General features: G+C 37.5%; 2 protein-coding genes across 3 annotated transcripts; both read left to right on the top strand.

Moving 5' to 3' along the window:
• Positions 1–25,896: 25,896 nt before the first annotated feature.
• LOC149817580 (zinc finger protein ZAT4-like) lies at positions 25,897–27,783 on the top strand. 2 transcript variants are annotated; one of them, XM_089984970.1, is made up of 2 exons: positions 25,897–27,233; positions 27,691–27,783. In XM_089984970.1, exon 1 carries the CDS (start codon positions 25,931–25,933, stop codon positions 26,936–26,938), a length of 1,008 nt encoding a protein of 335 aa, XP_089841096.1. In that variant the 5' UTR covers positions 25,897–25,930; the 3' UTR covers positions 26,939–27,233; positions 27,691–27,783. The 2 variants fall into 2 exon arrangements, with proteins under 2 accessions (XP_089841096.1, XP_089841097.1); XM_089984971.1 differs by lacking the exon at positions 27,691–27,783 and adding an exon at positions 27,489–27,603.
• Positions 27,784–63,585: 35,802 nt separating this feature from the next.
• On the top strand, positions 63,586–70,938 carry LOC149817579 (WAT1-related protein At5g47470-like). Its single transcript, XM_089984867.1, has 7 exons — positions 63,586–63,905; positions 64,671–64,736; positions 64,877–64,993; positions 65,229–65,463; positions 66,877–67,038; positions 68,237–68,388; positions 70,551–70,938. Exons 1-7 carry the CDS (start codon positions 63,703–63,705, stop codon positions 70,684–70,686), a joined length of 1,071 nt encoding a protein of 356 aa, XP_089840993.1. The 5' UTR covers positions 63,586–63,702; the 3' UTR covers positions 70,687–70,938.
• The last annotated feature ends 1,151 nt before the right edge of the window (positions 70,939–72,089 follow it).

Below are 72,089 nucleotides of genomic sequence, written 5' to 3'. Positions count from 1 at the left end.
ATCTTCGGGGCACTTAAGTCTTTACAACCGCTCCTTTTCAAGAATCGTCATTTTTTTTGGCACCAATGGAAGAGAGGGTACTTAAGTCTTTGCAATTGCATCAAACTCCAACGCTAATTAATGCTGACAAACATGGGGATACGAGACACACATGCTTACATACGTGGTGCTCTTTGGGACCCCCGAACATGAGATGTAGCTAACTGCCCTGTTCGGGGGGGGGGAACATATAACCTGCTTTGACCTAACACAGTCATTGTTCACGTTTCCTGTCATGTGCCAAACTAGCAACATCTCGACTAAAATCGCAAAATATATTGCACAAAAAACTAAAAATGATCATAAATACATGAAAAGTAATGGAAGCGACCCTGTCCTCTCCATTATTCAAGTTTAGGTGTCCACTTTTCTTCTACAATCTCTCTCTCTCTCTCTCCTTGGTATCACCATGTGGGTAGTGGGAATACACTTGTGTGGTCTGAATTTCTCTCTGCCTCAGCCTATATGCTGCATATATATGCAACCAACCTTAGCTAAAGTTGTTAAAAAGCATCAAACATGCCAACCCACTATGCCTCTTTGATGGCAAAAGCAAACCATGGAATGAGAATATCAAATCATTTGGTCCCAATATGCATTATAGTAACATAAGCATCCATGTCCATGAGCAAATGGAACACAATGGTCAAATTGATCACTTGAAAAGATTGACTAAGAAGGTAAAAGAATGCACACACATATCATCATCATGTTTTATCCCATTTACATATACAGTGTTTGGATTTGCTGGTTTTGTAATTCTCACATCCCACCTTTTAGCTAATATTTGTCACTCAAATGGGCTTGCTAGTTGCATCCTTTGCTGCAAGCCTAAAGTTTGGTACACTCCCCCCCCAGCAGTAAAAGGGACATGGGTCTTATGACAATAAACTCAGTCAAACAAGGCCAATTTTCTCCTGCTCTGATTGTTTGGTAGGAGCTGTTAGTGCACGTCATCTTGTGTTGGGATGTTGCAAGTTCAAATCCCAATGGTACGTTGTATAACTGGTGGGGGTCTGCCTAGCCTCAGCAAAAAAAAGAATCAAAATTATCCAAAAGTTCCTATTTTAGACTACAAGTTTCAAACCAATCTACATTGTTTGGTTATTTAGTAACCGGGACCTGTATCCAAATTTGCTAAGCAATATTGCCCACGGTTCCTACACACGGGGGATGTCAGTGATACATGTTTGGATCGAATAACTGCTACCAACCCAGATCCATTTAATCATGTCTGTTAATAGTGCCAGATCATTAGATCATTCTTTTACTGCATACACAAATCTGGTTCCAGGAAAATCTTGGGGAAATCTCAGAAAATCGTGGCATATAAAGATATGTATAAAAACTATAGTAAACATACGGACTATAAAAATATTTCAAAAACTGGTACTGATATAATTAGTAATGTATATTAAATCACGTCAAAAACATGATGTTTTCAATATAAATGTTTCAAAATATCTATCTTATTTTCAATAAAATATCGACCATTGAAAATATCTGGTAAAATCGTGATATTTGTGATATGGGTTTACACAAATCGCTGGATCTGGTGAGTGGTTTTCAAATCCAAATCAAATAAGAACCCAACAAAATTTGTGATAAGTAACCGAATCCAGTTAGGATATCCTATATGTGAGAATTCAGAGCTGGTACCAGTCCAAAGCTACATGGGTTCAGATCCGGTAGCTTTAAAGGACTTTCTGACTGCATGCCTGGATCCGGCCTTGAATATGGTAAATAATTTGGTAATACTGTTATGCATCTCAGCACTGCAATTCTGCAAATACTTGAATTCCATGGCAAGAGATATCTCACTCAACCACAGAGGTTGGATTGTCATAGAATAGTTGTAGGGAATGAGAGGGGGGAAATAATTGAGAAAAGCAAAGGAACATATGCTTTTCTGGACCCCTCAACAAAAAGTACACTCATTGGATCAAGCTTGGTCCTAATTGTGGTCAAGCTTTTGACCATTGTGGTCAAATGGCTAGCCTGCACCTATGCTCACTCCTGTTGGTCATATGACACTCCTGCTTGACTAGCCTTTAAAGGTGCTTTGAATTCCTCAGATCTCAAATGCAAGGAATCTGATTTGAGAATTGAGGATTAAGGATCCACATACTCTAGCTCAACCACCTTGCTCCACTTAGTCAGCCCAAAAACCTGAAATTTTTCACTAAAATGAATATTAGAGTTAGGATTAAATTTTTACTAAAAGTTGATAGGATGTCACGAGTTCCAAACCCACAGGAGGCATCCCTTGCCGCAAGGTCTAAGTTGGATTCACTTTCCACAAGATCGCGAGTAATTAACCGGAGGCCGGCCAATGTGTAGTTGGTGATGGGGGGTTTTCTATTGGCCTATAAAAAAAAAGTTTACCTTTCAAAAAAAAGTGTAGGAAATAAATAGCCTATTCGTTGCATTGTAAAATTTGTTTGTGCCAAAGGTTAGCTAACATGTACTTGAAAAAAAAAAAACAAAAAGTTAGCTAATACGAAATGCGTGCCATAAAATTCGCATTAATTGGTTGGTGGAATGATGTTCATGGAAAAGTCATAAAATTGTCCAAAACACAAGTTGGGAATGAACAATTAAAAGGAGGATGCCTATGTGTCGCCCCCATCATTTTCACTAGCACCTAGCAAGAGGTTGGTCCCGTGGATCTAGAGATCTGATCCAAGATATAATTACAGCATTTCTTCGGACGCGTTTGGATATTGTAATTCGCTAGGCAATGTGGGGACAGTTTTTCTCACCTTCATTTGTTCAAATCCTGGGCAGGCTTAATATTTTTGTCTTGGTTGATCTCGTGCTGTCTATGACTATACGCATTTGTTTATGAGTCACGGGGGCAGTGCTTGCCCTAGTGCTCACATCTCCCCTACACACACACACACACACATATATATATATATATATATATATATATATATATATATATATATATATATATATATATATATATATAGAGAGAGAGAGAGAGAGAGAGAAATTCAACATTACCACCACTCATGAAGATCAACAAAATGTTGAACCCATGAACTGAACAAGAGCAAAAGCCAAAACAAATAAAGAAAGCAGAAGAGAAAAAAAACAACAGACAAAACGGGCTAACACAGGAGCCGCTGGCCTAGAGGGCGGCAAAAGAGAGGGAGCGTTAGCAGGAGGGAGCGGAAGATCACTAAGATCGCATAAACATCTACCAAGATTTTATGCACCAGGTTATGAATGTTAACCAAAATTTGACGAAAATGAGCATCGTTTCGTGCCATCCAGACAAACCACCAACAGGTAAGCAACCACGTCCGCCAGATCAACCTCCACCTCGTACTACGCCTAATACAAACTAGGCCCAAGATCAGATCTAGCGCAAAGGACTCCTCCTTAACAAGCACTTTCGGATGCCTCCAGGTCCTGCTGAAGAGTTTCACAAATATTGGGCAAGATCAGAACAAGTGAAACGTAGATTCTTTTGCAGCTTGACAAAGCACGCACCAACTCGGGAGCTGAATGCCCCACTTCTTTAAATTACTGTGGGTCTGGATCCTATCGTGCAAAATTAACCAAGCCAGGACACGAAAACAGAGAGAAGATCTCTTCGCTCAAAGCACATTCTTGGACAACCAATCAGCCCCCGGGGGGAACAACGATCTATAGACTTTTGAGGTGAGAAACTCTTCGCTTGGCGCCCGCGCCCACTGCAACCACTGACCAAAATTTTCGGAGTCCACAAAATGGTCTCTAAAGAAGGCTAAAGCCCTCAACCACGATTTACGCAAGTGCAAGAATGCCAAACCCCGGGTTCCCAAATGAACCAGGATAAGAGCATGAGCCCCATATTTAGCAAGAAGCAAACAAGCACAAGGGTTATCAGGTTGGTGGGTCAACCAACATTACTTGGCGACAAGAATAATGCTCCGCAGTTTGGACGCAGGAATGCCTAAACCAGCCATACGTCGAGGTAAGACCACCGAACGCCAACTATTCAAGTGACACTTACCCTTAAATTGACACCCAGACCAAAGAAAACTTGCCAACAAGCGCGCCAACTGCTTCTCTACTCCAACAGGCATGACAAACATAGACATGAAAAATTCTGGAACAGTAGAGAAAACATGTCTGACTAAAGTCAGACAGCCAGCGATAGAGAAATAAGATGACTGCCATGAAAGTAATTTGAGCTTCACTTTTTGAAGCGTTTGAGCCCATGCAGCAGAAGAGAGTTGCTTCACTTGTAATGGCAACCCCAGATACATTATAGGCATGTCAGAAATAGTGCAATTAAAAATCTTCCTCCCAGATGCAAGCATATTGGACTGAACATTGAACATGGTAAGCGAGCATTTGGTCTCATTTAGAGAAAGTCTAGATAGAGAGAGGAAGAACTGAAGGATAAGCTTAAATCTAAGCATCTGCTGAACATTTGTACAACAAAAAATGATCATATCATCAACATAAGTAAGAATATGACCAGAAAAGTTCAGAACCTGCAAAAGATCAATGAAACGCGATACCGCAATTTGCTTAAGCAAGACCACAAGACCCTCAACAACCGCATTAAACAACAAAGGCGAGAGGGGGCACCCTTGCCGCAGACCCTGCCCCAGCTTGAAGCGGTCTCCTCTAACACCATTGATATTTAACATGGTCTGGGCATTTGAGACCAGCTCCCTCACACAACCAGAAAAACGATGACCAATACTGAAATTCGCTAACATTTGAAATAAGAAGGGCCAATGCACGGAATCAAAAACTTTATGAAAGTCTAATTTAAGAACAAAATAAGGCTGACCGCTATGCTGCAAGGAATGAATAACCTTAGACGCCATGATGAATGAGTGTTGGACCCTCTTATTATGGATGAAGGCGAACTGAGAGTCTAAAAACATCTGGTGAGCTACCAATTTCAGCCTATTCGCCAAAACCTTGGCAAACATTCGATAGAGAGCACTCATAACTGAGATTGGGCGAAACCGAAAAATATCAGTGGCCTCATTATCTTTCAGAATGAGCAAAATAATAGCTACATGAAAATGATAAGGCATTCTTGAGTTACGATAAAACTCATCAAATATGCTCACCACGTTCGATTTAACACAGTCCCAAAAGATTCTAAAAAAGTCGACATAAAACCCGTCAATGTCGGGCACTTTTCAACCCGACAGATCCTTAATGGCCCTGAAAATCTCATCTTCAGAGAACCTCCTTTGCATAGATCTAGCTTGCTCATGCTGAATTGACCTAACTATGACATTACCAAAGACACCATCTGCAGTTAACGAAGCAGGATATAAAGTCTTAAAATATAGCAAGACTGCCGAATTAACGTACTGATCGAGATATGAAACACCCTCAATGGAGATAGAAGGAACGACCTTCCTCCTATGACGATGAGAAGCATATGAGTGAAAAAATTTAGTGTTGTCATCACTAGCCGCAAGTTATTTCACCCTAGACCTCTGCTTCCAACAAATTTCCTCTTTGACCCTCCAGCTTTTCAAGAACATAGTTAAATATAAGGACTTAGCCTGAAGACTGAGAAGTTGTAAATCAGAAAGAGAGCCAGGAGAAGACATAGATTGATATAACACAGAAATCTCATGATCCCATGTAACCATTTGTTGAAATTTCTTCACATTACGACTATGAAGCCAAGCTTTGATATTTTTAGCTAGACGAGAAAGCTTCTTTTGAACCCGGAGCGCTGCCCAATGCTCATCAGAAGCCTTGTTCTAAGAATTAACAATAACCAAGAGAAAATCTAGCTCTTGAAGCTATCATTCTTCAAACGCAAAGCTCCTGGTGGGATGAAAGTCATCCCCCCAATGAGTGATGATTTGAGATTGAGGGAGCAAGCAACACACACTTAACGTCGAGAATGAGGTCCAATAAATTAAGGGTGACAAAGACCCTGTCAAGGACCCTATAGCACGGGCAAGACCGCTTATTCAACCAAGAAAAGTCTGCCCCGGTTAAAGGAATAGGGTAGAGGAGATGCCAATGAACAAAGTCTTGAAAACCTCGCATAGAGGGATTAGGACTGACGAGGTTATTAGAGTCATGAATCGATAGCAAACAATTGAAATCCTCCATAAGAAGGTGATACTAGAGAGAGAGAGAGAGAGAGAGAGAGAGAGAGAGAGAGAGAGAGAGAGAGAGAGAGATGGTACTTGCTAAATAAAATGGGATAATTGGATTTTTCTTCTTTTTCAGTATTTTTTTTGTAGTTCTGACCCCATAAATGTGTTGGGCATGGTCGATTTATAAGGAATTCACACCTGGATTAGGTGTTTTCAATGAAAAAAATGATATTTGGAGACTGGAAAATTTACAAAGAATTTGGATTGTTGATAGTTGATTTTTTGAACGTTATAAAAATCCACCCGTGTTTGAATCGAACTTCAAAGAGTCGATCCTTGTAAAATCAAGATAAAATGAAAAAAACATGACTAGCATGCACCCATATATATATATATATATATATATATATATAAGTCACTAGAATATGCTAACTGAAATATGAGAACTACAAATATGAGCTTTTCCAATACTTTTTTTTTTGCAAATCCAACCATATGGATGTGATTGGCATGGTGAATTTGTGAGGAATCAATCATTGGATTATGTCTTTTTGATGAAAAAATGTGATTTTTGAATGTTTGAATATTTATGAAGATTATGAGCCATTGATGTTAAATCTTTAAAAAAATCTCATTTATGCATCAAAATCAGATGATTCAAGAGCAGGTGCTTATAAAATCATGCATGTGGATCACATCTATATGGTTAGATTCAAGAGAAAAGAACAAAAAATTCATTAAAATTATGGTTCACATTAGTTTTCATATTTTCAATATTCTCTCTCTCTCTCTCACTATATATATATATATATATATATATATATATATATATATATATATATATATATATATATATATATATATATATATATATATATATATAATGACGAGGAACATACACCGAGAACTAGGTCACTTAATGAGCCCACTCCTTGCAAGATAAGCCTCAGGTGGGGTCATTGACACCCAAGCCCTTATGGAGCTCATCAATAAAAGCTACCCACACACCCGATGATAGTTGAACCTGAGATGAAGGGATCAGCATCTTTTCTCCAGGCTCACTGCCACTCGGGGCAGATGTGGGCCACCTCTTGTCAAATGCCAAACCTTGAATGGTTGGCTTGTAAAGTGTCCCACGTTGTTGATCTTGGTCATGCTTGTTTTCATTGGAAGAGAATTATAAAGAATCCCTTTTCTTACAATCCAAAGGAAATTTGAATTTGAAGACTTGGTTTAGTTCGAGTTGGCTGTATTTTCAAGTTGATTTACACCATTCTGATCCAAAATTCACGGTGGTTCAATGACTTTCCAAGCTGTGCTGTGATTGGACCATTGAAGTTCTTAGACATTTCATCAAAACTCCGATCCCAGTTAGTAAAATAATTAAAATACCTTTTGACGGTTCGACTTCCTTCTTTAAAGATGGCAGTGGACTGGGGAGAAATGGGGCCGCCCCGCCTTGCCTCGCTCCATTTGGACCGAGGATAGAGAACACGAAACTAAAATGGAGGCAAGGATGAGGGCAAAATTTTGAGACGGGGAGGGAGTGCTTGTCTCCCGCATTCGCCCCAGTCCACTGCTATCCCTAAGCTTGGATAAAGGTTTTCAGGTTGTTTTTAAAAAATCTGACTCTACAGATGTGTTCTGCACTTATCATGTTTTTTGAGAAAAAAATGAATTTTTAATGAAACTTATAAAAACCTAACTTGGTGTTGGAATCAGACAATCCAAAAGTTGATTCCCACAAAATCAAGCATGTAGATCAAATCTGTGTATGGTCAGATATTAAAAAAAATTGAAACAATCTTTCCAAAGCTCGGTAGGCAGGCACCCGTATCATTGGGTTTTAAACAACCGTATCATTGGGTTTTAAACCTTCAACGTCCCAACACAAGGTGACGTGCACTAGCTGCTCCTACAAGACAAGCGGAGCCCTTGTTGGTAATACAGTTTCCTATTATACAACCGTATCATTGGGTTTTAAACCTGCAACGTCCCAACACAAGGTGATGTGCACTAGCTGCTCCTACAAGACAAGTGGAGCCCTTGTTGGTAATAAAGTTACCTTTTTCATCGTAATTTTATTGGTAACAGTTCAGTTTACGATGAAATGCAAGATATCTAAAGGGTGTTGGATTTAATAATTCATCAAAACCAAAAAGAGGATCAAATACATGTTCTCGTTAAGCCATTGAAATCGAATCTGAAATAAAACTTAATGCAGAAGTGTTACCTGAATCCATAACACTCTGACTGATCGTTGACGGGTATTATCTTTCAGAATCTGTATATCTTACATTTTTTTTCTTTCTTTAGACTTAATGAAAAAGAGACTGAATTCTCTTTCTGACTTGTAAGAAATATGAAAATAGGGCTTTTATATAAGGTTTGGAAACCACAACCTAATGTGTTTAGGAGTATATTTCTAATTCAGTCCATTACAGAATTGTAGACATGGCAGGTCTCTCCACATAGTGTACCATATCATATGAGACATCACAGGGCCCAACCGGATTAGATCACATGAACTAGGCCTGAACCTAATACAACCTTACAATGTGTAGTTCGACGTATATAGGCCCACATGATTTTCTAACAATCTCTCACTTGGGCCACATACGTAACCATATAATCACACATTGTAACCTTATGAGCTTAAAAATATTGTCTTATCAATTGATATCTCTACCAATCCGGTCCATTAATCATGTCAACATAGAACCAAAACGGTCTTCATTACAAATAACATAATTGGACCCATCAATGATCACATAACCAAATGACATGGATCAAGTATGGATATGAAGCATGAAAATTACATGCAATGTGATCAAACATACCTATTTCCAACTGGTCCTTCTTGAAAACTTTAGTGAGATCATAACATAATGAGTACAGAATGAAACTGAAACTTTAATTTTATACTAAAGTGGAAAAATAAACTTTATTATATCATAGAACATCCAAATACAAACTCCCACTAAACCATCATATCATAAAATGATAAAACACCCATGTGAGCAGTATACTCGTGAAAGACCTTGGGTGACAAACCTTTAGTAAGCGGATCCGTAATCATGGAGTTTATGCCAATATATTTTATCGATATTTAACCATTCTACACTCTTTTTTTAACAACAAGGAACTTAATGTCATTATGCTTTGACTTCAATGAGATCTTGTTGTTATTGGAATATAACACTGCTGAATTATTGTCATAAAATAACTTTAGCGGTCTCTCAGTATTATCCAAAATCTATAACTTTATGACAAATTACGTAGTCATATTCCATGGTTGGATGTCTCATAACATGCTATAAATTCTGCTATCATCATGGAGAAAGCAATGAGTGTCTGCTTGACACTCTTCCAGAAAATAGCTCCTTCGGCCAACAAAAAAATATAGCGTAACGTGGATCTGCGATTGTCTTGGCATCCCGAAAAATCAAAATCAGAATACCCAATGATCTCCAACTGATTTGACTTCCTGTATGTGAGTATATAACCTTTTGTTCTCTACAAATACTGTATAACCCGTTTGGCTGATTTCCAATGGTTTATACTTGGGTTACTAAGATATCTGCCTAACATCCCAACAATGTATGCTAAATTCGGATGCGTACATACTTGATCATACATAAGACTCCCCATAATAGATGCATAGGAAATTTGTTTCATAGCCTCAATTTCAGACTGGTGTTTGGGGCACTCAGCGAGACTAAATTTGTCTCCTTTAGCAACAAGAGTATATCCTGGTTTGCAATCCTTCATGTCATACCTTTAAAGAATCCTTTCGATATATCTCTTTTATGATAATCCAAGAATACTCCAAGAACGGTCTCGATGTATCTGAATCCCTAATACAAAAAAGGCATCCCCAAGATCTTTCATTTCAAATTTCTTTGTCAGAAATCTCTTAGTTTCATACAATATGCCTATATCATTACTGGCAAGCACTATGTCATCTACATACAAAACCAGAAAGATAAATTTACTCCTACTGAACTTATGGTATATGCATTCATCAACCATATTCATCTTAAAACCAAATGAGAGGATAACTTGATAAAATTTATGATACCATTGATGGGAAGCTTGCTTAAGTCTATAAATGGATTTCTTTAGTTTGCAAACCTTTTTCTTGGCATCACCTGAGGCAAAATATTCTGGTTATACCATGTATATTGTCTCGTTGATGTTCTTATTAAGAAATGCAGTCTTAACATCTATCTGATGCATCTCTAAGTCATAATGAGCTACAAGTGTCATCATAATCTTAAAAGAGTCTTTCATAGAAACTGGAGAGAAAGTCATTGTTTAGTCAATGCCTTCCCTTTAAGTAAACCCTTTTGCAACAAGACGAGCCTTATATCTTTCCACATTACCCTTTGAATTCTTTTTTATTTTAAATATCCATTTGCAACCAATGAGTTTCATACCTTCAAGTAATGGGACAAGATCCTACATGTCATTGTCACTCATAGATTTAATCTTCTCATGCATTGCTTCAATCCACTTTTGAGAGTTAGAACTTTGTGTGGCTTGATGGAAGTTGATTGAATCATCTTCCATTAGGCTAGTATCACCTTCATGTTCTTTTAGAAAGACAATATAATCATTTGAAATTGTCCTTCTTCTCTCTCTAGTAGATTTTCTTAATGACATTGGTTTTGGAAGTGTTTCTTGAGATTGTTGAGTTTAAACTCTAGGAGTAAAAGCTTAATTTTGGATAAAGAGATCTAAAGCATTACCTTAATCTAAATTTGTAAAAATAATGTCAAAAATAAAAATCTGATCATTATGATCTACAACTGTAGGAAGAGAATGAGACTCTTCTTCAAAAGCAATGTCTTTTACTTTATCACTCACCCGAAATTCAGCACCCTCAAAGAAACAAGTGTTTTTCATTTTGAAAAATAACTTATTCGTAGGGTCATAAAACTTATAGCCCCTGGACCTTGCAGAATACCCAACAAAAATGGCAACTAACCGTTCTGGAATCCAGTTTATTTTCATATGCCTTGTAGAGCCTAGCCTCAGGTGGACATCTCCAAATACGAAAATATTTCATATTAAGCTTTTGGTCTGTCCACAATTAATATGGAGTCTTGTTTACTGCTTTAGAGGGTACCCTGTTCAAAACATAAGTTGCAGTCTTTAATGCTTCTCATCAGAGGGACTCTAATAAGGTAGAATGGGAAATCATACTCCTTACCATATCCTTAAGAGTCTTGTTTCATTTTTTAGCAATATCATCCATGCTATGGGTGCCTGACATGGTATACTTAGGGACGATCCCACATTACTCTAGGAATTTAGCAAAAGGTCTTGGACGTTGTTCACCTGATCCATCATATCTGCCATAGTACTCACCACCATGGTCAGATTTGACGACCTTAATTCTTTTGTCAAGTTGGTTTTCAACTTCGGTCTTAAACGATTTGAACACATCCAAGGACTTAGACTTTTCATGAATTAAATACAGGTACCCATAAAAAGAATAGTCGTCTATGAACGTAATAAAATATTGTTGACCATTCTAATAAGCCGTAGGAAAGGGTCGACAAATATTTGTATGGATAAGTTCTAATATGTCTATTCTCTTTTCGGCACCTAATTTTCTTATGTTTATTCAATTTTCTTTTATACACTTAACACAAACTTGAAAGTCAGTGAAATCAAGAGAATAAAAAATCCTACTTGACACAAGCCTTTGTTTAGAAATATGACCTAAGCGCTTATGCCATAACAAAACAAAATTCTCATTTGTCATTTTTTGTTTTGTAACATGAGAACTTAATTGCAAGGTTTTATTAAATGAGACAATAGTATCAAGCAAATAAAGGTTATCAACCGTAAATAAAGAACCGGTCTCAATAAGATTTGAATCAAGAAATAATTTAAATTCATTATTTTTAAATAAACAAGAATAACCGTATTTATCCAAAATGAAAATAGAAATCAAATTTTGCCTAAAAGATAGCACAATAAATGTTTCATTCAAATCCAAATAATTTCTAGTCTTTAATAATAACCTAAATGTCCCAATTGCCTCGACTTCAACTATTTTGTCATCGCCCATATAGATGAATTTTTCAGCAACAATTGGCGGCCGACAACTTAGGCAATCCTGCATAGACACACTTATGTAATTAGTAGCACCAGAATCCATCGACCAAGTGTGTTCGGGCACATAAGTCAAATTAAATTTAGAACAAACTAAAGTAAAGAGCACACCTTTTTTCTCACGCCAGGCATGATACTTGATACAGTCCTTCTTCATGTGACCCTCCTCTTTGCAAAATAAACAAATAGACTTTGGGTTCTGATGTCTTTTCTAATTTTTTTGCGATTGAGGGTCAACTACAACTTCCTTAGTCATTTTCTTTTTCTTAAACATGTTCTAAGAGGTTACTGCCAAATGAGCACTCTCAGTCTTATCTTACTTCATTCTATCATCTTCTTGCACACAGTATGAAATGAGCTCATTAAGAGTCAATTTCTCCTTTCGACAATTGTAATTGACCTTAAACTGACTGTATTGTGTAGAAAGGGATATCAAAACCAAGTGCACGAGTAAGTCCTCAGACAACTCTAACCTTAGTACCTTAAGTTTTGAAGTAAGATGAGACATCTCCATGATGTATTCCTGAATGTTTTCTTTGCTCTTATATCTCATTAAGACACAAAAGAAGAGTACTTGTCTCAACCTTTTCATTTTTCACAAAATATTTTTCAACCTCTTCAAGGAAATGTTTGACATTTGCCTCTTCGAACATGGTGCCCCTGAAGGATTCAGAAATTGCACGTTTCATGATCATGAAACTCAAGCGATTAGATCGATCCCACCGCTCAGAGCTCTTTTTATCTTCAGTAGAACTTTTATCCGTAAGAGAAGGTGGTTGATCTTTTCATAGTGCATTATCTATATCCATACATCTAAGCACAATCACAATATTTTCTTTTCAGATCTTGAAATTGGAACTGCTCAAAACATGAATGAAATTAATGTTTATAGATATCATAAAAGCAGATGTATTAATTGAATAAAGAACAAACAAACTCACGATTAATATACAATTCTCACATGCAATAACATAAAATAACATATTTAAATAGTGGTGAACTCCATGATAAGATACCCTGCAAAATATTGATACTTAGCCTTTAGACAGAAGTGTCAACTTGTAAGTGGTATTCTCAACACAATAATCAAAACATGGACAATCAGTCCTGTCAAACGAGTTTTTATTTAGATTGACTCATTATTCACATAAAAATCTAAATAATTGTCACATATTTATTACTAAAAGTATACATTTAGGCTCAGCCAAATAGTAATCTTCCTTTGGGTCGATCACTATTTGCATGAACCGAAAAAATATAAACATCATAATATTTCAAAATGAACTAACCTATAGAACAGAGGTTACTTTGACCATATATTGATTCAATTAATTCAATTTGAAATATTGGACCCCGAATCAGACATAATATCAATGTTCAAATATATCAATAGATGCACATGAACAATAAGGCAAGCATAATAACATACATGGACCGAAAAGTAACTGAATATTGACCCACCAAAGTGACCCATAATACACGCCAGATAGCCCTATAAAATCCTCATTTTTTTTATAAGGCATAGTGCACGGGTCTGGCCAGGTCGAACCCACCAACGAGTCCCGAAGTTGATTTGACCCAGATCGGGTAAGATCTAACCCATTGTATTCGGGTGAAATCCACAAGGTCGGGTCCGAATAGGCATGGCCCGTATATGACTCAGTTCAGTCCTCGCGCCCAAATAGGGATCGAACCAGGTCAGCTTTGCCCCGATCCAAACTAGCCCTGAACCGGTCGGCTAAAAGCCGAACCAACTCTGAGCTGGTCGGCTGAAGACCAAACCGGCCAATCCGAGATAAAAGTGAACCGCCCTCTATGAAGGTAACTTAACCGGCTGAGGCACTGCCAAACAATCTCATGTCAAATATCCAATCTGGGATAAAAGTGAACCACCCTCTGTGCAGGTAACTTAACCAGCTAAGGCACTGCCAAACAGTCTCATGTCAAATACCCAAACTGGTTTGCACGATCGATCTGTTTGATAGTGTGTTGAACCGGCCTACACAGTGAGATTACACTGTACCACCCGGGTTGTCGATTCAGCTGAAAGCCAAACCAGTCCCAAGTTATCCTGTAACACTTGAGGGTTGAACGCATCTGAATGACTCACCTAAAGGTGAGTACACCACCGACAAAGAGAGGAACCAGATGTCGACCTCCGTTGGCCTTCATAAGACACTGACAATTTTGAACCACTCGACGATAGTGGTTGGGGCAAACCGAATGCCTCACCACCGTCGTCGAAAGTAGCCGGCCTTATACACCGGACGATGCCTGGGGTGAACATAATGCCCCGTTTGCCAACCTCCTTTATCTGGTCACCCATCGGTGGCTGGGGAAAAACCAAACTCAGCCACTGTCGCAGGCGCCATCCGACGTCTGGTGTGGATGATCAATCGGGGGCCTACCGACAATCCCACTCCGGTCGCTTGATAAAATGGAAGGGATGATCGGCCCTTCTTGTAACCATAATCAAAATCAGAGGTTTGGCTGGGTGATCAGAATGCCTGGACCACCACCACCGGGCACCGATCGACGTTCGACGAGGGTGATCAAGCGGTAGCCCAGTTGGCACCCGCCACAGTCTGAAAAAACATGGAAGGGTTGAGCATCCCTTCCCCTGACCAAAACCGAAATGGGAAGGGGCCGATCGTTCTCTCCTCCACTCAAAACTAGGGTGGGAGGGTTGAATCGACCCTCCCTCTCTCTGAGCACCACCGAACGGTGAGAGAAGGACTGATCGGTCCTCCTCCGCTAGCGTCCAAATAGAAAACTAAGGAACCAAAGGGGGTAGGGCCTCATGGAACCGACAAAATGGATGAGAGGATCGATCAGTCATTACAGAGACCGGGCATGACCGACCGTCTCTCAACATTGCCCTAATGCTGATCAAAAGATTGATGTTGAAAAAAAAAATAAAACATATAAAAAAATATATGTTCTAACGATTCAACGGAAACATACACTCTGATACCAATTGTTGGATTTAATAATCTACCAAAACCGAAAAGAAGATCAAATACATGTTCTCGTTAAGCCATCGAAATCAAATCTAAAATAAAACTTAATGTGGAATCGTTACCTGAATCCATAGCGCTCTTGTTGATCATTGACGGGTATGATCTTGCAGAACCTGTATATATGATCATTTTTCTTTCTCAAAACCTAATGAGAGAGAGACTGAATTTTCTTTCTGACTTATAGAAAATCTGAATAGAGAGATTTTATATAAGGTTTGAGGACCATAACCTAATGTGTTTAAGTGTTTGTCTCCAATTTAGCCCATTACAGAATTGTAGAAAGGCATGTCTCTTCACATAATATACCATACCATATGAGACATCACTGGGCCCAACCGGATTAGATTACATGAATCAGGCATGAACCTAAGACAAGTTTACAATGTGTTGTTCAACGTATGTAAGCTTACACATTTTTCTACTAAAGGAAGGATCAAGTTTTGTCTCAACCATATTTTATGCTCTGTCTCGATGTATTCAAAGCTGTTGATTCAGTTTCTTGGGACTTCCTCATGCAATCTCTAAACTGCATGGGTTTTGGTTTTGGTTTTCGTTGGTGCTCTTGGATTAGTGCCCTCGTGCGATGTGCTTTGGCTTACATATGCTTTACCGATGATAAGGGATACACTTTTGATTTGCATGGTGGCTTGCGGGAGGGGTGTCTATTTGTTTGATGTAGTTTTCGAGGGGCAGCTAGTCTTGCTCAAGCGAGTCGTCTCTTTGGGTTTCTTAAATCCCGTATCTTTCTACGACTTCTTGCTCTTTGGCGAGGCATTCTTGGAGCAAAGGACAAGGATTTTTGCGATTCTCATAGCCTTTGCTCGAATGCCAGGTCTTAGTGTAAATGAAGAGAAGAGTGAACTTTTCCTCTTTAATGCAGGTGTGCACGCCTCAGCTATGGCCTCACATCTATTTGTTTGTCGACTCTCTCAGCTTTCTACATTCTATCTTAGGCTTTCGTTGCATTGCTGTATGGTCTTGGCGCACCTTTGAGAACCCATCATTGATCGGGTCAAATCCCAACTCTCTGCATTGGGTTTCAATGAGTTTCGATGGGTCAAATCTCTTTGATAACTTGTATCGCTCCACCCGGTAATGATGAGTTTCGATGCTCCTGGCTTCATTCATCATCAACTGAGTTGTCCATCTTCACTTACTGTCTCGTGTTTGGCTGCATTGGGGCTGACCCATTTTCGAAGGGGTTGCTTTGGTCGGCTGGTGTGTCTCTCCGAGCAAAGTGTTTCGCTTGGCTAGTGGCTTCAGATGGTGTTCTCATGTCGGACAATCTTGCATGCGAGGGCTTCGCTTTAGCGGGCTTTGCTGTCTTTGCAAGACTGCCTGAGACCGACTGCCACCTGTTTTGGGCTTGCACTATTTTCAGCACATCATCTTTAGAGCTTCATGACTGCAAATGACAATATGTATCAGTGAGGAATCAAGACCTACTTTTGAACCAGTCATTAGTTTCAAAGGGGTCTGGCTGGCTGTTCTTTTGGCGTGCTGCTTGTAGCTTGCTGCTCTTTAATCCTTGGCCGGTTATATTGGTCGACAGTTCTTCGACCCAATCTCCTGTTCTGTAACTTGAGGACTTTGTCATTCATGTCTCTGATTAATAAAATGTTTTTATTTTTCTTCTTAAAAAAAAAAAGTAAAAGAAGGATCAGGTGCAACCTCCTTCATCTCTGGTATTCAGCCTATCAACTGCAATGCTAGTGTCATATAAAACCAACGTTATCAAACACACACACTCTCTCTCTCTCTCGTACATCCACCTACACCAACAACCATGTGGAGTCATCACAGTCCTTATGGGCGTGTTTGAATGGATAGGATCTGGATGTTCGTGGTTCCAATTTAGCCTGAGCCCACACCAACTCTCATGGTCATGCCAACTGACAATCTCATATAAGGATGTAAACGTTTCGGACTCAGGTCCGATGTAGTCAATACCAAATCTGACTAATAGGATATTGGCTAATTGAACTCAGATGGGAAAAAGCTAATATCAAATCCAAAGAATACATGTAACCGGATTCGAATATCCATCAGATCTGGTCATGAAATCCTAAAGCAAATCCGAATCCAATAATTAATAGGATTCAGTATTAGTAACAAGATCCAACTAATCGGATTCAGAATCATGTCAGATGAACGTATCTGATCCCTTAACATCCCTAATCTAATATCAAAGACTCAAAATATGTGTACCTTTGTGATAAATGTTACACTAAAATTTTATATATTATAATTTTATGAGCTTACACAAGTCGAACAGAGTCGAACACCTTTTGTTTGTGCTCGACTCATTTTTGGATAATGAGCTGCTCGTGGCTCGGCTCATCAGGGTGGTTGTGTCCCCACCTATAGAGAGAGAGAGAGGCCCAAAACATTACAAATTGGGTATTCAAGTCAAAACCAGCCATTGTTGATCCAACTCTGACTAATTTTTGTTGACTTAGTCGGTTGGATATTCAAAATAAAATATCAAATATGTAGGGCCTTTGATCTGGATGCAATTATGGGTGTCAACGGGTTGGGTTTATCCGGACCTGACCTGAACCAACTCTATACGGTCCGGGTATATGGTGATAAATAATAAAACCTGATTAAGACCTAAGTTCGGACTTAAGGTCCGATTAATACATGGACTTGGGTATAGTTTATGAAATTTTATACCAGACCCGGACCTGACCCGAGTTCCGATTAAGTCCAGCAAATTTTCAATGTAAAAATGACAAAAAAATATGGTTTTACCAGGTATGGTCCGAGTCTGGTCATGTAGTTTTTTATCGGGTCTGGGTATGATTTTTCTTATAGTGGGCTTGATTAGACCCAGTTTCAGACCTGATACCATACCTGAAAACCGAGTCCAAGTCTGGTTCCACCTGGGTCCAAACCAAACCCGATCCCTTGACAACCCTGGATGCAATTTCATCTGAAAGGTAAAAGTTCAAGGTTCAAAACTAATCTCTATTTATGTTTGAAATTTGAACATAAACATTCTTTGGTAGGCAAATTCAACACAAATTTTCAGCTGTGAGGGCTCGACTCATCTTGTAGGGGTGTCGGGTGAACATCACTAAGTTAACAGGACGTTACGAGTCCATCTTGGCCCTGTATCTGACTCATTGGCAGCAGACATGCTAACTTACGACTAGGGGTGTCAACGGGCCTGGTTTACCCCGGACCTTGCCTGAAAACAAACCCTATAGGGTCCGGGTATGGTGATAAATAAAAATACCCAATTAATACCCGAATCAGGACACAAAGATCCGATTAATACATGAACCTGAGTATAGTTTGTGAAATTTTAAACCAGACCTGCACCCAACCCGAGTTCCGAGTAAGGCCCATAATTTTTCAATGTAAAAATCATAAAAAGTATGGTTTTACTGGGTATAGTCCGGGTTTGGTTCATGTAGTTCTTATCATGTCCGAGTATGAATTTTCTTATAGTGGACCTGATTAAACCCGGGTTTGGACCCGATACTATACCCAAAAATTTGATCCAAGTCTGGTTCCACCTGAGTCTGAACCAAACCCGACCGGTTGACATTACTACTTACAACCATGTGGGTGGGAACGAGAAAAAAGGAAAAGCAAAAAATACAAAATAAATTCAGAAATTTCCAGAAAAGATTGTAACAGCTTGCATCCACGTGCTTCTTTCTTCCTGCCCCACTCGTTACAACTAACTAACCCATAGACTCCCCAAATATTGATTTATTTAAAAAATAAAATTCAAAAGAAATTAGATAATTCATGTTTTGTAAAGATAAAATATTTCCAAACAATTGCCCATAGTTTTAGATATTCTCAGGAAAACCCAGAGTCAGGACTTGCTGCAATGACATTATGCTAGAGACCAGACCATTTTTGCATGTTTTTGACTTGGCTCAATTGGGTCAAGGATTTTGATCCTGTTCAGTGTCAAGGCTAGTGCTCATTGACCAACTTTAGTTGTATATTTATGCAAGATTATATTTGATATACATTTGACTCTAATCACTCTCCAATAGAAAGTCATGGTTGAAAGTTTTATCTAATCAAACCTCCAGTGGCGGAGCCAAAAGATTTTTGTTGGGTGGGCAGACTTCGGGTCTCGGGGACAATGCTATGGTCTTGAAGGCGGAGCCAAAATTTTTTCGCTAGAGGAACAGTCGTTCGTGGAGAGATAAAACTTAAATAAACATTTGAATTAAAATAACAATTGTTACAAACACAAACAACTGAATTTTTGAACATAATAAAATAAAACCTTAAATTGTACTTTTAAACTAAAATAAAGATTGTTCACTTAAGAAATACAAACAACTAAATTCATGAAAATTTTACAATTGACATCTTCTATTTTAAAAACAATTCATAGTTGCATCATCACTGATGGTATCAAATGTCTCCTTCTCTATGTAAGTAACCAAAACATCATTGATCCATTCATCTCCCATTCTATTACGTAGATGACTTTTGATATTGTTCATAGCTGAAAATGCTCTTTCAACACTTGTTGTTGCAACTGGCAAAGTTAATACCAACTTAATCAATAGATACACACGAGAAAATACAATGTGCGTTTGAGTTGTTACCATCATCTCTGCTAGCTCTGCTAAAGATTTTAAACTTGAAAACTGATCACTGTTTCACATGTCTGCAATATATATATATATATATCCAATTGATTTTCAAGTTTAATTATGTTTACTTTAGAAAAGTGCTTAAGATAAAGCTCAGCATGATGAATCAACTTATCTTTATCAAAAGTAGAAAAAGAATTCTTTGGACTCAAGCATGCCATTGAAAGGAGGAGCTCTGTATTTTCTTCAGTGAAACGATCATTCAACTCTTGAAGTTGCAAATCAATAATCGCATAAAACACATCAATACGATAATGATGCAATGTGGTGATCTTTTCAACCTTACATCTTGGTCGTCCTTGAGGTGTATATGAGTCCCCTAGATAAGGAATTAGAATATCAAAACTCTTACCAAATATAAACACTTTGTTTATGAGAGAGTACCATCCATTGTCTCTCAGACCTTGAAGGCACTGTTTTGATATAGTGACTAAACTCATAACATTCGCAATGTCTTGATCTTTTCGCTGAAGTGCTTGTGAAAGATCATCAGTTATTCCCAAAACTTTACATATCAAATATAAGCAAAAAACAAATTCAAAATCTTGCAACAGATGATATAAAATAATTGCATCTAAACTTTTTCCTGAATATGTATCTTCTGTAATGAAATCTAACACTTGAATAACAGAAGAATACATACTGAGTAAATTAACCAAAGCATCGTAATGAGAACTCCATCGAGTATCACCAGGTCATTTGAAACTTATTTCTTGATTTAATCCTCGCCCTGTTTCAAGTTCACCCAATGCAAGTGCTTCAACAATTCACATAAATTCTGCTTCTTGAATAAGCTCAGATCTTTTGCATGAAATGGAGAAAAAAGTTGACAACTTGCCTAATATATTAAAAACACATCAAGCAATGATTTTTTTTTTAGCAACACCAACTAATGCCAATTGAAGTTGATATGCAAAATAATGAATATAATATGCAGATGCATTTTCATGTAATATAAGACTTTTCAATCCATTAAACTCCCCTCTCATATTACTTGCTCCATCATAACCCTGTCCACGCAAACTTGATATGCTTAATTTATTCTTACAAAATGTTTCTTCAACTGCTTGTTTAAGTGACATAGAACTTGTTTCAAGAACATGCACAAGAGTAAGAAATCGCTCAACCACTCGATCTTTTTCATTAACAAACCATAAAACAATAGTAATTTGTTATTTAGTTGATACATCACGAGAATCATCAAGTAAAACAGAAAAAAAAGTATCTCCAAGTTCCATGATAATAGCATTTGTGGTTTGTATAGAAGCAACCTTGACAATATTCTTTTGTATATCAGGAGATATCAAATTGTTATTTTCTAGAGCACTTTTCAATACAACTTTATTTATATCATCATTGATCTTTGCAAATATCTTCAACAACTCAATAAAATTTCCTCTATTAAGAGATTCTTCAGCTTCATCATGCCCTCGAAATGCCAATCCTTGACTTAACAAGTATCTGATTGCATTAATAGTTTCCCAAAGGCGAAGTCTATATTCATCTTTCTGTCGAACACTTTGTTGATAAAGTATAGCATCAATATGTTGTTTTGCTGCATCAAATTTTGACACTTCATTCGTGCTGAATTATGAAAACTGCCAGAGCTTCCAACATGTTTATCAAACATCTTCTTGTCTTTTCAGTTATAAAATGCTTCAGATACGAATGCCTCTACACCAATCTTCTCTGTGCTTTTTGGCCTGAAAAGATAACACTACAAACAATATGCTTTATGCTTACTTATACTATACTCCAACCAATCCTTATACTCATCATACCAAGCTAGAATAAACCTTCGTTTTTGGTGGTTTAGTTGAAACGTACAATCTCGAGGTTGGCAAAGACCTCATATCATATATGCTCTACGGACATTATCTTGGATATTAGGATGATAACTAGAAATAGAAGGACGAAGTACAGGGTCTGCAGGTAACTCTGATTCATCAATTTTTGTTTTGATTATTTTCTGACTTGGTTCTCCTTCTCGAGTTAGAGAAGATTTATCAAAGATTTTCATTATAAACTTATCTATTCCTATGCAACGAAAAAAATATGACAATGTTATATGAGCCAGATCTCATTGCAAAAAAAGATCGAGCAAAATGAAATGACAACAAGAACAATAACAAGGCAGGGGGCGAAGCCCCCCGTTGGCAAATAGAGGAGGCAGTGGAAGCAAAGCCCCTGCTAGAGAGGGGGCAAAGCCCCCTGTCGGGAATGACTCGCATAGGCAAGAGGGGTGAAGCCCCTTCCCAGAAACACCAACAAAGGCAGGGGGCGCCCCTCTACCGGGGAAAAAGAGGCAAGGGACAGAACTCCCTGCCGGCAAACAACCACGAGGCAGGAGTAGGGGGCTTCGGCCTCTGCCAAATTATCGGGGTGGGGGGGTGGGGGGGGGGGGGGGGGGCTCGCCCTCGGCAAGAAAACACAAAAAGGCAGAGGACGCCTCCTGTCGAAAAAACATCAAGGAGGCAGGGGGCAGAGCCCCCTACCGAAAAACATAAGAGGGAAGGGGTCAGGAAACAAGGGGTCAGAGGGCAAAGCCTCCGTCGAGAAACAACACAGGCAGGGGGGAGCAAAGCCCCCTACCAAACAACATCAAGATTCAAGAGCGATGGGGTAGGGAGGTTACCTGCGACAGTGCGACGGCCGGCGGCTAGCGATGGTCGCCAGCGAAAGGAATACGGAGAAGGAGGAGGAAGGTACGATTGCAACGCTAGTAGCTCACATCGTCGAAGCTTGTAGTAGAGAGGGAGAAGCTCGAAGGGGGGCACCGACACCGCGGGTTCACCGAAGGGAGGCCGACCGCATAGTCGTCAGTGGCTGCAAAGCACAGGGGAGGAGAGACGGCGAATGGGGTTGCCGGTGACAGATGGGGAACGTCGGAACGAAGGAGCAGAGCATAGAGGAGAGAGAAAAAGTGAGGAGGGTTTTACCCCTCGTCCCTTTCGGCCTGTGTCTTTAAGACACATGCTCTAGACTCATCAAGAGCCTGGGTCCTGAGTCGACTCGGTTTCTCGAGTTCCGAGTCGACTCGGTTTCAAATTCTAGGGTGGGCGACCATCCACCCATGCCCACCTTTGGCTCTGCCACTGCAAACCTCATAACCTCATAGATGTGTTAAACATGGTTTATTTATTAAGAATTGCATATTTGATCCAGTGGTTACCATCATATTAGATAGAGTGGTTTTGATGTAGAAATATAAATTTTCAGTTTTTAAATTTTTTTTAGCGAGGGCCATTATTTTTAAAGCTTCTAAAAAACTCGCTTAGACAGTACAATTGAGCAACTCAAATATGCTTTTTACTAAGTAAACCAACCACCATGGGAGTCACCCGCATGGCCAGCGAGGTGGTTGAGGGTATTGAGATGAAGGCACCAGATCAAACCTCACATGCGCACGGGTGTGTCCGTAACTTTTATAGGTGACCCATGTAAGGCAGGATAGTTGTGGCCCCAACTCGGGATTTTCCTCGCTTTGGCAGGGATTTTCCTCGCTTTGGCAAGGATTCTCTGTCGTAAAAAAAAAAAAAACTAAGTAAACCATGTAGATCATATCCCCAAAGCTTGATCTATAAAAAAGTAAAAAAAAAATGTTAAATTGGGTAGTTTATGCTGGAGAGAGTACTATTAATGAGAGTAGTTTTTATTTTTCCTATTAAGCCTGTACACAAACCTAGTTCATTTGAAACCTGATCCATACTTGGCCAAGCCAAGCTGTGTTTGAGACAGTACTGTTCAACCTACACCTTGATGACTTCATTGAGCTGCACTAGACTAGGCTAGAAGAGCTTTGACTCAACCAAACTCCCTTGGATCCTGATAGGATCAAACTAGTGTGAAAAGCTCACCAACTCAACATTCAATATGACCAAGTTGTTAGGTGAACTTGGTTAAAACCATGACCTTCAATATTGAAGAATTTCGGTTTTATCTATATAAACAAAACTTTGTGGTCTTTTTGGAAATTTGGATATGTTAGGTGCATTCTTCAATTGTCTAAGAACGATAAGTTCTTATGGAAAAGTTTTCCAACAAGCCCAACAAGCTTTTAAAGATTTACTCATGAATAAGTTCTTATGGAAATTTAGATAAGTTCTTATGGAAAATTTTTCCTATATGAATAAAAAATATCTCATGAATAGTTTAGACATTAAATTTATAGTAAAATATCAACTTAACTTTTAAAGATTTACTTCTAAAAATTTATGAGTCACTTTTGCTCTCTTCTCTTTCAAACTTAGAACTCTCTTTTTTATAAGTTAGATTAAGTTTGCTGTGGCACGGAGACATGATGATCTAAATATCAATACATTTTAAGAATAAATTATCAAAATCAGTAAAGTAAAAAAGTGAGAGGAATATCTAACTCTTAATCCAAGTTGGCATATAAGAGCAAGAATATACTTTTACTGTTGGAGGATAAAGTAGTAAAATTCTTTGTAGTAACTAGCAACTCAAGATGGGCTACTAGAATGCAGTTAATATTGAGGAATTTTGGTTTTATCTACATAAACAAAACTTTGGGGTCTTTTTGGAAATTTGGATATGTTAGGTGCATTCTTCAATTGTCTAAGAACCATAAGTTCTTATGGAAAAGTTTTCCAACAAGCCCAAACGGAATCATTAAAAAGAAAAATGGAGAAAGGAAAAGAAAACAATCTTGTGGTGATTTTTTTCACTTTAAAGCTTCCCACTTTTTTAGTTTTTCATCCTTTTGCAAGCAATCAAGGCATCTTTCGGTGCGCCAACAGATTTCCCCAGCTGAAAAAAAAATTAATGATTATTGAAAAATAAAAGAAAAAGGCAAAAGCATCCCTACTCTTTAAGATATTGACTCAAGAAGCCCCACTCCCACAAAAAAATGTACCATATATTGCCCTAGTCAAAACCTAAGCAACAACTCACATGCAGCAGCCCAACAAGCCAATTAACTATTTCCCAAATAAACAGAACTGCCCCCTCAACTTAATTGGGGAAGAAAAGCTACCTTAACCATTGTATTTGTTCATAATTTGAGCACTTGGCCGGACTCGGAATTTGCAGAAGACTCAACAAGGCTGGGTTGTTGGCTAAGCTTTCAAGACGTTTGACTTGATCAAGAAGTTGGTGGTGGCCCAGTGAGCTCAGTTCACGGCCGGGTTCATCCTGAGCTCCAAAGCTTAAGAGAAGTTTGCCCAAATTCAATCAAGAAGAAGACTCTTTGTCATTGTTTGGGAATTGCATGAACCAAGTGACCAAGTTCTTGTGCCTACATGTTTATAGAAATGGAAGCATTGGAGTTCATGTAATCAGTCATATCTCACCCATTTTAGGAGAGAGATTGAGTCACTTGAGGTGAAGAGGCTCATTTGATGGTGCTTCTTTTGGGTGAACCAAGTGGGTTTTGACCAAAGCCATGGTAGAAGTGTATAGAAGGAATCCGGGTTGAAAAAAAACGAATCAATCTCTTCCGAGTAGATTATACAATTCCTTTTTGTTTGTTGCACCAGGCTGGTTTAGTAATGAGCAATAATCTGGTTGATGCATTTACTTGTTTTGTAGATAAGTCTTGACAGGAATTTGCGGACAAGTTCTCAATGAAAAAAATGGAAGGTTTTTCTACTTCTCCTGCACTCCTCTTTTGGGATATCTAAAGCAGTGTCACTTTGAACCATGAGTCAGAATATCATTGCTTTAATTTTTTGCAGAAAAGAGAGAAACTCGGAACCGTCATATTAGTTGATTTCCTATTCTTATAAGCTCCTGTAAATATGAGAGAGAAGAAACAAAATGCACCGAGGCGATCCGATTCACATAATTCTGAATCAAACAATTTCCGAGTCTCATGATCCAAGCTAGAGACTTTTTCAGTAATTTCACCAACCCACGAGAGAGAGAGAGAGAGAGAGAGAGAGAGAGAGAGAGTACCCAACTCGCTTCTCTTGCTCTCTTTCTACCGTTTCTTCTCCGCCTCCCCACCATTTTCACCTCTCTCTCTCTCTCTCTCTCTCTGCAAACTATACACCTACTTGGGGCTATGGAAGAGAGAGACGAAGCACACGTCTGCAAAATCTGCGACCGGGCGTTCAAATGCGGTCGAGCACTCGGCGGCCACATGAGGTCGCACATGACCACCCTCAAGCTCCCCATCGACCCCCCCAACAACCACCACCACAACCAACGGAAGGAGAAACACCACCATCATCATCACCATGAAGAAGAAGAAGAATTTGAAGGAGGAGGAAAGCAGGAGGAGGAGGAGGAGGAAGAAGAAACAAACAGAGAAGAGATCGAGGAGAACTTCATCTACTCGCTCCGAGAGAATCCCCGCAAGAGTTTCCGCTTCTCCGATCCCGAGTTCTCCTTCACCATCGACGCCTCTTCCTCCGCCGCCCAGCCACACGTCGTGCCTGCCGGCACCACCAGCGTCCATGATAGCCAGAGCGAGACGGAAGAGCTCTCGGCAACCCGGCGCAGGCCGAGCAGGAAGAGAACTGCTCGCTTCCACTTCCACCTCGCCCTCGGCGGCGAAGCTTCTCCGGAGGAGCCCGCGAGCTCTATCTCCGACACCTCGCCAGAGGAGGACGTCGCCATCTCCCTCATGCTCCTCTCCCGCGACCTCCGCCCCCAGCCGGAGTACTCCATCGTCGCCTCCTCTTCCTCTCCCGGAGGAATCCGCTCCAGGCGTCACCGGAAGTTCCAGTGCGGCACCTGCCGGAGGGTCTTCCCCTCCTACCAGGCCCTCGGCGGCCACCGTGCCGGCCACAAGAAGACCAAAGGGAGCTGCGCTCACGTCGGACTCGACGGCCTCCCGGAGCTCTCTGGCGACCGAAAAATCCATGAATGCCCTGTTTGTTTCAGGATCTTCGGGTCCGGCCAGGCCCTCGGGGGTCATAAGAGGACCCACGTTTCCGGCGCCGGAGTGGGAATTCCGATGCCGGAGACAGACGACAGCATGCTCGATCTGAACCTTCCGGCAACTGTCGATGACTCGACCTCGGCTCTCTCCGATGCCGAGTTCATCGATCCGGACAACCCCAATTGAGCTTTCAAAATGGGATTTTCCGATCGTTTCTTGGTTGTTCACCTGGAAATTTCCGTCAAAAAATCGGATGTTTCGGTTCGCTCTGTAACACCTGTGATCTCGATCAATTCATTTGGTTGAAAATCAATGAGGAGCGATCAACCGTGCCTGTGATTTTGACGCGATACCCAATTGAGTTCGGATCCAGTTTTCCGGAAAATCCGGTGGCAGCTAGTCGGTAGGTGGTGTTGCCGGCGAGTGCATGAAGATTCCGATGATACCCAAGAGAGTTCCGATGGCCGTTCTATGATCTGAGGTAACAAATTGGTCTGATATTCATTGTATATTTTTGTTTATTTTTTTTAGAATTTCTGTTTTATATTTTGGGGGGTTCTGCACTGAATCATCTCTCTTCTTCTCTGTTTTTTTTTTCATTTTTAGAAATTTATATGTTTTTGCTGGGACTTTTCAAGTGTTTAAATTCTCACCGATTCAATCTGCTGCTGGTTTTCATCGTTCTGTAGTATAAAACAGTATGCTTGAACACCATCCAATTTTGTGTTATTTCCAGCTGGTTCTTCTTTGTTCTGTTTCTTCTTGTTTCTACTTATGCTTTTCACCATCTCTTACTAGCTATTTTGGCACCCAATGGCACCGCCCCCTCCAGTTGTTGAGAAGCTAACTAGCAAAGTCCTGTTTGTCACCTACATCCTGGTTCACATGATTTTTCAGCTATACAAGTTTAATTAATTGAGTAGTTTATTTGCTTGTAGGTGGTGATAAAAGTTGTAACCAATCATTCATTTCTGGCCACTTTGATGGTATGAAGTGCAATGCATCTTCCTTTCCTATAATTTCTTCAATGTCAAGAATGCCACTTGAGATCTGTCTTAGTGCCTTAGGACGTTTGACTTTCTTGGGTAATTATCATTTTCCCTCTTTTTTTTTTTTTTTGAGAGAGAGAGAGCTGCCAGACGCCCAGACACTGCCTTCTGTGTTCTGTAGGGAGTAAAGAATTGGGTCATCTGTACCTGCAATGGGAGCATCTATTGGTATCTATGTTAAAGAAGATTAGGTTCTTCTCTGTATGTTTCTGCTAGAAGTTTTCCTAACTTTTTAGAGAGAGATGTTATCTTTCTTTCCTATGTGTTCTTCCAATGTGGGGTCAGTTTTTCCGCAGTACACAACATTCCTGTCTATCTATCTCATCTCGAGATGCATGGTACATGATGGTATGACCACACTTGTCGTACCCAAAACCGTCTCGAGGTAAATATTTCACGAGATTGCTTCAAAAACAGAAATTTTTCCTTGGTTCTTATTGTATATCTTAGTGGTATACATTGCAGAGCACATTTTTTTCTGCTTTCTTGGTGTAAGCTACTACCTACTATTTCTTTTCTACTTTAGAGTTTAGACAACTGAGTGCAGTCATTTTTCAAGCTGCACCTACTGTCCAATCCATCTTGTAATGTACGTTCTCTGTGTACAACGGTACATATAAAGAATAGAACCTTTCTTCATTCTTTTTTTTCAAAGATCATGTGGGTGTGTAGCAGTGTAGGGTTAGGGTTATCTACATGCTTATATGAGGCGATGCCTACTTGCCTAAGCTTGATTATGACATGAAATTGCTATGAAGTCACACTAACAACAGAGAGCCCACGTGTCTCATGCATGTGCCTGTGCTTCTTCTTATTATGCACATGCATGTGGAGGCATGCATTTGCTAGGGTGGTGGTGGTGGTGGTGGTGAGGATGTGGATGTGGATGTGGATGTGCTGATGCTTACCTGTCTGCTACTCAAAGAGTTGGGATTCCGAGGGGACCGTATGGCATGGCCTCAACCTCATGGTGTTGGTTTTCTGGGGCTTAATTGCGGAGGATGCTGCTGCACGTACTTGGCATGACAATGAGGCAAAACTTGAATAAACAAAGGCAAATGAAGGGACGTAACTTTGGCAAATTGACAACTTGCTTTTGTCCAACGGTTCCTCTAATATGTCATGTAGTTTGTTCTGAGTTGACCTAATAATGCCTTATATAAATATATATAGCTCAAATATATATATATATATATATTAAATTTCACCATATGGATATGATCTATATGCATGGTTTTATAGGGACTGGCTTTTTTATTATAATATTTTAAGGTTCGAAAATCAATGGCTTAGATTTTTTATAAATATTTCATTATCTAAAAATCATACTTTTTGGTTGAAAAAATAAGATATAACAGTTGATTTCTAGCAAATGGACTATGCCTAACACATCTATGGGACCAGATTTACGAACAAGTGTCAGAAATGCATAGTTCACACTCTGGTTCACATATTTATGGTTTATATATAGTCACTAGAATATGAGAACTGAAATATGGGCATTTCCAACAATTTTTTTGCAAACACAACCATGTAGATGTGCTTGACATGGTGAATTTGTTAGGAATCAACCATTGGATAGTGTATTTTTGATGAAAAACTATAAATTTTGAATGCTTGAATATTTATGAAGATTATGAGCTATTGATTTTAAAACCTTAAAAATTCCTATTTATGCATCAAAATCAGATGATTAAGAGCCAGTTCTTATAAAACCAACCAAGCATGTAGATAACATCCGGATAGTTAGGTTCAAGAGAAAGGTCGACAAAAAGTCCATGAAAATTGTGGTTCGCACATTAGTTCTCATCTTTTATTGAATATATATATATATATATATATATATATATATATATATATATATATATATATATATATATATATATATATATAGAGAGAGAGAGAGAGAGAGAGAGAGAGAACTTGGACGTTTATATATATATATATATATATCGTTATTATCGAAGCTTTGTCACCAGTTTTACTGTTTACATTAACCCCTTGGACTCAAATCTTGAGATTTCAAATCTTTAGGTCCATAAGAATTGGTTCACACCTGTTACCGGTGACCTAATATTGACCCACTGTATTAATTATTAGGAAATGCTTCATTGGTTTAACTTTGTAACCGTTGACTTGTTAAAAAGTTTTGGACACTATTTGAAAATTGTTGGGGAAAATAAATAGTGAACTTGGATGCTTCCACTTACCACCAGAAATATTGGAGTAAACAAATTTGAAAAGGACATGTCTTCCATCCTTAAGTTGGAGGGATCCCTTTAAGAAAGAAAGAAAAAAAGAAAAAGAAAATTGAACTAAAAATAAAAAAAAGGTTAACGGAAAAAACAAAAGATTTTGGAGGGATCTCAAGGATCATGTGTGAGTCACTTGGCATATTTGGATACGGTAACCTCATTCTCATGTTTGCAGAAATGGAAGACGGTAAGTCCTTTTCTAATAGAAAGACTTATATGGTCCTTGATAATCTCAATAACTACCTAAATGTATGGGAATTCTGATTCCCCCAAACCAAAGGTTGGGTTCACAAGGGTTTGCATAACTTGATTTCTAGCTTTCTATGGGAAAGACATTTCTTGTAATATGAATCATATTATTAGCTCAAATTTGTCCATTTATCATTTTATGTCTAGGTTAACCAATGATTTCTAGTTCAATAGTTATGTACCTTCATTGGTGCCCAGTCTAATCCCTGAAGTAAAACTATATCAACTCAGTCTGACCACACATATACATTTGGCATGCTTTGTTCCCTAAGATTCAAGCCTTGGATCATGCTTTTCAATGTAAGAATATGATATTTTGAGTGATGAAATTTTAATATATTGTCAACCCTCGATTTTTAAAGCTCTTGAAAAACCCGCATACAGGTCACAATCACATTAGTCAAAACATATTTTCTACTAAACAAACCTTGTAAATCACATATATAGTGTTGGATTTAAATAAAAGAGAACAATAAAATATAAAAAAAGTTATTTCTACTCAATAGTTTTGTACCTTCATTAGTACCAAATATTTACCTTTCAGCTCCTATTAACTAAAGATTGGTAACGGAGTCTAGGGTATATATCCTATTTGTCTTGTTTTTTTTGGATTTATAAACCGAAAAACCTTGGATCATGCTTTTCAATGTAAGTACATGATTTTTTGAGTGATGAAATTTTAGTACATTGTGAACGTTGATTTTTTAAAGCTCTTGAAAAACCCACTTTCAGGTCACAATTACATGAGTCAAAATCCATTTTCTACTAAACAAACCTTGTAAATCACATTTATAGTGTTGAATTTTAAATAAAAAATAAAAATAAAATATGAAAAAGCTATTTCTACTCAATAGTTTTGTACCTTCATTAGTACCAAATATTTACCATTCAGTTCCTATTAATCTTTTATTAACTAAAGATTGGTAACGGAATCTAGGATATATATATTGTCTTCTTTTTTTTGGGTTTATAACCCAAAAAAACTACACTGGAAGACCTGGTCGCATTGGTTCTACCTACATTCATCAAGCCGGCAGCATAAAACCTGACGTTAGGACCCCTCCCTGCTCCTGGGGCCTATGCTACGCGTTGGCTTGCACAGAGGGACGACGTCCATGAAAATCAAACCTTAACTGCCCTTCTAGCAGCCAAGGCCCTACCCCACTAGGCCAACCCCCCTTGGGCCCCTGTTTTGTCTTGTTACTATACCTTTTCTCTGGTTATTTCTTGAGAGAAATTTCATTAATTCCCTTGCTTTCATTCTAGTCAAGGACAAAAGGACCTCAACGTGTAGAACTTAAAAAAAGGTAGGAAAAGAAAACAACTGAGAGGTTGGCATTTGAATTTCACACGAAAGAAAAAGTAATTGGCTAGTTGGTGGAAACCTACCAGATCAATGGTGGTCCTTTATTTAACCCACCATGGCATTGGTGGTTGATGGTCAAGATAGTCGGTGGATACCTTATAAAGTGGACCTCATTTTGATGATAATGATGATGATGATGGTTGGCATGAACATGTAGCAGTGGGTTAGTATGTAGCCCTATTCAATGGTCTTTACCATTTTGTTTTTTCACAGTGGCAGGTGGGCACATCTGAACCGTTCAATTTGGAAATCAATGGAAGGTGCTGAGTGAGTGCTTTCCACAATGTTGGTTTCCTAACCTCTCCCCCCCCCCTCTCTCTCTCTCTCATACTATTTTGACCATTTTTATATTTGGTACAAACAATAATAAAGATCATAGTGACAAAAGATTAAAACGACAAAATAGCAGCTGTCAAATTAGCGTGAGAAAAATTGGAAACTATCATATTTCTTGTGTTTTTATAGGCAAAATATCAGCAAAAATATATCAATAAAAAAAAGAAAATACATTCACAAGAACAAATATAAATAAAAATTAATATATAGAAACAAAAGCACCCATTTTATCACAAAAATAGTTAATAAATTCGTAATATCAAGATGAAATCGTGTTTTAGTGAAAAATATTGTGACTGAAAATTGACAACTTTTCGTTTAAAGGGTAACCTAAAATATTATATTTTTTAACGATATTTTCAAGAAATGCCAGACATACGAAAAGCACCGTGTGCAGACCAGCAGCATTTCTTTGGCTGGGTTGAATGCATATCTGGAACTCAGTACTGCGCCATCTTAACTGAGGGGTCGCGGTTCAAATCCCACTAGAGACTATCATCCCAATCTCTCTCTCTTTTATATATATATGAGAACTAAATATATTAGGCCCTCTTGTTTCATACTGTCATGTTAGGCCTCATAGTTTGAAGTGTTTTATGATAGATCTGAATGGTTAGATGTGTTCATAGTGACAAATATTGCGAGATTTATAAAAAATCTCATGATAATATCGCAAAATTTCTTGCAAGATTTTCAAAATATCGTGAGATTTAAATGCGATATTTACGTTTTAAAAGGCTATTTATCATGAAAAAACCATGTATTTTTATTTTTAAATAATTTTTATTAATATTTTCTGATAAAAAATTATTTTTATATTTTTTAATTTATTTTTTATTGCCGAGATTTTGCCTAAAAAAACTCAAGTTTTTGAAAAAAAGAGATTTTTGCCTAAAAAAACGTTTGTCACTATGGATGTGTCCTACTAATGAGGTAGGGGAAATGACATGGGTGGGGCTGTTTTGGTTTTTTGAGAAGTATGGTGATAAGGGGACAAAGAAACCAGAATCAGATACTAAAGAACGCTATTGAATGGACTTATAACATTTTTTACTTCAATCTTAACAAGCAGCAACCTTCATGGAAGTTGTGAATTCCTTTCACGTCCAAACAGACCATAGCTAGGCCTATCAATTTTTGAATGCCTCTCTCTCTCTCATGCAGTATATGCATGCCATAGTAGTGATGAATCGATGTGGTCAGTTTTTAACACCATCTCATGCAGTATAAGCATGCCATGGTATTCATGAATCGATGTGGGCAGTTTTCAACACCAGTAGCATTGAGCTCTGTGCTTGTAAACCATTGGAATGAGAACCAAGGCCAGTTTCTTTAGACACACTACTCTACACAAGTGGGGGCACTTTTCATGTTTCTTACTCGAAACAAAACACAAGACTTTGGAATTCTCAAGAGACTTTTCATGACACTTACAAAAGCAACCTTGCTATTGCTTTGAGGTGCTGGTTTTTGGTAGTAACTTGTGAAAACTGTCTCTGCTTTGTCTGGATCATCTTGCAGTTGGAAAAAAATGCCCATGAAAAGACTCTCATCTCTCAATTAATGGGGTTTGTGCTTATCCATTCTCTTTCCCGTGCACCCTTTCAGACCCACCAATGTACACCTTTTTTTGTCGTGTGGGTCATCTTATTCATTTCTTGCTCCTTGCTTTTCCCCAAGCATGATGGCACCAAAGCAGATAGCGCGCGCGCGCACACACACACACACACACACACACACACACAAGAATAGTGAACCAAATGTAACATGGTTCACCACTCACAAGCCTACTTTGACGATAGAAAGTTTTTTCTCCCCTCTCTATGTTTCTTCTATAAGAGGTTTCCTTAATATAAGAGGATGTTAGATTGCGGAACAGGGTGAACTCGAATGGAAGGGCAAAAATGTTTACACAATAAATCGTCAAGAGCATTGACTTTGAATCACATCTTATCCACATCTTTCTTACTGATTTTCTGTATTCGTTTGTATATAAAAACCGGCCTCTAGAGCTATATTTGTATCTATCAAAGGGTGTTGGATGGGGTGTGTTCAAAGAAGAAATGCCTTTTCAACTCAAAAGTTATATCCTTTGGATTTATAGTTATTTTTTAAGAAACATGTAACCATTGGAGGTGACCATTCTCAATTGTTACCTTATGGTCATATGTATGTTAGTCGTACATTTTATGAAAATTTTCATACATGCCTCGTAAGGCCTTTATTACTCGTATGCTATTTACATATTCTGCGATTTTTTATACGTTCCTCATAAAAGTTTTAAATATTTGAGTCTTCTCCGACTCACCTGCCTTAAAGGTCATCTTCTTTCATTCTTACTTGATCAACTTTCATATCACATGGAGATAAGTAATTCATTGCTATCATTTTTTATTTTCATATCATGCACAAAACAAATGGTTAATTATCTATTTATGAGCCATAATTCCTATGACATTAAATTATCTATGATATTAGTTATTACACTAATCATCATCAATGTATCTTCTCATGGACATATTGAATTTTATACTCGTTCCAAACTTGTCATAATATGCATAAAATAACTTTTTCATAATATTTTGAGAATAACTATCTTCAAGATATATGAGTTTTCATATTAACTTGCATATTAAAGATTGAGACTTATTCACAATTTTTTCATGACATCATAAGGTCTTTTTGCTAACCTTTCACTATCATGATCTAAGTCATATTTATCTTACATAGATATATGTAATTTTTAATCAACTTTTTATCATAACCCTTTTAATAAATAATGTATGAATCTTATGCATATTAATATAACAAATAAACATATACTCTTAACTAGAGTACCACCATGTTTTTGCTCATACATCACGTATAAAAAACATTGTCTTATCTTATATAATCAAATTTTCATGAAGCTCATATATAAATTGGTCAACTAAGGCCTTTTATGACTCTCCCATGACCATAAGACATCTTGTGCCAACATTATACATAGTCTATACTAAGTCATATTCTGACTTACAGGTAGCAGTTACATGCAGATTAGTGAGAAACATTCATTGCTTGCATGGATCTGTGACAAATATACATACCATTTCACTGGTAAACCATACTCCAACCATCTATGTGCATTATTCAAAACAATATAAAAAATCAATATTGTGTGCATTTCAAAACATGTACTTTTATTTATCACATATTTACAAAATATGTTCTAATTAGACTTAGCATTTTCTGATTACTTTGGATCAATAAAAATTTAGACTCAAATCATCATGAATTGGACTATCCAATCCATGTTTTTCACCATGCATTAGTCTTATAATATTCAATTAGCTTTTCGTAAACCATTTAAAGAGCTTAATTCATGACAATTATTTATCATTATTATTCAAATGAAAAAGCAAAACTAAATTGTGGTTTCACTAAAAAACATCTCATGTCAAACACATGTATTATTTCTTAGAATAAAACACAAGTCCTCTAAACAAAATCAATTTGATATGAATTAGATCCAAACTCAATGATGTTTTTTTTCTATCCCATCACAATGATTATATCAAAGGCTATACACTTATTTTTAATACTCTTGACATATTAAATGAACACATGAACTTTTAGATTCATCTAAGATTAAGTTCATTGGATTCAATTCATATCCAAATCTAACTTGAGATATTCTCATCAAGACAAATAAGATAGGCATCAAGTTTATTTCAAAACAACCATATATCATACTGAATTTGACTATCATTTAAATTCATATAATTATCATCTAAGTCGAATGAATATATTACCATATCCAAATGCAGAACATATCTACTTGGTTATGCATTCAATTATGGGTAATGCAAGATTTGACTATACTATAAATCCATATTATTAGCATACTCATTCCAATGGATTCATATGGGTCATAAAAATTCGCTTAATATATTATTATCAAGTTAAAATTTGATCTTCATAAAAGGTTAGATAGCTCAAGTAAAGCCATGGGTTATATAGGATTTGACTATTTTCTAAATCCATTATATACATTGATAAAAAATATCTAACACCCAATTATTCAGACCCATTACATAATTTTGCAACAAATCATAGATTATTTACAAACCATTCTACTATTATAGATTTTATATATCCACATCAACTTAAGATATTATCATCAAGACATTCAAAATACATAGATAAATATTTATATGGATTTGAATTGAATATAAATAACGTTCATTCATATATTTAATTATGAGTCATTATGATACGACTGTAGTCCAAATCATAATTTATACATACTTAGGCTCAAAACTTATCCAATTTTACCTTATTCAGATCCACCATAAAAATCTGGAGTAAACTGAATTCATGTATCAGTAAGATATAAGCATGGAATACCAATAAAGCATATCTAACAAAACATGCAATGCCAAAAAAATATAAAGCAATCCTGGATCTTATATTGTCAATATAAATCCATATCCAATATGACACTCTTCTGATTCAATATAAAGTTTGGACCAAGGCTATCCAACACATAAAAAAGTAAAACATTCTATTATTCTATCACGCTTATTCAGACCCATCTCCACCTAGATCCTAAAATATAATGCATGAGTTTGAGCCAAATTTTTTGTTTTCAATTCACAGACAAACATATGAGATTTAACCCATTCAGTCAATATTAATTATCATTAACTTGAGCCAACTAGAATAATCAAGATTAATTATCATTGATTTGAACCGACCAATATGATGGTTAAGAGGGATTGACATGTACTTTGGTCCATCTAGTTTAAGCCAAGAAGATCTAATATTTAAATACTAGATTCTATCTGGTCCAACTTGACCAAACTTTTTCAATTGAATCAAACTACCTCGATTGGGTCTATTCAAATCAAAATTGATTTAACTGAAACTGATCAAGTTCATACAACCATGAGCAATTGATTAAGGTCCATCCAGATTGAATCATCAGAATGGGTCTACGTAAACTTGCCTTGATTTTGATTTAATCACAATAAGCATGACTGAGCCTCATTCGAACAGATTTTATAATCCACGAGGTTTGAACAAAAATGCTAAATCCAAATTGATTCAGTATGAGTTGCATAACTTAAATAAGTTCGATCAGATCTTCTAAGTTTAAACATATCTCATAGATCCAAACAAGGTTCATAAGATCAGATATAATCTAAATTTAGACTAAAACAACCAAAATAAATCTGTCATGTTCAAAACAGAGTCATCAATTTTCCTAGTTTCACATAACATGATTTAAATAGATCTAATACAATTCATCATAATTAACTTTATTCAGTTATTAATACAATCCAATTGATCTGATTATGCCGAATTTTGAATCAATATATACAAACCAATCCACAACGCATGACTTGATCCAAAATGACTCAATCAATCAAATTCCAATAAGGCGATACAATTTTAATGGATAATTGCCTAAGTTGTTCATAAAACCAACTCAATTTAACATCTACTATATCCACATTTCATCTCATCAATCTGTTTATCTCGTTTTGGGTTATGATACTTAAGCATATAAAAGTTTTATTTTTAGTGCCATTGCAAATCTTATATCTTACGACTTATTCTCACCATAATATTTCTAAAATAACATTATATGAATCAAGTCATGATCAATTTCATCTTCATAACATGATATAAAAAAAAACTTTCTACACATAATAATGTATAAGCACCCATTTAAAACACCGAAATGACCCATGTTGCATTATATACAGCATAATATGAATTTGATTGTAATGGATCTCAGTAACTATTTCAGGTTTGATAACAAAATAAATGAACTCAATTTTGACTAGATTCATACCTACAACCAATTATATTCCAGTTCGACATTGATTGCCTTAGTAAAACCATGCTTATTTTATTTGCCACTTGCCTAAATATAGAGAAATACTAAGATTAATAAAGTGCTTTGTCAACTAATAATTTGCATAAATATTTTCCATAAAATATTCAATTTATGTGTTTTTTGTTTCTATTCTAATTCAGACATGCACCAAGAATCTTTAAATGTGAAAAAATACACATAAAAATATCAAATTTTATGCAATTTCAATAAAATAAGGCTTTAAGAGGTTTTTAGTAAAAGATAACCTCTTTTCTATAATTTCAAACAAGTTAGATACCTTGTTTTGTAATAAACAACAAACCATAACATTGTATGTTGGGGTGTCAATGGGCCTAGTTTACCCAAACCCCCAGCCGAACCAAACCCTATAGGGTTCGGGTATGGTGATAAATAAGAAGACTCAAGTCTAGACCCGAATGTTCGATTAATACATGAACTCAAGTATAGTTTGTGAAATTCTATACAAGAACCGAACCCAACCCGAGTTTCGATTAAGACACATAATCTTTTAATGTAAAAATGATAAAAAATATGGTTTTATCGGGTATGGTCTGCGTTTGGTTCATGTAGTTCTTATCAAGTTCGAGTATGGTTTTTCTTATAGTGGACCTGATTAGACTCAGGTCCGAACCCGATTAGACTCGTGTCCAGACCCGATACCATACCAAAAAATGTGGTCCAAGTTTGGTTTCACGTGGATCCGAACCAAACCTGACCCGTTGACACTCCTATATGTCTGAGACCTTTCGAGAAAAGAATAACAATTTTTCTGTAATATCAGAAAAGTCAGAACCTTGTTTGAGCAAAATATCAAAACTACAATTTTGAGTCTTTTTTGGGTTAAACAGAAAGTTACAGGCACCTTTCTATAATTTTTAAAAAATATGGTGTCTGATTCTAGAAAAAGACATAAATAACCCCTATCTTGGAAAATTCCAGAATACAAGTCTGTTTCTCGAATTTCAAGATATAGGGCCTCTGTTATGAATTTTTCTAGAGGTTCTTATAAGTAAATAAAATAAATATCTTGTATCAAATATGAAAAAATCAATCAAATATGAAAACCGATTAAAAATCTAGAAGAAGGGCCTTAACCCTTTCTTCGTCCTCAAGCTAAAAACCCTACCAAGGGTTTTCTCTAGCGATCCACTGCCGAAACCACCTGCGAGCAACGACTTACAAAGTTATTTTTGAGGATGCAATTCATGAGTCTCTCAATCGGAGAGGCCCTTGGTCGGCCTCCTCAAACTCCCTTCGAAGATTCTTTGCCAGAGCCATTGTTGAACAGTGGCACACTACTATGGTTGTTCGAAGATGTGACTCGATCCCTTTGATGGAGAGACCCTCGATCAACCTCCTCTAGTTACTGATAAAAGGGTCAAGAAAAAGTGGGAAAAGAATCTTCCGACAAGAGAGATTTTTCAGTGACTTCAGAGGCCGAGTGCAACAAGAGAAGCTCCATCTAGGGGCTTTTTCATCCTTGACACGTTGATATCTGGTGACAGTCCCTTCTATTCTCTATTGTTTCCTCCTCTATCCCTCAAAATTTAGGGTTTTCTTCCCCTCTTTTGAGCAATCAGAGACCACTGAATGTTGGATGGTTTTCGAGTGCTCAAAAAATGTTATTGGAGTTTTATCTTCGTCGGCAACCATCGACAACGAATTTTTCGAGAACACCAAGCTTTTCAGCATGCTCATAAAATCTTTATTTTTATTTTAATCACACTCTCTGTTTCTTGTTTCACAACGAAGAGTGGAGTAGGCTCGCCCAGAACTCTCCCACGAAGATGGGCAACTAGTGACAACCGCTCTGGTGCCGTTCACTGTGAACCAGGCAAGTCCTTGAGGAACGATCCCCCTTTTGGCTTTTCTCACAAACAAGATTTGCTCTATCTTTTTCATTTGTTAAAAAAAAAAAAACAAGGATTTACACTGACTTGTTTAGCTAAAACATCCTTTTGATTTTTCAGAAATAACTATGGCATGTTCCTTCACCAATGCACACGCACCAAGCACCGATCTAGTACCAACAGGGCGAACCGAACGAGGGCTCTTATACCACAGTTAGATTGTGAAAGAGGGTAGAGCACTGGCTTTGAATCACAATATCTTATCTAGGGGTGGGCATCGGGCTGGCCCGTTAGTACCCGGTTCTTAATGGAGTTGGGTTTGAAGAGATGCCCATGACCCTACCCATTGGCCTAATGGGCCTATGTGAAGCAGGCTGGGTCCGGCCTGGCCCGACTTGACCCAATCTTAAAATGCATAAATGCTTGACTGAAATTATGGGTTAATGAGAGAATAACAAGTTTTCATGCAACTAATTCTTAATTAGTGCAATTAATTATATAAATTAATAACAATTAATAAATAGCAAGTTCTCATGCAACTAATTAGGTAAATAATAATAGTTATCTAAGTTACTATGTAATAGTTAATTTTTAAAATTGTTATATTATTAAGAAAATTAATAAATAACTCAAGCCCATAAGGCTGGCCCAGTAGCCCGCGGGTCGGCCCGAGCCTGGCCCATGTTTATAACGGGCTGGGTTTCGGCTTGGTACCTAATAGGCCTGAGTCTAAAAGCGTGGCCCAAACCCGACCCATGGTGGTTCGGGTCTCTCTTATAGATTTTTTGTATTTATCTATATATGAAAACCAGCCTCTAGAGCCATATTTATATCCATCAAGGATATTGAATTGGGTGAGTTCAAAGAAGAAATGCCCTCTCAACTCAAGGGCTACATCCCTTGGATTTGTAATTATTTTTCGGAAAACATGTAACCATTGGAGGTGACCCTTCCCAATGGTTATCTTATGACCATATATTCCCAAGAGAGGATTGATTACATTCAATCACCACAACAAAGCAATGGATTAGCGACGACCACATTCCGTCGCTAACCGGCTTAGCGACGACGAGGCGACGATATGCTTACGTCGCGAATTTTTCGACGCTAACTGGCGACAAAATAATTCGTCGCCAGGTCCATCGCTAATTGCGACAGAATAACGAGCGATGTATTCCGTCGCCAATCCGCCGGTACTAAACGGCGACCTTGGCTTGGCAACAGATTTACGTCCGTCGCTAAGCCGTCGCTAGATTTATATGCATAGCGACGAAAACATCCGTCGCTAATCCGTTGCAAATACGAAAAAAAAAATAAAAAAAAATATTTGAAAATTAAATACCGAGAACGGTACAATTTATATTTCCTGTACAATTTATATTTCTTGTAAATAAAAAACAAACTACACATAAAATTTCATATAAAAGGAATCTACAACAATTAATCGTTCCACCTTAAAATTAACAAGTTTAATTATTTACAATTCAACAATTACAATTTGGAAGCAAAAAAAAAATAGAACTTCTTCAACATAGTTTTCTAATCATCGCCAAGATTTTGTGCGTCTTCTTGTTCATTGCCTTTATCTGTCCCTTCAGCTCCGCTACGCTGATTATCGCTAGCAGCCTACACAAGAAAAGAACAGTCAGTATTGATAAACAAAATATAATGAAATAAATTACACACTATATGTGATTCTATCATGTGCTCATATGTGTTCTAAGTCAATAAAAAAACTTTATATGTGATTCTATCATTCTCATATGTGCTCTAAGGCAGGCAAAAAACTCTATATGTGATTCTATCATGAATTATATGTGTTTTAAGGTATTAATTTTTTTTATATGCGATTATATCATGCTCAGATGAGTTCTAAGGCAACTAGAAAAACTCTATATGTGATTCTACTATGCTCATATGTGCTCTAAGGCAGGCAAAAAGCTATATATGTGATTCAATCATGCTCATATGTGTGTTAAGGCAGTAAAAAAATTGAATATGTGATTATAGCATGCTCATATGTGTTCTAAGGCAGACAGAAAAACTCTATATGTGATTCTATCATGCTCATATGTGCTCTAAGGCAGGCGAAGCAAAAAACTTTATATGTGATTCTATCATAAATGATATATGTTCTAAGGCAGTAAAAAAACTCTATATGTGATTTTGGCATGCTCATATGTGTTTTAAGGTAGTCAAAAAACTGAATATGTGATTCTGTCATGCTCATATGTGCTCTAAGGCAGGCAAAAAACTCTATATGTGATTCTATCATGAATTATATGTGTTTTAAGGCATTAAAAATTTTTTATATGCGATTATATCATGCTCAGATGAGTTCTAAGGCAGCTAGGAAAACTCTATATGTGATTCTACCATGCTCATATGTACTCTAAGGCAGGCAAAAAGCTATATATGTGATTTGATCATGCTCATATGTGTGCTAAGGCAGTAAAAAAATTGAATATGTGATTATAGCATGCTCATATGTGTTCTAAGGCAGTCAAAAAAACTTTATATGTGATTCTATTATGCTCATATGTGCTCTAAGGCAGGCAAAAAACTTTATATGTGATTATAGCATGCTCATATGTGCTCTAAGGCAAGCAAAAAACTCTATATGTGATTCTATCATGTTCATATGTGCTCTAAGGCAGGCAAAAAGTTATATATGTGATTCGATTATGCTCATATGTGTTCTAAGGCAGACAAAAAACTGAATATGTGATTATACCTGAGAGGGACCTGCAATCGAAGATCCCCTGTTCAGCAAAATACTGTTGAACTCATATCAGAGAAAGGGGGCTACAATGTCATGGAAGTAGTCATGCAGTGTGTCCTTAACGATCTGTCGTGCATCATCACCAGAAGGAATAGGTTGCTGCTTGGAGCTTATGTCGATGGAAGAAGTCTGTGAGCCGTAACTGAAAGAAGCAATAACTGGTGAAGTGTTCATATTACTCACAAACCCGAACACGCGACCTTTTTTGGGTTCACCTGCTGTAGTCACCCATGCTGCAGGATCAAATGATGGATGCTGAGTAGCGTCATCGCCATATCGCTCTACCATCTGTTACTCATATGCCTCCTACAAAATAATGTTTAAAGTATGCATTAATAATTAATGATAACATTATGATAATTTACATATTGCAATGATTATTAATAGAATAAATACATACCATTGTCGTTCTCGCCTTCTCTGATACGAAGTCTCCCGTGGTTTTCCGTTTATGTGTTTCAACAAACACATCCTTATATGGTACAATGCCTCCTTTTTCTACTTCCTGCGAAGTTAAATGACAAAAGATTTAGTTCACAAGTTTGCAATAATACTTATAAAATTAATATTATATATTAATGAGTTACCATTTTCTTCAGGTGGCTCCCAAATGTCTTAGATCCACCTGTGTGTAGATGGGCTTTGGGCATTTTCGCTCGATTTTGTGCAGCCTTCGCAAAGCGATTTCGAAATGCATCTTCCGCCCACTTATCGCACATTTCATCCCAATAATCTCTCCTGATAGTAATAGGGCCATGGCCCTTCCACTGTAGTGGATCATCTATTACGCCAGATGTTTTTTTGTTGTAGTCTTCATATTGTGCAGCATGTCTGCAAATCGATTGACAGCCACCTTCTGCCACACCTTCCTTGCATCATTTTCTTCCACCGTAGTTGCGAAGCGATTCGAAGCCTACAAATTTTTTCAGAAAGTTAGTAGACATTACTTAAAAAAATTAAATATGAAACACATTAACTATGAGAAACAACTGTATACCGTGAATGAAGACCACAATTTGTCTAACACCTCCTTTAGGTACTCTTTCCATTGAGCAACCAGTCCTGGTAGATGTTGAAGAAGTGAATTTCTAATCTCCCGTACTACTTCTTGTGGCTCAAACCTCGTGTTGCACATGAATTGGTACACAGTAAATATCAATATAAAATATTTATAAAATATGCAATGATTGAAAACAAAATATTTACGGTCGATTATCGATATACACTATTCGAATGAGTCTTCTTGTGTCAGACTGAGAAGACCTTGCTTCCTGTGTTGGCTCATGAGTTGTGTGATTAACTGGTGTCGGTGAGTCGTGTATAGGCGAAACATCATCTGTAAAAAAATACATTAGAAATTCTTAGAATGCGCATTTGAACTAATCAAGCATCCAATTAGTTAAATGATATACCTATCACAGGAGCCCACGAAGATGAAGGTTGGGCCTGGCTACTACTGGATGAGCGACCACTGTAACCTCCACGAACCATATTCTAACAAATCACATATGTCATACAATACATTCAAATAATTCACATCAAGTATTACAATACATTCAAGTCATTCGCATAAAGTATTACAATAATTCAAATCATTCGCATCAAGTATTGCAATATATTCAAATGATTCACAACAAGTATTACAATACATTCAAATCATTCATATCAGGTACTGCAATGCATTCAAGTCATTCACATCAAGCATTGCAATACATTCAAATCATTCGCATCAAGTATTACAATGCATTCAAATAATTCAAATCATTCATATCAAGTATTGCAATAATTCAAATCATTTGTATCAAGTATTACAATACATTCAAATAATTCAAATCATTCACATCAAGTATTGCAATGCATTCGAATCATTCGTATCAAGTATTACAATACATTCAAATAATTCAAATCATTCTCTTCTATGTATTGCAATGCATTTAAATAGAGGTTTGTATTACAAGATTTTGCTCACTAGCTTGAGAATTCTTCCTCGTCACTTGTTTGGCTTTCTTCTTCTTCTTCTTCTTCTTCTTCTTTTTCATTGTTTACCCATCCACTTGGTACATCATTTGGATCACATTCCTCTATGAATGTTTCATCGGCCAATGGAGATATGACATGCATATCATGCGCAACATCATGACCATATGCGAAGTCATAGACATCATCTGATTGATAGTAATCGCTGTCTTCAGCTAACTCATCTTCTTGTAACTGATCATACTCAGGGTATAGTTTGGACTTCACCTTGCAAACTGCCCACCATTCATTTCTATCTGACTTTTTTATACTCGGATATGAAGTATAATAAACTTGTTGAGCTTGCGAGGCTAATATGAATGGTTCATATGTTCCAAACCTGAATTTATGATTCACCTCTACAATGCCTGAAGCTTTGTCGAGTCTTGTTGCAGTTATATCAAACCAATGACACTTGAATAAAGTTACCCTGCTATTTATGCCTAAGTAAGTCAACTCCATTATTTCCTCTATAACACCGTAGTAATCATGTTTATTTTCACCGTAGCTGCTACCCTTGACACACACGCCACTATTCATCGTTGATTTGTTTATACCGTAATCTTTTGTATAGAATCGATAACCATTTATGATGTATCCGTTGTAGCATTGCACAACTTTGGTCGGACCATTTTTTAAATTACATATTCCTTGATCTTTAACATTACCATGGCGGACCTACGCACAGACATAAACAATGATTGTGATCACAATCAATTAAGTAACTTAGTGTTGTTTATAAGTACAAAATTTATGTTAGCTTCTTTACCAACTGTTTCAACCACTCCACAAACTTAGTTTTACATTCTTTTTGTACTTCTGCATCAGTGAGATGTGAAACTTCTCTTTGCAACTCTAGATCAAATCGTCTGCAAACCACAAATACTTATATTACCGAGCCATGTATCCACATATAGAACATAAAAAAATTTATAATTGTGTTGCGTCTACATATACTTACTCGATGTATGGGTCGATCGCTGAGCAATTAAAAAGAATATAGATGTGTACTGCGTTTTGCTCTCGATCTGTCAAGAGCCTTGATCGACAACTACCAAATGCATGCCCAAGTGGTTGAAATATCGACAGCTTGTCAGTTACAGTTACTTGTTCTCCATCATCGTTACGGGGCGGGCATGTGTAACGTGTTGGAATATGAGGTTCAAAGTACATAGATGAGAAATTTGAAATCTCTTCTAAAGTGTACGCCTCACAAATAGAGCCTTCTACTCTTGCTTTATTACGAACCTTTTTTTTGAGGTCGAACATGCATCTGACAAAAATATATATTTCAAATTTTAAATATCTGTCATTAAAGAGACAAATATAAAAAAACATATACCTTTCAAATGGGTACATCCATTGATATTGCACAGGGCCACCAACCCTTAGTTCATATGGTAAATGTATGATCAAATGTTCCATAACATCAAAAAATGCTGGTGGAAATATCTTTTCTAGAAGACAAACAGTGGTGATGACAGAGTCCTCGAGATTCTTTACATCTGATACTACGACCTTCGATGCGCACAATGTTCTGAAAAATCTGCTCAACTCAGACAATACCCTCCATATAGGTTTGTCTAACATATCATGGAATGCTAGGGGTATCAATCATTGCATAAAGATATGACAATCATGGCTCTTCAACCCATATAATTGTCCATCGTCAATCTTCACAACCCGAGCAATGTTAGAGACATATCCATCTGGAAATCTCAATTGTCTCAACCATTGACATACATGTTTTATTTAATCAAGTCCGAGCACGTACTTTGCCTTTGGTTTCAGTACTTTGCCATTATACTCTTTGAGTTTCAATTCTGGTCTTTTACATATTAATTTTAAATCCATACGGGCCTTCAGATTATCCTTCATTTTTTATTTAACATTCATTACGGTATTTAACACATTATCAAACACATTTTTTTCCACATGCATCACATCCAAATTATGTCGTATCAATAGGGTCGGCCAATATGGTAGTTCCCAAAAAATAGATTTCTTTGTCCAATTGTGATCCTTCCCAAATCTACGGAAGGGTGTAGGACTGCAGGCATCTGTTAATACATCTGGAAAATATCGCAATCTTCTTAGAATCTCTATGCCAGACAATCTTGAGGATGGACCTTCTGTTTCAGTTGTGCCTGCTTTAAACGCATTCTTTTGTCGTCGAAACGGATGGTCGTTGGGTAGAAATCGACGATGACACTCAAACCAGCAAGGCTTCCTTCTATGCCTCAATCTAAAAGCTTTGGAATCCTCCATGCAGTACGGACATGCCAACCTCCCATGTGTGCTCAAACCAGATAGCATACCATATGCAGGGAAGTCACTGATTGTCCATAGAACAACGACCTTCATGTTGAAATTTTGTTTTTTGTGGGCATCATACGTGATAACACCATTATCCCACGATACTTTTACTTCATCAATCAATGACCTTAAATATACATCAAGATTTTGGCTAGGTGAGGTCGGACCAGGGATCAAGAAAGACAAGAAAAGATTTAGACGTTTCATACACAAGCTTGGTGGAAGGTTGTATGGAGTTACAAATACTGACCAACATGAGTATGGAGTTGATCTACCCCCAAATGGATTAAATCCATCTGTACATAGACCGAGTCTAACATTTCACACTTCCATTGCGAAGTTCTGATGAGTACGATCAAAGTGCTTCCAAGCTTCAGCGTCAACAGGATGCGTGATCTTGTTTTCATCGTGTCGAACTTTATTTGCAGAACATCTCATGTGTTTAGCTGTCCTTGAAGACATATACAATCGCTGCAATCTATGAGTGATAGGAAAGTAGCAGAGCGACTTGTATGAAACTTTCTTTGATCTCGTGCTACCATTGCCTCTTGTCTTTGGCTTGAACCGATGATGCCCACATGATGGGCATGATATGTTGTTTTCCTGCTCCTTGAAATACAACATGTAGTGATTTGGACAAGCATCAATCTTTTTGTAACCTATACCTAGAGCGTTGACCATAACTTTCGCACGATAGAAATTTTGTGACAATTTCTCATCTTTGGGCAACATACTCTTCACAATCATGCACAAACGGTCAAAACATGATTGACTCAAATTATACTCGGACTTCAAATTCATTAGTTGAAAAACTGCAGATAAGATAGTGTGACTCTCGCAACCGTTCCAAAGTGGCCCATCAGCATCTCTAAGTAAATCATAAAATCTACTAGCTGCATCGTTTGATGATTCTTCATCTACGGCAGTTCTTACATCACTAGAACTTATAGCAGAACCCAGTTCTGTTCCTACGACATCAAATATCAAATTCGTATATAGATTATTGTGCACCACATTCACTCGTGCATCAAAATCGTTTCTAAATTCTTCTCTATGAAACGTCCAGTTCTGATAATCACTCATAAAACCCTTCCTGTATAGGTGATGTCTAACGCTATGATGTTCTATAAATCGATTATTCTTACAAATCTTGCAGGGACACCTAATCTGACCTGTGGGATCCACAATACTGACACTTGCAATTGCAAATTCAATAAAACTTTCAACACCATCCATATATTCATGCGATAACTCATTCTCCACTATCCTACGGTACATCCATTCACGGTTTGCAGTCATTTTCTTATGATGTTACAAATAATAGCCTAACGAATTAAAAAAGAACAATCAGAATGCTACGATGAAGAAAATATCAAATTTATCATGCAATATATGATGTCATACAATAACAAGAATTTTGATGCATGCATTGATAACTTAATATTTTCATGTGCAAACTATTAATGACACGATACAATCATTTGAAGCATGCTTTCATTATATAATTTCACATGGAAGTCATAATCAAATTGAAAGTAACTACATGCAAGCATGAATACAATTACATCAAACATTGCAATACATCGTAATCATTCATATCAAACAAATGACAAACATGTACCTGCAACAAACACACTTCAATATCTCACTAACTACTACCATGCCTAGCATGGACTCCGTACTCCAAAAATAAGAACACTTTCATATTCATACATTAAAATTATGCTCAGCATGATCTCCGAACTCCAACAAAGCAACCCTAAATATCAACAACTAAGTGAGTGTGTGAACAATAAAGTGTTACATCTAATAAATTAAATAACATGTGATACGCTTGCATCACTTACTCACAACGGGTATTTACTCGATTTGTATTGTTTTTGTCACTTACTTACCACATATGGCTGAGCGCGAGATGGTTCCGTTGAAAAATCTGTACAAAAAACGATGTTTTAAAATGAAGTTACCACAAAAAAAAGAGGTTGTTCCGGCAAGGGGTCGACTCCCCTGTTGTTCCGACAGGGGGCCGACCCCCTTACGAAACATCGGGGGTTAACCCCCTTAAGGAACATAGGAGGTTAACTGACCCCCTGTTCGGGCAGGGGGTCGCCCCCCTGCCTGAGCAAGCAGAGGGTCGACCCCCTACAAGAACAGAAGCAGGGGGTCAACCCCCTGCCGAAAAACACGGGGGGGGGGGGGGGCATCGTTTACCTGTCTTCGGGCGGCGGGGCCTGCGCAAGGTGGGACCGGCGAACGACGGGAGTGGCCGAACGGCGAGAGCGGGCGAACGGCCGGAACTGTCGAACAACGGGAGCGGGAGCAGCAAAAGAAGAAAAGGAAAAACTGTCTGGGATTAGGGTTATTCGAAAATTAGCGACGGCTTAGCGACAGATTAAGTCCGTCCCTAAGCCAACGTAAGTCAAATTTATGAAACCAGCGACGGACTATAGTCCGTCGCCAAGTCCGTCACTAATTAGCGACAGAAGAGCTTTTGTAGCAAACGTCGTCGCCAAATGTTATCGCCGTACCGACAAAACAATATGTCGCAAAATTCGTCGCTAATTAGCGACGGACTTAGCGACAGACTATATTCCGTCACTATTTTCGTAACCTTCATTCATTATAGCGATGGATGTTTTTCGCTCGTTACTCCATCGCTAACTAGCGATGGAAATATTCCATCGCTAAAGTCCGTCGCTAACAACGTATTTTCTTGTAGTGAATCTTGATGATATGTTTTCCCTAAATTGTCCCTTGATTTAAGGTTGTTTCCAATACAATGGATTTTACCCATGGGTTCCTTCTTATCTCCTCTCTTTCCTTCTTCATTGGGTTTCTCTTCTTTTGAACCAACCTTCTAAGAGATGCTTCTAGATGAGTTATCCTCTCAGGCTGGGTCATAGATCTTGAAATCAATATTTGCTCCTCTAATATTTGTAATATCACATATTTTCACAATTAATCATTTTGAGATTTTCAAAAATTTAGCTATAGAAGAAAAACCATTTAAACCTCGATATTAGGCCGATTCTTTAGAGTCTGGGCTTGGCACAGGTCTCATTGTCAAAGCTTAAGCGAGCCAATCAAAACATGAGAGAAAGTTTTATTTTCAACTTTTAAATTCAAGCAAAATTCAAGTTAGTTTTGAATGAATTCCAGAAACGAAATTTGAGTTATATATTGTTGGGTGCGTCTCAAAATTCTGAGTATAACGATATTTTATTCTCATTGATTCAGGTTATGGTTGGCCCAGAAATCATATTTTAAAAAAAAACAATGAGCAGTTTGTCGGTTCGGATCTAGATTTGAATCAGACCATATCTGATGGATTTGATCCAAATTAATATGGATTTGAACTATATACAAGACCCATATTAATCTGGATTGGAACAAGCTCAATACCCATTTCGATTTTTTAGATGGATTTGGATCTTGGATCTGAATCCAGATCTAAAACTATACCCAAAGGTTTTTCCAACTTTAAATTCATTAGAAACCTTTAAATTAGAGTTAATTAATGTTAAGAAGCCTTCCAAGTTAATTTGGTAATTTTTGGAAGCTTCTGAAAATTTATTTATTATTTAACATTAAATAAATAAATAAATAAATAATTAATTTAATTCTGAAAATTTATTTTGATATTTATTTAGGACTCTTAGTAGAGTCCTTAAACACTCCTAGAAGGATCTAAGAAGGTTTAAGAAACATAAAATTTTAAATTAAATAAAACTTAAAAAAAAGTCAACTTAGAGAGTTTCAAAATTTTTGAAACTCTAAAAGAGAAGAGAGTTCTAGCTGGGGCTGCATTCTCTTCTCCAGTCCATCTAGAGATCTATAAAAAAGTTAAAAAAGAAGAAGAAGAAAGAGAAAGAGAAGCAAAAAGAGAGAAAAAGAGAAAATGAGAGAAGAAGAAGATGAAGAAGAAGAAGAAGAAGAAGAAGAAGAAGAAGAAGAAGGGAGCTTCTTCTCTGATTCTTTCATCGTTTTCACCATCAAATCTATATTCTTTTTCGATCTACAGGTGTGGTACGGGTTTTCTCTTTTGTTTCGGATAAGAAAAAGAGCTTAAATCTGATTTAGGTGATGTTTTTGAAGGGATCCGTAAAATCTGATTTTTTGTTTCTTATGGTTGGATTATGAAAAATCGGAGGATTCATAGTTGTTTAGGTATTTTTCAGATTTAAAACTAACTTCATGGTTTGAATATGCCTTATATTTGGTCGATGCATGCATAGATATGTTTTTTCATGCATATGTGCATAAATCCATGTATATATATATATATATATATATAGGGGATGATTGGTTGCAACTGAGTCCAACTGAACAATTTGGCTGGGCAAAGCTGCATACTGCTCAGTCCCAACCAACTGGTTTGGCTGGGCTGAGCCCCATCAAACTTAAGAGAAAGTTTATATGTGTTATATATGTGCTTGGTGGACCCAGCCGGTTGTCGGCTGGGCAACCTCATGTTTATGTCATTGCATATATAATCAATCTAGCTCCTTAGCCTTGCATGAGAAGGAACCATTTATAAGACCCCAATAAACGGTGGATATCATAAGGTAAATTACATGGTATACCATGACATAACAACTACTGTTAGAAACAAAGAAAAAGTGCAGCACACATGTGCATTCATGCACATGCATGTGTGAATACACTCTCCACAAACACATGTATGCACACATCCACACATCATGTACCTTGTATTTTGTGGACATATTGGTTGACTATAGATATATTTGAATCCTAAAATAAATGTATGAGCACATGTGGTCCATGCATGTGGACTTCCACCTCTTTTTACCAATTCATTCTTTCTACATTGCATATTTATCATTGGCAATTAAAATAGCTTCAAGGCACACAATCATGTTAACAAGGTCATATGCCTTAACCTGTATCCTCCAAAAGCATATATCAAATAATAAATGATACGATTCTAATGATAGCAGTGAAATTTACAAAACTTTCTCAAGCAAATATTCCACAATTTCAGGCCTTAATAACTGCTTCCATCTTCTCTTCTTCATGAGCACCCAAAAAACACATCATTACCAGTTGTTGATGTAAATTCTTCACACTTTTTCTTATCCATCATGTCAAGACTATACAATCAAGACTATACATCTACAACTTAGCCTTGCAAACGCCCAAAATATAGAGAAGGGCATGCTTATACAAACAACCAAAAAAAGAAAAAGATGCACTCAGTGGTTTTGAAGGTTTGAATAAAATCATATGCATCTTTCACCTAGATTCCATTCTCAAAAATAGATATTGTCGATCTCTGCAGGTTTCTACCATCATATGACAGCCATTGCGGGCCCAGCTGACAATCAATTGTGCAATCACATGATTGGTAAAGCCCAACCACTGTCTGCTGGGTAGAACTGAATATGCATAGAAAATATATATATATATATATATATATATATATATATATATATATATTTATATTTATATATATATATATAGTTTGGCATGAAAATTTTCAGAATTGTTATTTCAAATTAGGCTTGACTGTATGTATGTAAAAGAATAAAAATTTCACATGCTTGCACATTAGTATATCATGCTTAATTGAAGTGTTAATGCACAATTGCTCTTATGTGCACGTGCATTCTTGAAATCGATGTGTTTTGCATGTAAGTAATCACATAAATGTTCACATGCTTAAATTGAATATTCTATGTTGAGTTAAAGTTTTAATATAAGGTTGTTTTCTTATGCATGAACATACATGAAATTGATACTTTGTTGCATATAAATATTGCATGAGTGTTCACAAGTTTTAAATGAAACGATTCATGAATGAAAGCATGCATTTGGCATGAATATGTGTATTGGATGAAAGTTCGAAATTAACATGATTATGTGAACACATGCGCATGCATATGAATATTATTATTTCATGCACATCCTTAAATTGGCATTCATGAGTGTGCATCAAAAGACATGTGATATGAAAAGAATGCATTGTCTTATTCCTTAAGTTTTTTGCATCTGAATGTATAGATGATCAAGATGAATCATCATAGGCTGTGAAAGCCTTGAGCCGGTGTGCTCTTTACTTGTTATGCATTGTGAAAATCTTATTTGATATCATGATTCTAATTGCATTGTTCTATTGATGCCACGGGTGGACCGTGAAGAGCTTCGTATGTGAATATGCGAACTTATGTTATTAATTTTGCATGGTGAATTGCAAATAATGAAAATTGATATTAATAACAAGATAAATAAAGAGAACATTATAATTTACGTTTTCTTGATATTCTTTCTACGAAAAGGTAATCTTGGGTTTAGCGGTTTGGAAAACCGTGAGGATACTAACACTCTGTGTGCGTTGTTATTGCCCCTGAACCCAATATTGAGGTTCTTCTCCTTGCCATAGTTTTATGAAGAATCCGCCACTTTGCCTGGAGGTGGTGTGTAGACACAATTGTTGTTTTGATATACCAAAAAAGTGACATTTGTGGATTTGGATGTCTCTGGTGTCCCCGATATTAGATTTGAATGTCTAATGTTTGAAAAGTTGTTTCGGTTGAGGGCTAAGTTTGGAACCCAGTAATAAAATACAACTTGTGTGCTAAGTTACACTGAGAACCCTACTTGACTTCAAAGATTTTACCCGTTTGGAGTATCTGCGGACAACGATAATTAAAAAGAGAAACTTAAATTGTTTGCATTTAATAGAGACATGCATATGAAAAAATAATTATGATAAATGATAATAATTTATTCATGCATGTGTACTGAAATAATCCATATTCTTGCTATGTATTAGATCATGCATAATTACTTGTTCCCTTAATCATGATATATTGGTGAATGCATGATAACATGTAAATGTCCTTATTCTTAAATTTGTGGTCCCTATTGTTTATTAAACTATCCTTCATGCTTAATAATTATTTTTTATTGCATAATGATTAATTGAGATATGAATTTGTCATAATTGTATCCCTCTAAAATGTTGCATGAATCTTATTTATGTTTTTTTTACTTATTCGTTTCATTAGAGAGATTCGTACACATAATTCTTTGGATTCTGATACCCCTACTTTTATGTTTTTCGCAGTCTCAGATGCCTAGTGAGGCGACTTGATTTTGAGAAGAGTTACGAGGGAACCACACGATTACTTGACAGATACTTTTAGACAACGTGGCTCTTCTTTCTGCTTTATTCATATTTTATTTGCTTATATCTTAGACTCTATGCATTTTAATAAATAAAGTTTGGGTTTGGTTGGAAAGATGAGTATAAGATCTCTTGTGGTGGTGATTGTGTTTAACTGTAAGAGCTTCAGGTTTTTTAAAATGTTTTCTCACTTGAAAAAAATAAAATAAAATTTGCCACTTTTTCATGAGTACGAATTGGGGTTGTTACAATATCCCCCCGCAAGCTGAGTGAACAAGTCTCGACGTGAAGCTTGGATCAAAGGTCAGCAACTTGAGCAACATTCAGAGCTTTGATAAAAATATCGACAATCTGGTCGAGTTGTGAGACAATGAACCACCATTTCTTGTTTAACCACCAGGTCTCGAACAAAGTGCACATTTATTTTGATGTGTTTGTTGCAATTATGAAGAACTTGATTAATTGCTACATATATATTGTCACACCACATGACTGCAGAAGACTTAGGAGGATGATGCAATTCACAAGTAATTGTTTGACCCAAACAACTTCAGCAACAACATTTGCCAAGAACCAGTGCAATCATATGTTGCTTTTAAGAGCTCCATGAGATGAGGTTGGAGCCAAGAAAGACTGTGAATAAACTTGCAATTATTTGGACGACTGGCACAATCATCACCTGCGTAGGTTGCGTTCGTAGAACACGTAGATCTAGAGATAAGCAAGCTCATATCTAAAGTGTGCTTGATGTAGCTAATAATACATTTTACTGTGTTCTAATGAACATCAATGGTGGGTTTGTGCATGGACTGACAAACTTTATTAATTACATATGAAAGATCAGGGCGAGTAATGATGACATACTTAAGGGTTCCAACAACAGAGTCAGATCATGAAACTCAGATCTGGAAGTGGCTAACAAGGTGGTGTTGACGGGCAAAGGGAAAGTAACGGGTTTGGCACCAAACATCCTTGTTTTCTGAAGTAATTTAAGAAGATATTTCCTTTGAGACAACAATAAACCTGCAAGCCCTTGATTGACTCGTATGCCTAAAAAGAAATGGAGCAAGCCTAAATCTTTAATAGCAAATTGACGCCCAAGAGTTGCCATAGCTGGTGCATAGTGACATTGGAGCCGACGGTCAAGATGATATCATTCATCTACACTTTCAAATAAAACATGACACCATTCTTGTGATATATAAAGAGAGACATATCTGACTTAAACTGAACAAAAAACTAATTGAGCTTCATGCCTTGGGTGTTTGCTTCAACCCATAGAGGGATTTTTGAAGGCCACAAACATAATGTGGAAATTGTGAATCTTGGAACCCAAGGGGTTAACCCATGTAGATCTCTTCGGTTAACTCCCCATGGAGGAATACGTTGTGGACATCGAGCTGTCTAATATCCCAATCATGACGTACCACAATAGACAAAACAAATCGAATATATGGAGGCTTGATGATAGGGCAAAAAGTTTCAAAAAAATCAATGATAGCTTCTTGAAACGACCAAGCGAGCTTTGTAGCACTCAAGTGATTCATCTGCTTTACACTTAACCTTATAAATTCACTTACATCCAACAACATATGTTGAGAAGCTGTAGGAGGAGCAAGAGTTTAGGTTCTAAAGGAGGGCATGAAATTCATCTAGCATAATAGAGTATCATCGATGGTCTTTGTTGGCTTGAGAAAAACAATATGGGTTCAGGGTTTTGGGTTAGCTCAGTAAGATAGACAAGTGGAATAGGATGTTTAGTATAGATCCAAACCTTGGGCTTGAGGGTACCATCCTGAGACCTCATGGTCATATGATGGGTGTGGGTGGGGGCAGGAGGGGGCTGGGTTTGGTGAGGAATGGGGCCAAGATCCACGACCAAATTAAGGCCAGAGTCAGATCCAGATGAAGAGTTCGAGCTAATAGGTTCGGCTGAGCCCTCATGGCTAGAGGATCCAAAAGAAGGTAAATGTGGGTTCGTTTGGGAGACAACTGGTGTGTGAGGTTGGTTTAGAATCAGGTTAGACTCGGCCAGGGATGGGTTGATGGGCACCGAACCTAACTCAATGGGTATAACAAGAGATGATGGCACATGTTGGACAGGCTTATTGAGGTTCAAGAAAAAGAAAATGTTTCTAGTAAAAAACATGACAAAGAAATGAAAATCCTCTTTGTTTTGGGATTCAGGCAATAGAACCCCCGATGTTTGCTAGCATAGCCCAAAAAACACACATAATTCTGTACCCTGTAAGGTCTAAAGCATGGACATCCAAAAATGCAAAACTCATTGTATTTTGGTAACCAATGACCGCTGAAGGCAATTGATTTATATATATATATATATATATATATATATATATATATATATATATATATATATATATATATATATATATATATATATATATATATATATATATATATATATAAACAGTGGAGAAGGCAAACAACCATACTTTTGAGGCACCCCTGCTTGAGCCATAAGAGAAAGCCCAACGTCAACTATATGCCTGTGCTTTCTTTGGCGGACCCGGGTCACGAGATCCTATGCCGTATGCCTTGAAAGTCCGAAAATTTTGCAATACTTATGTACTCTCCTCCCTAATCTGTATGAAAGGAATTTATTTTTGTGACCAATCACATTTTCTACAAAAGCTTTAGAATTTTGAAAATTTTTGACACTTGATTTTTTGCGTCAACATGTATGTTCAAGTGTATTTGGTGTGAGCATTCATAAAATGAACATAATAACAAAAAAACAACGAGCAATGGTCTCCAAACATCATAATAAAATCACGAACAGACAGCAAAAGGAAGATTATGACACTTTGCTTGTACTTATTTAAGATGGGCCTCAGTAAGTAAATGGTTGGAGACCAAGACACTGATGCCACTGATCAAATATAAACTAATGACCCATCAAAGCTTCTTTCCTCTCCGGCTCAAGCTTAATTCAGTACCGGTGGATTTTCCAACCTATCCCATTGCCAGTCTTAACCCAATCTCGGCCTTGATAATAAGATTGTAGAGACAAATTGCTTAAATCATTGGTGACATGATGGATGACATCCAAATCTGAGTAGCCAAGGTCCAGATCAAGATCAAGATCAAGATCAAGATCAAGACAGTTCCAGATCCAAATGAGTAGCCAAGGTCAAGATCAAGATCAAGATCAAGATCAAGATCAAGATCAAGTTGGCGTCAAGAAGGGGACTCATCAAGATAGAGTCCACGATGTAATCGTGAATGGTGTCAAGATGAAAACTCATCAAGATAGAGTCCACGATGGCATCAATCATTATCAAGGTGGAATCCAAGACCCCAAGATCAAGCTGGGAATCTATCAGTCTAAGGAGAACCGTAGCAAAAAGGAAACCCAAAGTGACAAGGTGATTGGGTCTCATCCAATCTTAGGTTCCCAACTAAGTTGGGTCTCATGTTTAGGAGTTAATTAAATAGTCTTGTTGATGTAAAACTCCTAAACTCTATCTTGTAAATTTTATAACATATTATTAAAAAAAAAAAAAGTTGAGAATCTGCTATTTTGGATATGCGGGGGATTTTGTCAATTTAATATGTATTTCTGAAAGTGTGCCGTTTTTTTGCAAGGACAATAGTATCATTTTTTTTTGAAAAAATAAATTTGGTGCAATTACATAGAAAATGTCGATCCTAATCAAAATTCGCATCCATAAAAAAGTTTTAACGTATAAGTCGGAGCTGATCTTATCGGAAAATAATGTGCGGAATTTAGATACCGGGAATCCAACTCATAAGATCAATTTATACCCCTAATTTGGAATTGACCACAGTCACAAATCTCATTACTGAGATTTTCTCTGCAAAGGAAGATCATGACATAAATTAAAAAAATTGTTTTTTCTGGGTTAATTATGGGGAAAATATTGGTATAACTAGTCTTAAAAATATTCAATAAGATATAATAATATAAATATTACAATACTAACATGATAATATTGCCACGATATTTTGAAAATATCATGTTTTTCTTGATATTAAATAGATTTTTGAAAAACTGACAATAAAATTGAGAGATTTAAAAAAAATGGCTGGCAATGAAATCCCACCACAGGTGCATCTTCTTAGCTAGGGCTGGTAAACAAGCTTGAAGAACCGAACAAGGGTTCGGACTCTGCTCCTTTACAGCAAGCCATTGCTAAGCTCAGCTCATCTGGCCTGTGCGAGCCAAGCCGAGCTCGAGCTCATATGGGTCCGAGACAGACAAGCTAAGTCATTTGCTGTTTCGTTTAATAAAAAAAACATTTTTTTAAAGGGTCCATATTAAAAATGGAAACCCTGACCTCTTGGTTGTCTACTATAAAGCGAGCCTAAACCAGCACGACCGAGACAAACACCCATTGTTCATTCTTGGTTCGGTTACACTATACCAGCAAATTGTGGATCCAGGGGCGTAGCTAGGATTCATGTGAGGGGGGGCAAACAGGGGTGTTCGGGGGGTTGGGGGGCAGCGCCCCCAAAAAAATTTTTTTTGAGATAAAATAAAAAATGGCTACAATTATTAATAAAAATCTATTTCATATGGACAAATCAAACTATTTGCTGCAGTCAGGGCTGGGTTAGGACTGGTCTGGGCTACAAAAATGGATAAAAAACTATTTCATATGGAATCAGGGCTGGGCTAGGACTGGGCTTTTAAAAAAAAAAAAAAAATTTAACTGTTTCGGGAGGCAGGACTGGGCTACAGCCCAGTCCTGCCCCCCCCTAGCTACGCCTTTGCGTGGATCATCTTGCTGAGCCAACTTGACGATCTTGAGCGAGATTCAGTGAGCCGAACTGAGCCAAGCCACCAGATTCTCGGTTCGTTTACTAGCTCTATTCGCAGCTCAGTTTGGGTAGAGTCGATTGCAGCATATCACTATGGGCGTTGATCCATTGGCGTGCAAGTGTGTCCATGAGAACTTGAGAAGCTATAGTTGCTCGGTTAAGAAGGCACGGCAATTGATAGGGTGTGGGCAAGCCCATGTAAGTCACTGGCCCCAATAAAAATGAAAGTTCCAAGTTACCCTGACTTCGTTTAAATATTAATAAATACCCTTGCACAGTGAAAAGGACCTTTACAACATATGGACATAGTGACAAACGTTTTAAACGGCAATTTCTCGCATTTCAAAAACTCGCGAGAAATTGATTTTTTTTTTAAATCTTGCATTTTTTGGCAAAATATCGGTGCTAAAAAAATAAATTAAAAAAAATATAAAATTACTTTTTATAAGAAAATATTAATAAACATTATTTAAAAATAAAAATACAAAATTTTTCACAATAAATAGCCTTTTAAAACGTAAATATTGTGTTTAAATCATGGTATTTATGTTTTTTCATAAATCTCATGATATTTTGAAAATCTTGCGAGAAATTACTGTTTTAAACTTTCAGGCAATTTCTCACGATATTATCACGAGATTTTCATAAATCTCACGATATTTGTCACTATGCATATGGAGACCACCAGTTAAAGGCACCACCCGCACACCGGTGTGTGGTAACCTTAGAATGTTTTTTTTAATGATTTGCAAAGTGAGAAAAACACCGGGTGGAGTCCCACGGCCACCTTGGCTTACGTGACCGACCTCTAAAAGCTACGGACACACCCGTGTGCCAGTGGGGTTTGATCTGTTGCTTTCATCTCAGCACCCTCACACCCACCCGGCTGGCCATACGGACGATCTCCACGGTGGTAGGTAGTCTTAGAATGTTAAATGCACATCTCTCTACCTAAATGTGCACGCAAAGTTTGTTATTAAGATAAGGTACGTATTTAATATTAGTTGCTATGTCTAGTAAGTGCATGTCATCTTATTTTATTCATTTTTAGTTTTATAATAAAAAAAGTGTAAGTATTATAAAAAAAAGAAAAAAATAATTTTCATTTATTGCACAAATTTAAAGTAGGGATGACAGTGGACCTGGGGAAAGTGGGGCCCTACCCCGCCTCGGCCCGTTTGGACTGGGGATGAAGGGTATGAAACGGGAATGGAGGCAGGGACAAAGGTTAAAATCCATCCTCGTTCGAGGATGGAAGCGGGGGTGGACTTACACTTTTTCCCCAAGCACACACACATATACATGTTTCTTATTGAGTAAACAATGATAAACATATCTAATGGTTCAGATACTTCAAAGTACAATTTTTGAAGGTTTTTAACAAAGACCTAAGAGAAATAGAGGTAAGATAATCCCCCACCACACATAGACACAGGTATACATACATACTTAGAGTAACTAGAAATATGGGCATTTTCATCACCTTTTTTGCAAATTCAATGGATGTGCTTGGCATGATGAATTTGCTAGGAATCAACCATTGAATCATGCATTTTAGATGAAAAAATCTGACTTTTGAATGCTTGAATATTTATGAAGATTATGAGTCATTAATTTTAAAACCTTAAAAAATCAGGTTTATGCATCAAAATCTCATGATCCAAGAGTGGGTTCTTATAAATACAAGCATGCATATCACATTCGTACAATTAAATTCAACAGAAAATAACAAAAAATCCATGAAAATAGTGGTTCACACGTTAGTTCTCGCTAGTTCTCATATTCTTGCGATTATATATATGAGTCACTAGAATATGAGAACTAATGTGAACCGCAATTTTTATAATTTTTTGTTCTTTTCTCTTAAATCTAACTATAAGGATATGATCTACAAGATTGGTTTTATAAGAACACACTCTTGAATCATCTGATTTCGATGCATAAATGAGATTTTTTTAAGGCTTTAAAATCAATAGATCATATTCTTCATAAATATTCAAGCATTCAAAAATCAATTTTTTTCATCAAAAATACACAATCCAATGGTTGATTCCAAGCAAATTCATCATGCCAAGCACATCCACATGGTTGGATTTAAAAAAAAAATGTTGAAAATGCTCATATTTTCAGTTCTCATATTCTATATATATATATATATATATATATATAGAGAGAGAGAGAGAGAGAGAGAGAGAGCATATCAGGCTCACTTTTCTTGTTCTGCCCCATTAGCCCCAATAGTTTAAAGTGGTTTATGATAGATCTGAACCGTTAGATGTGTTTAGCATGCTTGATTTAGTGAGAATCGACTCATGGATCATATTTTTTTGATGAAAAATGTATTTTTATGAGCCAATAAAAATTAATACCTTCATAGCCATTGATTTTAGTGAAGATCAACATTTGAACCGTCTGACTTGTTTCATGTTTTTTTTTTATAATTCAAAAAACCGACGGTTGTGAAAACATGACCTTTTAAAATTTAAAAAAAAATCATATTTTTTCACCAAAAGATACAAATCAAAAGTCAACTTTTATTAAATCAACAATCCATCTATGAGGTTATATTTAATCAAAACTTGCATCAATACAGTTGCGATGATGGGGGATGGCATAACGGACAAGTAGAAGCAAATTGTACAAATTGTAGGTATCCCTTTTTTTAATAGGAAAATTGCAAGTAAGCTTATATAACCTTCATCCAACCGACCTAGCCAGACTTTTTTTTGATAGGCAAGCTGGGCTAGGCAGACCCTCACCAGTTAAACAACCATACCATTGGATTTGAACTTGCAACGTCGCAACACAAGGGGACGTGCACTTACCGCTCCTACCAGACAACGGAACCCACCTAACCAGACTTACTGGAGTACGGATCCAGTCCTTTGACATAGGATGAGTTTGATCTTACATTCAATCATAGCAGCCCAATTAATGGTTAGGAGTTGTCCACTTTCATGTGGGTGTGAACTATCACTAGCTGTTCGTTCATATGCTTCAGCTGAAGGGCTAGGATCAACATAGAATGAAATCCATCTCGTGTTAAAAGACTAGATCATTTTTGGGCGTGCTGAGCCCATGCGGGTGCAGCCCTCCTACACGAGTCGTCTATTCCTCCTTTTTCTAAGCTTCTCATTTCCTTTGTTTTTCCCTAATTTTTTTTTTCCACCTTTTTAATAATATTTTCTTGAAAGGCAATCTGGGGTTAGGCAGACCCCTACCAGTTATACAATATTCCAACGCAAGAGAAGGTGCATTAGCTGCTTTTACCAGACAATGGACCCCCCGTTGATCACCTTTTAGTAATATTCCTCTCACCTAACATCAAAATATTCAGTCAAAATCCTTCATCTACAAATGGCAACTATCTCCTCAACTCTGTCAACCACCTCCCCAATAACAACCAAACTAAGTAGGTAGGGGTGGCAATCGGGTCGGGTTGGCGTGTCAGCATACCTCAACCCGAACCCGACCCGTTTAATAAACGGGTAACCCGACACGACCCGCCAACCCATTTAATAAATGGGTTGGGTCGGGTAAACGGGTTTTGAGGTTGGCGGGTCGGGTTGGTGGGTTGACCCACCCGCCTAACCCGTTTATTAAACGGGTCAGCCGGGTTGGCGGGTTGGCATACCCCCAACCCGAACCCGACCTGTTTAATAAACAGGTTACGCGGGTCGACCCGTTTATTAAACGGGTTGGCTTAAGCCCAACCCGAACCCGCCTAAGAGGCGGGTTGGCGGTCGGGTTGGCGGGTCGTGTCAGAAATTGCCACCCCTATAAGTAGGGATGGCAGTGGGCCCCGTTTCAAAATCCTAACCTCAATCCCTGCACGGGGATGGATTTTAACCTCCCCCCCCCTTCTATCCTTGTTTTATGTCCTCCCTCCCCGGTTCAAACAGAGGCGAGGCGGGGCGGAAGCCCGTTTCCCCTTAGTTTATAGTCATCCCTTAAAGGATTGAGAATGAGGCAGGGCTAGGCGGGGATTGGAACGGGAACAGGGATGGGGCAGAGCGGGGAAAAGCCTAAGTCCATCCCCCCCTCCATCCCTGCACGGGGATAGATTTTAACCTTCATCTCCGCCTCCATCCACGTTTCATGCCCTTCATCCCCGGTTCAAATGGGGCGAGGTGGGGCCAAGCCCCCCAGTCCACTGCCATCCCTAAAACTAAGAACCCTCTTCGACAACTGATCACTTAATGAGTCCGCCCTGTTATAAGGTAAATCCCGAGTGGAGTCACAGACATCGGAATCTTTACTCAGTTAAAGACACCTGCGCTGCAAGACCGGCAGTTAAAATTAGATTTTCATGAGTGTCGCGCAAGCTAATGCATAGCATAAACCCCAAAGGCAGGAGTTTTAGCTTTAGAGTTTTACGCTGTAGGATGACCGTAGGCAGTATAACAGGCTGAGCCAGCATGACGAGGTCTTAGTGTCAGGTGCTGTTTGTTCGGATTATATATAAAAAAACCCATGTAAAGCACTCTCTTTGGTGATTCTGAAATCTTAACGAGATTCAGTCCTAAAAAAAATATCTAATAAAGATAGGAGGGGCAAATGAGTAATCAACCACTAACTGGTGCGTTCCATTCTAAGCAATTGCTGTTTGCTTGCGTGACTTTTATAACTCCCTCATCTCCCCCCTCCCATTTTGGAGCGAGTGAGAGAATAAAAACAACCAACCAAGCCAAGACTAGTAGAGAGAGAGAGAGAGAGCCCATTTTGAGCCATAAGACTATTAGTTGGTGGTGTTTCAAATTTGGTAGGAGAAGGGGAGATAGAGAAGCAGAGTAGAGTAGAAGGCTACCAAGAAGAAGAAGAAGAAGAAGAAGAAGAAGAAGAAGAAGAAGAAGAAGAAGAAGAAGAAGAAGAAGAAGAAGAAGAAGAAGAAACCATGTCAATGTTGTGGCCCTCCATTGAAGCAGTGGAGGATGTGTCTATCATCATTGGTTTGATCGCTACCCAACTGCTCTATGGATCGCTTTCAGTGTTCATGGGTCAGCTTCTGGCCACGGGCCTCGACCCTTTGTTCCTTGTCATCTTTGGAAGCCTTGTCACTGCCATCTTGCTCTCCCCATTTGCATTCTTCATTGAGAGGTACACATTTTTTATTTAATTTCCCCATTTTTCTTCCTATTCTGTTTAATTAGTTTCCATGTCTTCTTTTTTTTTCCCCTTCCTGCATTCGTAGGCATGAAAGTGGTGGTTGGCTATCTTTCATCTTTTTTCCATTTTTGTGTTTTTTTCTTCTTGGTATAAATTTTACCGGCGCAAACTTTTCTGCATGTTTTGGTTGTTAAAAACGCATAAAAATACAGGAACTGTGATTTAAAGAGAAAAAGTGATGCATCGTCGAAATGGTTACAAGTTTCTATCTTTTAGTTTGGCAAAAGAAGAGAGAGACTTCTTTAGGTTTTTATGTTTTCCACAGATTTCTGTGAAAAAAAAGAGAGAAAAAAATGTTTTTTTCCCTTGAGGAAGTAGCAAATAAGCATTGGATGCTACTATTTCTGTTAGTGCTTTTAAAAAACTAAAACAGTTTGTTTATAAATTTACCTGCAATATTTGATTTATTTCTGAATTTCCCATTTAGTCTGTGTTTCTCTTTTTCCTCTTGGTGCATCCAAAGCATAAATCAGGTTTTGCTTTATATTTTTCGATGAAAAAAGTAGCCATCTTTTCCTTTCTCCTCGGTTTCTTCGTAAACCACTTGCATGCTTTTTGAATTTTGATGAAACGGATGTAGGTGCGAGTATTTACTAGAATAGTCGTATTTCTCTTTTTTTATTTTCAGCTATTATTTTGGGCAAAAGAAAATATTTGATAGTTAATTTCTTGTGTCTGTATTCTTTTGTTCGACAGAGGTAAGAGACCATCCAAGTTAAGCCTACGGCTGCTAATCCAATTTTTCTTCCTTGCCATTGGTAGGTGAGTAACAAATCGCTGGATTTTTTTTTTCATAAACAAATTGATCAAATAATATTTTAAAATTCTCTGTAATTCTCTGCTTTTGTCCGCATAGTCTAATAATTTTTATAAATGCTTAACTTTGTCATCTTTTTCTCAAGTGTTACCGCATTTCAAGCACTCATGTTGATGGGCATCAAGAAAACCTCCCCTGCTATTGCTTCTGCCATGCCCAATTTGGCTCCTGGCCTCATCTTTCTAATTGCATGGTTTCTTAGGTAACCTCTCTCTCTCTCTCTCTCTCTCTCTCTCTCTCTCTATCTATCTATCTATCTATCTATCATCTATCTATCATCTATCTATCTATCTATCTATCTATCTATCTATCTATCTATCTATCTATATATATATATATATATATATATATATATATATGTGTGTGTGTGTGTGTATTTTATTTTAAAAATAATAATAATAATAACAAGAATGATGCTCTACTTACTGTATGAGCAGATTAGAGAAGGTTGATTTGAGATGCAAGTATAGTTGGGCCAAGATTATGGGGACCCTGATTTGCTTGGGTGGCGCAATGGCCATGAGCTTCTTGCAGGGGTACCCAGCAGACCCACACGTGCTCACCCTTCGGGCAAATGTGTCAGCAGCTAACATGGACAACCAAGACAGGCTAGTTGGTTGCATGTATCTACTTGTTGCAGTCTTTGTGCTCTCTTGCGTCATGATCCTACAGGTATATATAAAGTGAATTTTTTATGCATTTTTTATTTTTTATTTTTTATTTTTATAGTTTTTGATGAGCAGCATTAGCTTGCCACAAGAACTTTGTTTTGGATTCTTCCTGTCTTCTTGACTTGTAATGGTTTGGTGGATTTATCATTTATCCCATTGATTTGTACAAATCTGCTTTTATGTGTAAGAAGTCCTGAAAGTCTTCATTGTGTCATGTAGCCACAATGCCAGTCTCAAAAGTGGCTGTTTTAGAACTAATAGAAAAATATTGGTACCTTAACAGGGACAGAAAAACCTACTCTCAACTGTTAGTAGGGAACTATCAGGCTTCCATGTTGTATCACCATCAAACCAAAATTTTCCTTTCTCAAATAGGTCATCTTTCCATTAATCATTATATTTTGTAACACACACCATTTGGTTGATTTTTGACATTCTTTACTGCAGGATGGTCTAAAAGTCAGTATCCCCAACATTGTCATTGGTGCATGTAAAGTTGCTTTGTGGTCTTGTGTGGTTATCTTTCTAGTAAATTCATCTGGTTTAGGTGCTTTTGCCTAAAATTGGATCATGCCCAAATCAAAATTTTATTTTGTTTTTCAGATTTGGCTTTGATCTCAATGTGTCTAAATTTTCTTCTTCTATATTGCAATTTACTGTGCAGCAGTCAACAGTTCCAAAAGGGCACACATGTAGCATGCCTGCCCAAGTAATTAAAAGACATTGTGTTCTTATTTTTGCAATTACTGCAGTTGATGATCATTTAAGAAATCAAAGAGAAACAGGGGAAATCTCTTTCTCAAAGAATGATAAGCTTTCAAGTACCTTAGAAAATGTGATGACAAAGTAAAAGCAGGTTTTGCAAACCCTAACACTTTCTGACCTATGAAAGTAGTCACTTAATTTGTAGAAAAACTTCAAGTGTGTAAATGAGAGAATGTTTTTTCCGTGTCAAAATGGATCAACTTTGTCAGCTGAGAAAGTTTCTGCTATGAAAAAATTTTCACCCTAATTTTGCAAACTCCTACTCAAGGGTGGTTTGTCAAGGCCTACGAGTTTACTTCCTAAGGACTAAATTATTTATTTCATAAACAGTAACAGGTCTTTTTAAATTTTAAGCACGACTCTTAGCGTGATTGGTAGTAAAAAATATCTGCGACTTTTTTAAAAAAATAGCAAAAAAATGTAATAAATTGCCTAGCCGATAAAACTCTAAATATCGAGAGGAATTAAAATTTTTCCTGTTTTTTAAGATTTTTTCTTTTGTAAAATTTTCTTTTTTATTAATTTTTTGTCATATTTTGCTGAAAATGAGAGAAAATAAAAAATTCTCATTTTCTCACGAGAAAAAGATGGCGCTATTTTGTCATTTTAAACTTTTGTCACTAAAATACCCAATATTTTTTGGGTGCAGGCTGCGACTCTGATGCAGTACCCAGCTCCTTTATCTCTAGGTGTCATAACATCGCTAATGGGCTCAATCTTCACAGCAGTTCTCCAGCTGGTCCAGGAGCACCGGATCGACATTGGTCCATCAACACTCAGCCTCAAATACCTCACTGTCCTTGCTATATTGGTACTACAATTTGAAATTCTCCCCTTATTAAACTTTCACACACACACATATCGGAGATGAGAGAGTATTGGGTGCAATATGATTGCACAAAAATTGTGCATTAAGCACCCGATCCGCATCTATTAGGTCTTGGGCCCTACACCTGACAGGCCCTCTCCCCAAGATGGATTGTGATACAAATATTTGTGCAATCATATTGCACCTGATCTTTTCACATTGGAGACCTAGCTAGTCGCACTGGACTTAGCCTGCTATACTTATGGTCATTGTTCCAATAACTTAAAACTCGGTGGTCCCACCCCTGGCCTCAGGGAGACACCTTGCTTAGGTATGCACAAGGGGTGATGCCTGTGAGATTTGAACTTAGGCCACCCGTCTAGCCTAGCGGCCTAAGCCTCATCCTTCTACACCAAACCCCTTTGGGGGCTTAGTTTCTTTTGCTCTCGTTTTTGGTGTTTTTATGTGAGCTTTAGCGGGTCCCACATATGGAGAACCATAGTAGGGGCGAAAGTTGGTCACATCATTAATAACCCGATACGGTATCCAATTTTGTTTGAAGAGTGGGTCTGTTCTGGATTTGGGTCCGACTTGGAGCTTAACAGTCTCAGATCCGGTTATGATATGAGTCCGTTGGAACTGGACCTGTTGAAAATGGGTAAAATCTATTCACTCTCTTGTGGAAAATGTAAAATGTTTCAGATTGTATCCGGTTCAGGTCTGGATCCACGGATCTGAATAGACTGATCATGTTTGTTCCAAATCTGACTTGTAGTCTAATAACCTAACTGGATCTGACAATATGGGTAGGATCTGGTTTGGACTTGGAGCTCTATGAGTCTCAGCAGGATCATACATTGTGCTGCTTAGTTTTGTTTGTTGGGCTTTCGGTGGGCGGGATCTGATCCAACAGAATGTGGTTATGGATCCTCCTAGCGATATCAAATCGGATTACTCATTTTTAGTTTGGAGGGCTTGTTACCTTGAGGCCAAAAACGGTTCGGGTATTTCCAGCTTGGATTCGGACCCTTCAGAGGTCTTACTACTATTTGATTCGGGTCATTTGCCAGTCAGACAGACAAATTTCCAATATCAGGATTTTCTCATCCAGGGAAAATCTCACCAAAAAGTTTCTTTTCTTGGGAAAGTCTAGGGAAAACATCGGCTTCAGTATCTTACTTCCTCTTGGTTTTCTCATTAGGTGGGCTTGGTGAATGGGGTGTGTTTCAGCATCCAAGGGTGGTCAATCAAGAAAAGAGGGCCGGTCATGGTCTCCATGTTCAGCCCAGTGGGCACAGTTTGCTCAGCTATTCTCTCATCCCTCATCTTGGGAGACTCTCTACGTTTGGGAAGGTATGTGAAAACACATCTTATTCTTGCATGTTATGCTATAAGAATTTTTGATTATCAATACCTATGGATTAACTGTAGAGACCAAACAACATCTTGACAAAGGAACAAAAATCCAATTGCTTGCTTGATCTCTACCTTTAGTTATGTGTAGAAGATTGCATCATCTAAGATGGGTCTGTGCATGCACTGTTCCTAGTCCTCTCCTTATGACATGATCCCTATCTATAAAAGGAAAGGATTGATATGCCACTATAAACGGCCAGTAGATCAGGTGCAATCACATTACACAAAAAAATGTGCAGCCCGCTGACTGACGACACAAGACCCCACCAGTTTTAACCGGTCTATGACTAGGGCTTGGAACGAGATGAGCATCATGCGGTTCGGTTCAGCTTAGAAATTGAGCTCGGCAAGTTGAGCTACAAGCCAGCTCATTTAGGTAAATGAGCTGAACACCAACATGACAAGCTTGCCATGGCTTGTCTTGTAACGAGTTTGGGTTTGACTCGGTTCGTGACAAGTTCATGAACTGAGCCCAAGGAGGGGTGTAGCCTTTGTTAAGAAACGCTCAAGCAAGAAAACGAAGAAACAAGAACAATCAAATCACAAAGAGCGACAATTTTACGTGGGAAAACCTTCCCTCAAACTAGAGAGAGTAAAAAACCACGGCCGCCCAGAGAGAAATTTTATTGCTTTTTTTCGACTGTTACAAGAGAGAAAGAAAAGAAAGTATTTATACAAGGCAAGGGCGACAACTCTAAACCTAAACAAATCGGGTCTGATCCATAAGAAATCAGGTTTCAAACATAAGCCCTTAAAAAAATTCTTCCGGGGATGCTGCCCCCGTCAGGGGCGGCCCCCCTCGGGACCCGCATCGGGGGAGCCCCCGGACCCCCCTTTCTGCGAGGGCAAAAACTCTGAATCATGCTCCACAACTCATCAGCCTTAACAAGCTTAGCCCTAACATCCCAAGCTGGGTTCATTCGGCTCGTTGACCAGCTCTACCCATGACGCTTGTTATGGTGCCATGGACATGTGTTTTGCAGATGGGCTGGTGGTCACATTTTAATGTGTGGTACGAGTTTGATAAGTGAGTTGTATTTTTTTTTGAAAGATAAGAGAAGAAGATACATATTTTTTGTTAAAGTATAATTAAAAATAGCAAAATAACTTTATGTGACACAAGGATTTTGTATGTTATAAATGGGGCTTATCATAACAAAACCATATCTCAAAATGTGATATAGTTAAGCAATCATTATTTTTATGATAATTTGGGTCTTATTTTCTTCATATGATTATTAAAGTGAAGGATTGATGACATTGCTTATAGAGTATGATTATGGTACTGTGTTTGGTAATGGGAACTTTCCAAAAGTGTGTTATTCTATGAACCAGGGTATTTTTTATCGTGGAAAGCAACTAAGGAACTTATGAAAAGAGTATGTACTCATTATTTATTATATGAGTATTGGTTGGTTCCCACCAAAACATTATTCCACCATGTGGCTTCCAAACCCAGTGTAAGATTGTCAGTTTTGGATGACAAGGATCAACCGATAGAACAAACTGTTGCTAATATGGATTGAATCTAACAAAAATCTTAGGAATATAGATCCAGTGTGATGAATCAAGAATATGGGTTCCTTTAGGGGGGTGTTTGATTGTGGGGACAGGGGTCTCATGCCTCCAACATAAATGGCGGATGCATGGAACGCCAAACACCTTTTAAGTGTATCGTGGTGTTCCATTGTTCCCCTTGGAGCTATGGTGTTTGGGAGTACACGTAGAGCAAAAACCAAAGAAGAAAAAAAGAAAAAAAGAAAAAAAGAAAAAAAGAAACTGGAACACTTGGGATAAAAACTCGAGTTGTCCAGTACACCTTCACACTTGATCAACAGTATCCAGACAAGCCAGTTCTACACTTTTTTGTCTACGCAATCAAACGGTCTTTAGGGTTGTTTTTCATATTGTAAAAAATGGATAAAGTCTTGAATCTGGCCTAGATCCTTTATGATTCTTGGAGTTTAGCCAGACTCAGTTTAAGATCCAACCAATTGATATATAGATGAGCCAATTTTCCCTCTCTGAAATTATAATAAATAATGTAATTGCCTTCCACGGTTCATTGATGTTAGTAAATTCAATATGTTTGCTTGCAGTCTTTCTGGGATGGTCCTCATATTTGTTGGCCTTTACTTTGTGCTGTGGGCTAAAAGGAAAGAAGGATATGCTCTTCCTACGGATGATGACTACCTGCTTGAGAGCCAAGAGCAGACTAAGCCTTTGTTGAGTTAAATTGCCCATAATCTTATAAAAAAAAGGGTGATGCTCCTTGTGTATATAACATGTTCTAGATGTAGCCTTATGTAGTTGATATCAACATAGATCCTACTTAGATGGATGGTATGGTGTTCACATCCAATGTGCTACAGTTGAATATGAAGGCTTGAAGATGATAAAAGTGTAATCAAATTTGAAGAATGACAAAGTAGTACAATATTAGCTATTGCTTTATCCAATATGCTAATAAAAAAATTGCATTGAACATTAGATATAGTTGTAAACATGTTTGCTTTGGCATAGATCCATCACATTATTTATTTTGTGGTAGATCGAGCGAGTCTGTTTTTTATTTAGCATTGAGAAACCACTGTTGTAGTTTGGCCGCCCCGTTTCAGGCTGAGAGGTGTTATGTTGACCACTCCACGGGCAGGTGATATTGAACTTTCAGCCTTCTTGAACTTGAAAGCCTTAAGCAGACCCACCTAACCAGGTCGATTCTTGCAATCTAAATGCTAATATTCACTAAATGGATCATGTGGATCACATCTATGGATTGGATATGATCGAAGCAACTTACATCAATGAGATTCTAAGATGGGTTATGATCATAGTCCATAGGACATAAGTGAAACTGAATTGCACTCTCTGGTGAATATTTCACTATAAAAGCTTAGACCATCGTAAAAACTGATGGAACCTATAGAAGCATCATTAACAATGTCAACAGATTGCATTTGGGTCAGATGTTTAACTGAATCCGAATCCGTTTGATTTAGTCATTGAGATGACATCTAATCAAGAATTGAATTTAGATTTGATTTGGAAATCTACATCTAAATTTGGAGTTTGAAATTCATTATGTACAAAAAATGCACTGTTACCTTAAGCTAGTTGAATCCTTGTTTGAGTTTGAGAGTATATAATTAGGCAGCATCCAATTAGATCGGATTCGTTGATGCCACGATTACCTCCCTATATGGCATAACATATGCCCAATCCAATCCAGAGTTAAAAAGAAACTTTCATACGAAAATCAGTTAATTTGGCAGAATTTGAATCTTTGTTGCTTGGTGTGAAAGCACGCAAGAGGGGTGAAAGATCATAGGTCTGGTATTGGACCTAACAGCATCGGATCATGATTCTTATATCCTGACCTATACCTGGCTTGTTTGGAGCCCCTGAGTGCATCATGTCCATGCAAGCCTAACCTAGACCTCACTGGACGAAACCCAGACCTTAGTCCAATCCAGTGAGTCTGGTACTCATACGCTTGTCGAGTCTGACCAAGTGATCTAAGCCAGAGGGCACTTAGCTATTATATGGATCTGGACCCATGCCTGACAGGATCCTGGTCTATGATAGGTTTTGACTGGATGGAACCATATCTTGTAAAACAGATTGAAATGCTCGGTTAA

Source organism: Nuphar pumila, chromosome 13, assembly GCF_984573655.1.
Source record: "Nuphar pumila chromosome 13, dmNupPumi1.hap1.1, whole genome shotgun sequence".
In the NCBI taxonomy this organism is placed as follows: domain Eukaryota; kingdom Viridiplantae; phylum Streptophyta; class Magnoliopsida; order Nymphaeales; family Nymphaeaceae; genus Nuphar; species Nuphar pumila.
The sequence above is the reverse complement of the archived record's forward strand: the minus strand, read 5'-3'. Positions and strand labels throughout refer to the sequence as shown.

Coding starts and splice junctions, on each gene's coding strand:
- LOC149817579 (XM_089984867.1), top strand. CDS start 63,703: ATGTCAATGTTGTGGCCCTCCATTGAAGCAGTGGAGGATGTGTCTATC. Junction 67,039..68,236: donor TCACTGTCCTTGCTATATTG/GTACTACAATTT, acceptor TTTTCTCATTAG/GTGGGCTTGGTGAATGGGGT. Junction 68,389..70,550: donor GACTCTCTACGTTTGGGAAG/GTATGTGAAAAC, acceptor GTTTGCTTGCAG/TCTTTCTGGGATGGTCCTCA.
- LOC149817580 (XM_089984970.1), top strand. CDS start 25,931: ATGGAAGAGAGAGACGAAGCACACGTCTGCAAAATCTGCGACCGGGCG.